This window comes from Fringilla coelebs, assembly GCF_963513975.1.
Source record: "Fringilla coelebs genome assembly, chromosome: 5".
Classification (NCBI taxonomy): domain Eukaryota; kingdom Metazoa; phylum Chordata; class Aves; order Passeriformes; family Fringillidae; genus Fringilla; species Fringilla coelebs.
Genome location: NC_140033.1, coordinates 61277094 through 61338041, shown reverse-complemented (window position 1 = coordinate 61338041; position 60948 = coordinate 61277094). Strand labels below are relative to the sequence as shown.

Sequence of the window (60948 nt, the reverse complement as noted above, 5' to 3'; positions counted from 1 at the left end):
TTCTCTGAAAGATTTAGGTGTCCTGTGGCTGCTATTTCGGTGCTATCATTCCTCTCTTTAAAAAAATATCCCACATACATAGTTTCTATTTTAACTACAAAATTTCCATTTTAACTACAAAACTACATTTACCGTACTATTAAAATATTAATACAGCACTACTAATCAACACAACACAATGCATACAGTAAATATCTGTGCAGAGCCATGTAATATGCACTTTTCACATTAGGAAGAATTCGTTCACAGAAGGAGTGATTGGGATTTGGAATGGGCTGCCCAGGGAGGCGCTGGGGCCGCCGGCCCTGGGGCTGTTGAAGGAAGGACTGGAGGTGGCACTCAGTGCCTTGGGCTGGTTGACACGCGGGTGTTCAATCACAGGATGGACCCGAGGATCCCAGAGGTCTTTTCCAGCCTCACGGATTTTGTGGTCCTGTGTAATAAACCCGGCAGTTTTTGCGATACAGCGCCACAACGCCCGCATCCCCGGCGCTGGCCGAGCAGGGCGCGGCCCGGGCGGGGCCCCACAGCCCCACGGCCTACAACTCCCATGGTGCCCGGCGGCGGCGCCGGTGCCGCGGCGGGCGCGCAGAGGCTGCCGGGGGCCGGGCCGTGCGCGGGGGCCGGCGCCGATGGCGGCAGGCGCAGGGGGCGGCTGAGGGAGCCGCCGGTGCCCGTCGCGTCCATCGACCGCCGACGCCTCGCCCGCCCCGTCCCTTCGCCCGCCGCTATGGAGGCGCTGATCCCCGTCATCAACAAGCTGCAGGACGTGTTCAACACGGTGGGGGCCGACATCATCCAGCTGCCGCAGATCGTGGTGGTGGGCACGCAGGTGAGGCGGGCCGGGCCGGGGGCGCGGGCGTTCCCCGCCCCGAGGGCAAGGTCGGGGTGTCCATCGCGCTTCCGCCGCCGCGGACCCGCGGCTGCCTCCGCCAAGGGCACGGGGGGACGCGGCAGGAGAGGGCGGGCGGGGCGCCCTCGGTGCCCGCGTTCTCCCCGCACGCCCTCGGCGGCTCCGCTGCCTCAGCCCCGGCTGCGCTGGGAGCGCCTCGTGCGCCGCCCGCCCGCCCTTGGGCGCTGCTCCGGAGCGCTTCGAGCGGCCCGGGAGCTCCGCGGGGCCGCGGGCAGGGCCGGTGCCCCCGTACCCCGTGGCCCCGGCCCGCACCGAAGGAGTGCGGGTGGCGTCGGGGACCCGGCGAGCGGCAGCCGCCCCCGTGCGTCAGCGTGACCGCCATCGCCACCCGGTTCCCGGCTTCCCTTCTTCGACAGCGGCCGCGGAGCGGGGGCCGAGCAGAAGGGATGTGGTAGCGGGACGGCATCTTGCAGGCGTGCGTGGTTGTCCTTTCCCCCGAGTGCCGTTTGGACTCTTTGTCTTAGCTGGTGACGGGGAGTGGAGGTGAGAGGCGAGGCCGGCGACTGTTGGCTGCAACAGTTACAACACGTGCGTGTGAGCCTGGTAATGCTCCTGGGCTCGAAGATAGCTCAGACCCTCTCCTATCTCTTGAAAGGGGATGCTGCTCTTCGGCAGAACTTTTGGCAGCTAAACATGCCTGACCAGAACTGCAGCGGTCACAAGGGAATCGAAGATGAAGCTAAGACTTGAAGCTAATGGATCTCTCATTTTGTTTCTGTGAAATTTAAATATGTATTGAATGTGCTGTGCTCCTTGACAGTAGCTTGCTCACCAAAGACTTCAATACCAAGTACTCAGTACTCAGGATTTTTATTGATAACTTAAAACACCAGCTGTATGTGTAATTGCAGTGGCATTTTTCTATGTGAGATTAAAAAAGTTTTTTTTTCCAGTTTCACTTTATGAAATATATTGAAGTGTCATTTTTAAAAAATACTTTTCAGCTCTGTCCCAGTTATCTTTTCCTAGGTATAAATACTTACCATAAGTAAGTACTGAGAGATAAAACAGTATTGACATGTTCGCCTTCAGTAGTCTCCCCATCAGTATCAATATCCATTCAGTGCTGTATCCATGATATTTATGAGCCCCCTTGAATTAGCATGAAATTTCCTATCATCCAAAACATAGTCCTCTATGGACTCCAGAAAAATATCTAGCAAGCTGTATCTTGGGGTGATTTTGTTTTAGTCAGGGTTGTTGGAAGAAAAAATTGTCTTTTCTGACGTAGTCATTCCATAGATGGTTATTTTATGCAATTAGTTTTAGTTTAAATAAAATATTATTAATCTATTAATTTGGAGTTAGTTTATTGGAGACCAGATTTCTAGAGATGTGTCAGATATGGCATTAGAGCTGATAGTTTTGCTGCTAGTAGTTTTTTTCCTTCTTTTTTTACATGTGCCTTTTAGACAGTCTTGTTTCTTTGTGAAGTGCTGTGTGGCCTTTAAGTTTGTTCACACAGCTGATATATCTGTAGCCCACTGGCATATGCTGTCTTTGCTTTTTTGTCTGTGAATAATATTCACAATAAACAGTCTTGAATTTTTCACCTCCATGTTTCTGTAGGAAGCAAATGCTGCCATATAAGGTTTCTGTAATTCTCTGTTAATTGAGTTATGCTTTCTGCTTCCAATTTGCCACTTGCTTTTTTTAAATGACCTTTTTACATATTCAGCAAGGAGAGGAAAAATGCTTTTTGAAGTAGTTTTCTGTTTATTTTTCTCTTTTTTCTCTACCCTTTTGTTTATTTGTGCTTATGTCTTTCTCTGCTTCTCATTCTGTGCATTAAGTTAATTCTTTCTTTTCTAGAGTGTGTAGGACTAGAAGCTGTTTATAAGCCTTAATTCTGTTTCCCATGTTCTCTTTCCCCCACCTCTGTTGTTTGGGATTTGTTTCCTACCTCCCTTGTGCCCTGAGAAATTGAAATGTTTTAATTTTTCCTCTTTCTGGATACATTTTAGTGCTAATTGTGAAATTTTGCACATGTAGATGGCCTCTTGCACTTGTGGTTTTCCTGCCATTCAGTCATATGAGACTTCCTTCTCATTCTCCCCATTAATATTGTGTAAGTTATTTCTGTGTCCTAGTACAGGGTCATTTAAGAAAACTGGGGATTGTGCTGGTAGAACTCAGAGAACACCTTCAGACTGCCAATTTTTCTTCACTGTTTCAGGGTTTTTCTGCCATTTCCAGATAGGTGTTCTATTTTTTCCCCAATTCAGTATTCCAGTTCCATTTTTAGAACAGTATGACTGAATTGCCAAAAAAAAAAAAAGTGTCCAGGTTAGCAATAAGATATAAAAATATTAGTTCAGTAATGTTGTAATACTCAGTGTTCTGGTTTATACAAATGCTTTATGCTCTATATTTTAAGGGATAACAAGGTGGTATTGAAGTGCCTTAACTAAACACATTAAAACTACAGTAAAGGAGGCAAGGGGACAAAAAGTGATTTGGTTAATTGTGGCCTTTTGTGTGACTAGGTGATATCACAAAAATGTCTACACTACCAAAGTGATCATAAGATTTAGAATAAATTTTAAGAAAACCAGCCAGACAACAAAATACCTGCCTAGAAGTAGGTAAAAATGAATTGTCTTTATTTTTTGTGCCATTAATTCCTGGAATATGTTTGAGGTTTTTAGTAGTCCTCAACCTAGTTTTATGCAAACTTTAGTGTCAGCTTTGTAGCAAAATTCTTCTCATGCTGACATTTTAAAATGTGGGCTTTATTTGCACTTGGTCATGTTAATTGAAGTAGAGACATTGTAGTGAAGTTGATGTAGCAACTGATGGAATTGACAAGTGAGATTTTGGAGTGACCTTTCACGTGTACATTTATGGAGTACTTATACTCAGTCTTTTGCCAATGGCATTTTGAGACTAAATGGGGAGTTGTAGTTTACAGTATTTAGTATAGGCTTCTGTTGGATGTTCCCCTGGGACTGGCTCACAGAGGAGCATTACAGTTATTCCTTTTGTTTTTTGCTGTTTGGTGTAAGTATGTTTGATGCTAATGCTAAGCCACTTCTTATTGCAAGGTGGAAGGTTTCTTGATCTGAGGTCACAGCCTGAGTGCATGGATATGTATAAATTTATGTTCTGGTAAGATAAATAGTTGGAAGAATGCTAATTTGGCTGTTAAGAAGTTGACAGCAATGGGAAGGTGATGTACAGTCCTGGCTAGTGGGATGAGGAGATGAATCCAACAGATGCTATCAAAGCATCCTGTCTGTGAGAGACTAGCACCATTGTCTGGAACTTCAGGTGTTCTGCAGAGCTTCTGTGCCTTTCCCTGGCGGGAACAGAAATTCAAGCCACTTAGCTCATTCAGTGTAGCCTACATTGTGTTGGCAAAAAGCCAGGTTGAGTGGAGGAAACTCCAGTTTGTACCAAGCAACCAGGAAAACCCCATGCCAAGCACAGCCATTCCTTCCTTTCTCCTCTCTTGCTGAGTGGTTGGTTTGATTTTTATGGGGTTTTGTTTGTTTTGATTTTTGTTGTTGTTTTGTCCAAGGATCTTTCAAGCAATTCAAGCAGATGCAAAAACCCATTTGTATCTACATTTGACTAGAGGTAACCAGAGCATTGCTTCCTTGCTGGCTGGGGACAGTTTTTTTTTTCTCCCAAATGTTTTGCAAACTTCCTGATTTCATTTGGGTTTTTTTCTTGGTTTTCATATCTGACATTTACAGTCTCTGGTTTTGGGCGTAACTGTTTTTCTTTTTTGCCATCCTTTGCTCCTGTCGAGTCATGCCCTGACTGTTCTGTTTGTTTCAGACAAGCAGCAAAGTGAGGCTGACATTAATTAGCTATTTGCGTTTACCAGACATAATGGAAATGCTGCTGATATGATATAGTGCAGACATTTAGTGTTGTGCTGTTTCTTTTCTCTGATGGGCTCCCTGCGTTTCTGAACAGCTGAACTTTTTGGGTGCTCAAGGTTTCTGTGATTGAAAGGATGGCGTTTTCACAGTTTCTATCTGCGGACTTCATATGAATTAGAATAAAATTATAGGTCTAATAACTTGATCCTGCATTTTAGCATTTTATGATTCTTAATATGAGAACATTATTAAACACTATTTAGAAGATAGTTATTTGATTGTTTGTAGTTGCCTGGTTATTTTGGAAGAGTATAGAGTCTGCACAGAATTCACAGTTGTAGAAGGATGTGGATAAAGAAGTCTTGTGTTTCTCTTTTCTTGTTTGGTTTGTGTGCTTTGTTTTGTTTTGATGCTTTACTGCAAGGGCCCTGTTCTGTTCATTTTGTGATTGGCAGTTGTTTTTCTTGGAAAACTGGTGTTTTAATTAGACCAGGTGAATCTTGTCTGTTGTCCAGGGGCACAGTGCAAGAAAACATATTTTCAGGAAGATGGAGGGGAAAAGTATTAAAACAGACAGCACAGGCATTTGATTTTCACAATCTGGAGAGAAAATGCTTGTGTAGTTCTTGGAAAATATTTGTTTGTGTAGTAGCCAGAAGGTTGACTAACTTAGAGATTTGGGGTTTGGGTTTGTTTTAATAGTACTGTTGTTTTGAACTTTTAAAATTTGAATATGCAAGTTGGTTTTATTTTGATTTACTTTACTGCAGGGCATGAATACAGCAGTATACACAGTACTGTGGGAGGTCAGGATTTCTGGCTTGCAAATGTGAATCTTCAGATACCACAGTTCCATGATGTAACTGAGAGTCTGTAACTTGTTTCTACTTAGATGAGGCATTTTTTTTCCTTAAGTGAATTATTGGAGGGCTTTGGGAATTGATGTACTTAGGAAGAAAACATCTGCTAATCATTGCTGTATTTGCTGTTGTTTGGCACTTGTCTGCAGTTAGATATGGATCTAAATGCAGGATTTCTGAAGAGCTTTGGCTGAGCTGTGCCAGTTCTGGAATTCCTTACTGCTGGTGCATGAGCTGTTTTATGTGGAGGTAGTTCCTGTGACTTTGAGTCTCTCCCTGACTTATTCAGGAGAGCTCTCTGTTCAGGTAAATGGGGAATGCCCTGCAGGAGCAAGAGTCTTGTAGTCTGGACAAGATCTTGCATGTCTTTTGGAACAATGAGCAGTGCATTATGCTGGTTTTACTGCTTGCTCAAGTTTTACTGCTTTCTCAATCAGCCTGTTGTCTCTTCTGCATCTTTTAGAAGTGTTATTTTGTTTCAAACAATGTCTTAAAATAATCCATTTGGCCTGCTTATGGCTTTAACATTCTTTTTTTGATTGGTAAATAAATTTTTAAATTTGTTAGCTGCTTAGAGCCAGCCTAGCTTGGGGCATTCCTAGTTTGAATTGGAAAATTTTGTTAGAATATCTCTTCTAACTAAAGCAGTTAGAAGTTCCTTTGTGGAACTGCTCTGAAACTGCATGTGTACTCACCTTCTATTCCAGAATAATTTGTATTTGCAAAATAAGGAAAGAAAACGAAATACTGCTGTTCTTTGGTTGTAGCAGGCTGAACTCTTCTAGGATGACTATGGCAAATAACTTTTTAAAGCACCAATGTGGGTAATATTCCTGTGGATGACATCCCAGCACAAGTTCATTAGATTTTATTTCCCAGCGATAGAATGAAAATTTAGGAAATTCTATATGTACAGATTGCCAAGAGCAGGATTTACCAGCAGGCCTTTTGTACTTCTTATATGGCAGAAACTGCAGAATTGCCACCATTTCATCTCAGATGTCAAAGCCAGATGCACTGCTTTCCTTAATAGAACTCTTCAGGAGTTAGTATGTCTTATTGAGAAGTGTCTTTTTCTTCCCAGCTCCTTACTGTCATTCCTGAATGTTTGTATTGTGCCACTCCAAATTCTGACATCACTGCCTCTAGTTTCTTGTGCTCTCTTATAAAAAAGTCTGTGTTGTGTTGCAGGAGTTCTTTGCATTTTTTCCCTATTGGATGAAATAGTAAAAAAACTTATCAGTTCACCCTGTTCAAAGGCAATGAGCTAAGTTTTACACTCCTTTCAACTAATTTTTGGTTTGGAAGTTTCCCAGTAGCTTATTGGACATGTTTCTTAACAAGGCTTTTTCCCCACAGATGTACTGTGTATTGGCTCCACAAAGTCTTTATGAAGTCTAAAGATAGACAAAGGAAGACAGGAGATTCTTGTAAGATGACTTGAAGCTTGTTGCAGCTGATTCAAGTCCATTATCATTTTAATAATACTTGAAATACACAACAGTCACCAATCCATGTGACTGTAGGAAATTTGATGGGTCTTGTGCATCAGGGGGACAAAAGGTGAGCCTTGTGTTAATTTTTCCTTCTTGCTTCATGGACTTCATAAGAGTAAGAGCAGACTTTCCTTATTAACTGAGCTAATTGGTGAGACCCTGTGAGCTAAAGGACAGTGAATCACAAGGGACCTGGCATTCCTTTAAGGACAGCCCCATGGAGCACAAAGCAATAGTCCATCCACTTGCTTGGGAAAATGAGTGGAGGTCTAAGGAGAGCAGTATTGAGGGAAGCCATGACTCAGCCTTAGCACAGCAGACACGTGCAGGAGGTGGAAACAAGGACAAGCTCGCTCAGGGATATAAAAATCCTGCCTGCATGGGCAGAGATGCTATTGAGAAAGCCACTGTTAGTGGTAAGGGCAAAGGCAGCAGGAACTTCCAGCACTGGATCAGGAGTTAAGGAAAAGGAGAAATAGGGAAATAAAGGCTTGCTGCTGTCTGTGACAGGTGATCCAGGGACAGTGAATATGGACAAGGCTGAGGCACTGGATCATTTCTTTGCCTTGGTCTTCTCTATCACATCTTCTAGGCCTTGGTCCCTGTAGGCAGGGTTAAAAATGGAGAATAACTCAGTGCTGCAAGAGGATTGGGTCAGGGTTCTTTTTTTTTTTTTTTTTTTTTTTAAGGAGAAAACATCTTTGCATTCTGTTTGGCGTAAGGAACAAGACTCCTAAAATAGTAACACTATCGAGGATTTGGAAATAGAATTAGAAAGCCAGTGAAGTAAATGGGATGGGATGAATTTGAATGGTTGTTCCCAGTGTTACTTCAGCATTTTAAAGATGGGGTCTCTTCCATCTGACTTGTCAACGGCCCTGAAGTGTTTTTGGAAGTAACATCTCTGGCTATTAATGAAGCTGGACAGTTATAAAATCATGCACTTGGTGTGTGCTGCTTCTGAATTGCTAAAGCTATGGTTTGTAATGCAGCAGATTGTAAGCCACATTTTCTCTTAAGAATTAGTGTAATGGATGGGAGCAAATGCGGGAGCAAATGCCTTTTGATACTTAAGTGTGCACAGTTGAAACATGCAGAGACAAGTAAAGAAGAAATGAAGGGTAGGGAAGCAAAGCAACCCCATGAGGACTGTTAAAAGTGGTTTTTTGGAGTGGATCATAATTCTTACATCTCACAGCTTTTTAATTTGGGAGCATAAGTGCACAATTGTTTCCCAGTGACTGCCCTTCATCCTTGATTGTCAGCATCATCTTCAGATTAAATCTAAACCAAAGATGAACATACAGAGAGGTGTTTGAAACAGGTGTTACAGAGGCAGAGAGAATGCTGATAGGGTTTCAGCATGCCCTGACAGTACATAGAGTGTAAAATACTGAAGTCCTGTGTGCATCATCTCTTTTTATCTCAGTACTTCAGGGGAAGATGGTTTTACCATCCACCAGATACAGGTGTTTCTCTGTGAAATTAGTGGTGGTTGACAGAGCAGAGTGTAATACACTCAGCCATGGTAGTTTGACACAAAGGTTAAAGGAGTGACACAAAATGTTCCTGTATTTACTCCCCCTGGCTTTTTTTCTGAGCAGCCTCTATTAAGTTCCTCTAGATATCACAGCTAGTAGATATTTCAAATTAGGATCAGATATTAGGGTCCAGAGGGAAAATCTGCCTGATTGCCTATGAAAAATTAGAGTTTTTAAATGCTTTTTTTGACCCATCGTGAAATGAATTTTAGGATTTCAGTTCGTGCTTAAAATTGCGACGAGCATTTTAATGAGGTGACAAAACAAGTGTGATACTTCTGCAGACTTGTTCCTTAAAATTCCTTTGGTTATCAGTGTTAGTGTCTGTATCTATTCTTTGAAGGTCTGGCTGAACTGACTTTGTATTCTTAACAGACCCATATCCCTTGCTTCCTCCTCACTGGCAGAACAAGATCAACTTTGTGTTTACTGCTTCCTGCACCGTGTTCCCAGACAATTCTTGGTAATGGATGCTGAGGAGTCCAGATTAAGAAGTGCGTCATTAGATAATTGTATTCCAAGAGCAGATTGCTTTAGTTGGGAGTGTAATGCAATTTGAAAGAATTTCTTGATGCATGGAGTACTGTAATGTTTCATTTAGTGTGTTTGCAAAGGATCCAGATTGTTCCTTCCCCATCCAGAGGTAACTGGGAGTGGTGTAAGACACAGTGGTTTGTTTCTGTATGTAGCTTGGTGTACCCATTTTACCTTCCTACATTACCCCTCCTTTGGGAAGACTTAAAGAGCAACAGTGTGCAGCAGCTTGTCCCGTGGATTTTGGCTTCCTTTTGTGGTGAGGTTGTTGATAAGGATTCCTGCTATTTGTTACTATCCCTTATGTGCTTGGATTATATGTTCATGAGAAGCCACTTCATCTAAGTCTGATCTTCAGCCTTGTGGGACTGAGTCATCATTTTTCCCATGCCTAAGAAAATCTTGCTCAAGAGACCACAGAATCATCAGGTTTGGAAGAGACCTTCAAGATCAGATAGTCCAACCATCAATTCAGAATAATCACGCCTAAGCCATATCTCCAAGTGCCACATCCAGCCTCAATATTTGAAATATTTTTAATAAATGAAGCACTGGTCTTTGTTTTTTGTGGGTTTTTTTTTCCAATGCACAAGATGAACCTTTATCATCTCTCATTTTTTTGGTTAGGTATTTCACTTGTTTTAAGTAAGTTTCTTGAGAAGTGGTTTGTTATTTGTCTCTGTGAAGTTTGTTTTTTCACAGTCTATAATATCAGTAGTTCTTCAGAAGTGGGCCAGACCAGGAACTCTCTCAGGGAGGCTTGCAGATCTAGTTCATGCTTTGGTCAGGTTGTTCTTAAGTTATTTGGTAAGAGCTCAGTGCCCAGCAGTCTGTTATAAGGTGCTTGTAGGGAAGGTGCCCAAAGCTGATTTGGAGAAGGATAGTTGAAGAAAATTATTAATAACTTTCTAGGGGAGTCTTTTGAAGGAAAAACAAATTTTAATAAGGCTGTATTTCTGCTTGACCCTTTTTCCAAGTATTTCCAAGTGTTTCTAAGCCATTGATCTCACTGCTGTCAAATGTGATTTAGATTTACTTTGAATAATGCACATAATCTGCATTGGTGTGTTATTTACCTATTGAGACAAATCTTATTTTTGATAAAACATCTTTTTTTTTTTCTGTGCATGAAGCATATACAATAAAATGGTACAATAAAAAAAGGCTTTCATTTGTTGTTGTTCAAACTTTCTAGGGGTTTGGCCTTGTATTTTAATATCTATTTTGTCATTTTGCATACAAGCCCTATTTCAATAGGTTTTCAAACTCTCTTATAATATATTTGTGTCTTGTTTTAGTGCACTAGTAGAAATGTACTGTCTGATAGTAACTTGTTGCTTGACTTCTCATCTATTTTTCAGTTTTAGAAATTTGTGAGATTTAAGGATATTCATCACTTTTTTGATATCATGTTATGCTAGGTTATGTACTCAATTTGCATGAAGTCTCAAATCTGTTACTTCAGAACTGGTAGGCTGAGTGGAGGTTCCATAGCAGTTACATAATACACATTCCAGCTGTCAGAAGCATCTGTTGGTTTCCTTTTTTGGTTTTGTTTTCTTGTTTGTTTTTTAACAAGAGAATTGTATGGTAGTTGCTTTAATACAGAAATATTTCCTAGATGGTAGCAATGGCTGTCAGAGCAGGTTTTCTCATGGCATCACTATGTCTTAGTCACTAGACTTAGTGATGCAGAAAATTGGAAGAGTTCAGTACAGTGTTATTAAAAAGACAAAATCTTCTCAATCAGATTGAGTGTTATATTGACATATCTGTGTCTGATTTTTATTGTTAATTTTAACATGGTATATGTTTAGAAACATTTTTAAGACCCAGGTTTTCACAGCTGCTGTTGGCCCGGTTATGAATCTTGTACAGGAGTTGTGCAGGAGAACATTTTAAATGTATTCTCTCAAAGAATATTTGTAATTTCACAGCCTTTAAGTATTTCCTAACTTTTTACAGTTTTTTGTTATGTAAATACTTAAACATCCCCACAGAGAGTGTGGGATGCCATGAAACAATGTTTGTTTCTACATTTAGTGTATAAAACACTGTCTGTACTTACCAAACTGATACAATACATGATTAAAGAAAAGCCCCAAACAGAAACCAAAACAAACCCAAAAAACAACCAACCAAAAAAACTCAAACAAACCCCCCCCATCCAACCAAACCTCAAACTGAAAGGAATGTAACATTGTAGCAGCCTATGTACTCAAGTATACATAGTTAATATATGTTTGTGTAATTGCTGCCTCTGATATCAACACAGCCAGCCCTTGTTAATTCTAACAAATGATAACCCAGGGTTGAATTCCTCAGTTTACAAAGCAGTTTTACTTCAAGATGTTAGAAAATGACATAGTACAAGGCATCAGATTTCTTTCTGAGCGTTATAAAGAGTAGCATTTTTTTCCAGAAATGTTTCTGGAGAGTTTGATATTTGTGGTAGAAAATGTTAAATAGGAGATTAATTTTTCTGAAACCTACTATGAGTTTAGTTTGACCTTAAGAGATAAAAACCATGGGACAAACCATGTAGATAGAAACCTGTTCTGAGTATCCCAAGCAGATTTAGACGGTTCCTGGCTTGTAGCAGACCTGTGCCACTCTGTCACATGCTCCTTCAGGCACTCTGTAGCAGAGGACAAGACAGAGTGCCCTTTGCAGGCCAGATGAAAGCAAACTAAAATATCACAGCATTTTTGTGTTCCAGAAAGTAATGTAGCTGTATTCCACATTTCAGAGCAGTGGAAAAAGTTCTGTGTTGGAAAGTCTTGTGGGGAGGGATCTGCTCCCACGAGGTACTGGAATTGTCACCCGGAGACCCCTTATTCTGCAGCTGGTGCACGTTTCCCCAGAGGATGGTCGGAAAGGAGCTGGAGATGAAAATGGTAAGTATGATCCAATAATTTGTTTTGCCTTTTTATTCAAGTCTTTCCTGTCCTTTGCAATGATAAATCAGTTGCTGTAACGTTAAAACTCTAGTATGCTTTTTAAAATTTTCTTGGAAGAAAACACAGCTGTTGTCGTATCTGTTTTTTCCATTTACCAAATGTCATGAAGTAACAATCTTTTGGATATTTAAAATACCTTTAATGTTTTAAGCTTTCCTGTTCATGGGAATTTCTTTTGAGAAAAACGGGCATTTCAGTTGTAAAGATAATTGTCAGGAATGTAGAGAACATGATTTTATTTAGTGTGTTTTTCATCCCATCCCCTTTTGCAGTTTATATAAAGTATTTCATTAAGAGGGTGATGAGTGTTAGAGTTTTTAGAAGGAGGGTAGGAAATTGGTAAGTTGTGGAGAAATGAAAACAAACTTGCAGTAGAAGCAAACAGAATTGAACTGACAGGGCTTACACATGCCACCCTACAGGGCTGCACTGAGAGACTTCAAGTGCATCGAGCAGGGCACTTTAAATGTTCTGTAGTTTTTACTTTGACACTTGTCTTCTGTACTGCTTCTATTTTATCCTTCAGCAGATCAAGAAAGTGATCTCAGTTGTCCCTTGGGAGTTTCAATGCTCATTTCATACCAACTAATGCTCCTGATTAGGAGCAGCAGGGACATATCCACCTTCTGATAGTAAGATAAATCTTAGGGTTTTTTTATGTAGACACTAATAACTGCACAGGCTTTTGTTGGCATGATAAACTTGCGACTATAAATATTCTCATTGTGTTCAAATTTCTCTTAATTTCTTTCTGCCAATGGTAAGTCAAGGTATCAAATGTTCTTTACAGTATTTATTTTCCTGTAATATTTATGGCCTTTGATTTCTGAAGGACAGTTACTTGTATTGTGCTGTTTGAAATGTTTAAGTTCCAATCTTAATTGCTGTCACAAGCAGAGAACATAGTTAGGGTTCATAACAATTAGCATGCAAACCATGAGAAATTGTAGGGAAAATTCAGGCTGGAAATTATTTCAGGAGATCTCTAGTCCCATCTCCTCAAAATGGGTCCAACTCTGAAGTCTAGACCACATTTCTTTGGTCTTTATCTGCTTGGTTCTGAAAACCTTGAAGGATGGAGAATTCAATCTCTGTGCAACTTTTAGAAATGGCACATTTGATGTCTTTAAATGTAGCTTTATATTGCTTGTACTGTGCAGTGTATAGTTTGTATTTCTAGAACTTCTCAGAATGCTTGGATTCTGAGTTGTAGGGTAAAATATTATTTTGCTCTTCTTTGCTACTTTACAGGTGTAAAAGGAGGTTTTGTAATTGGAGTATTCTGAGTCAAGGCAGAGCCTTTTTGTTTAGGTTGCATTTCATTTGGGCATTTTAAATTAAAAATTCATAGGGATGTTGGGCTAAATTATTATTTATGATGCCCACTTAGATTTTTTGGGGGAAAACAATTAATATGTACTATGTTAATGTTATAATCTCATCTTCTTCTTCTGATAGAGATGTGGGCTTGTTTGGTGAGAACAGGCATTTGATGAGAACAAAAATTATGATTTTCCAGTTGAGTTTGAACAGTCTCTTCTCCAAAATTCAGGCAAATTGTGGTCTAAATGATGTTGTCACTGATCTGGTCTAGCTTATGTTCAGATTGTGGTGTTACATCTGAGAAGATGGGATCAAGTAGCTTGGAAAGAAAAAAAATGACAATTTCTTATCTTGTCTGTGCTGTGTAACAATTGTAATAAGTGCCATTAGAGGTCTATTTTTAGACCTCTAATTTTATTTGTAATGAGGTGGATGTTGAGGTAGGGTTGAAGATGGATTTGGGATTTCCCAGAGGGAAATAGTCTTGCAGAAAAGGATTTTATCCAGATGGGGATTTCTTTGCAAGTTGAAAATTGGGCAAGGGAGTATCAGTCTTAGCATGTTCCTTTCTGAATGCTGGGATTGAACTCTCTGTGAACACAACTAGTTTTGTACAACTCTCTCTTCTCTTTTGACTTCTGTTTTGTGATTGTCACTTGTGTCCATCATAATGCTTGCTCTACTGGTATTGTATATTAACGCAGCCATTTCAAAATAGCTGCTACTCCGTGGTTCTTACAAGCTTTAATTTTACCTCTGTTGGAGTGTTGGCATCCAGAAAGCTTCTCAGTTTTTAACACAAAGCATGTTTGACTGCTGTACTGCTCACTTAAGGAGGGGCAAGTAATACCCTTTGTACTGTGATTACTGCAGTAAATAAGAGAGTCAGAAAATACCAAAGATAAATTTTCCGTTAAATGGGAACTTCTGTATTTTTATAACAAGCTGATCTGTATATTCTACAGAGAATGTGTGTAATTTGATGGGAAGGAAATGTTCTCATCATGCTTTTGCTGTTTATTGTTGGCTCTAGTGATTCAGCACATATGGTGTGTTTGATGTGATGATACCACACTGTGGTGTTCTCTGATCAAATTGCAAGAGAAGCAGCACTTATCAGAGAACTGGGCCTGGTCTTGTGAATTATTAAATTGGCCTTGCCAATTAGTGAAAACCTATAATGGTAGTTCAGAAATGGAAAATCAGAGAGAACATATCAGTGGCCAAGTAGGTGCTTATAGGTTCCTTTTTTTCATTTGTTCCAAGATTGAACATTGTTCAAATTCTGAGCAGACAGAATTGATACAGAACACAGGAATAATTGATGCAGATCCATTGCTTGGTAAATCAACATTGTTTCATTAGCCTTTTGCTCTCTACTTCAGATGGGAATCTCTTACTCCTAGCTCCCAAACAGTGTGGCCTGCTTCACTGGGCTTGGCTTTGTAGAAGCACTAGAGAGGAAAAGCTTTCCCTCAAAAGTGCTTGCAGTCCAGTTGGTGCCAAGGATGGGAAAAATGGTACAACAGTTAGTATTTGGGAAGTTTTCGTTGCCATGCTGCTGGAAATCCTCTGTGGTGGTGGCCTTTTATGACTCCCAGCAGCTTCTACCATTGGAAATGAGTAACATTTCTATTGCTTTAGAAAGGGACAGAAGATACCTGAATAACTGAAGTCAGTTATCCTTGTATTTTATTGAGCTTCTTAAAGGAGTGTTCTAGAGGACATAACAAGTACAATTTGGTAGAGGGCAGTCCTGAGAAAAATCAAGTGATATATGTGCTTTTACTGGGTATTAATTAAGGTTTGCAGGTCTTACTACAGTTAATGGAAAACCAGAAAAATATAGACTGTTGCTTTATTCACAAGATGTGGTGGGATTTTGTTTTGAAAAGCAGGATCTGTTTGTTCTTAATAGCTGCTGTTTTAGTAATTCCTTACCATGTGTAATACTGGATTTCATCATGACCAAAGGGTTGTTTTGTCACACCTTTATCTAGCATTTAATGTTTAGTGTAATCAGGTGATTAATTCTTCTGAAGGTATTGCCTGAAAAGCTTCCAAAAAGTAACATAACTGAGGGAAGACTGATTTACCAGTTAAATGAGTGATAAAAAACCATTCTTCATGGAAACTAGAAGAGTGGGTTGCTGAATGTAGGCTAGTTAAAACACTTTCTCCTTGCCTTGAGCATTGTTACCTTTAGAGAAATGCAAATCCTTTCCTAAAAGCTCCTTTCCATTAAATTGGATCTATTGGGAAACTTTGCCATAGGTGTTAGCAAGTTAAAATGCAGTGTCTCTGACCCAAGTGTGTCTTTTTAATATTTATTTTAAGGAGCTTATAGATAATACTGAAAAAAATTATTTATACATAGAACTAAGCCTAGTTCAAATTCCTAGTGCAAATTCCCATGCCACCAGAAAGAGAATAATTTAAGACTAAAAGTGTCTGAGGAGGAAATCATCTCCCAAGGAGGGACATAACCAGAGAGTGCTTGGTCCATATCTCTCAAATGTAACACTTCGCAGTATCTTGCTGTGTATTTTTCTTCCTGGCTTTAGGCCTCTCTTTACTCCCTTAGATTCAATTTTCAAAAGGAGATGAGCAATACAGTACTGAACACATTATAGTTTTTTCCTCTATGTGCATTTTACTTTATTTCCTCTGAACAGTAAATAGAACCTTTTAAATAATCTGGAATGGAGAAACCCTTTCACTTTGCACTTACTTTAGAGACTGGTATGTTATTTTGCCTATTTACTAACCAATACAAGCAAAAGTTTTTCCTGATGATGTTTTCTTCATAGCTCTTGTGCCTGCAGAACAGTAGGGACGAAAGTTTGGTTTTAAAAATTTTTCCTTAACAGATCTAGTCCATCATATTTCTATTGATGATACACACACCTTTGAGCAAAACATCAACTCTCCAGATGAACTAAGCTGTTCAAACAGATGAGTTGATTATTGTCGTACTACCTGAAGTTTGTACCAAACAGGCACAAACCAAAAATATCTTTACCAGTTTGTTTTGCTGCTTGTACTTTCAGGGTGTTGTACAGACATCACAGGAAAATAGAGTTTTAAATTCATCAACCCCTCAATAAGAAGTTGGTGGTTTTTTGTAATGACATTTCTGTAAATACTTTGAAAAATTAAAGGTTGAGAAGGGTAATGCATATGCTGTCTCTTCTTAAATCTGTCTCAGAACTGATATTATTCTTTAATTGAGTCTTAAAAATATTGATGCACAGCATCAGATTTCCCTCCCATACAGTAACACTACTTCCAATGACATTATAAATGCTTCTTTACTTTTTCTGTGTCTTGCCATGAGTAAATTATGAGAAACATATTTTGCCGAAGAAGTTCAGCTCTGTGGAGCCCAGTGGTACTGTTTTCTGTGCTCAGATAAGAAAACACATTGAGCTGTTGGAATTAGGTGTATGGCAATTATAGTCATCATTAACTCAACTTTGTTGTATAGTTACAAAGTATATCTGCTTAATAGGCATTATTTATATGTGTTTAGTTAAGGTCTTATTTCTGTGCATATTGCTAATATGTTACACACTTTCATCAATACTAGAATAGCATGCACATCTGTCTGCATGCATTTGTGCTCTTTGTAATTGAAAATGAATAAAATGCTATATTAAATATGATTTAAAATGTTAAACACCATTCAATGCTGTTTCTCTTTAACTGCAGACCCTGCTACATGGAAAAATTCAAGACACCTTGCTAAAGGTTGCCTTTATCCACTTGCTTTTTCTCCCTACACCTGAAGTGCATGCTTATATACACTAATCACATACATTTCATGCCACATGATTGTTGATTGATTACACTTTTCCTTTTACACTTCAGCTACTGTGGTGATTATTTTGCTGTCTTGTGATCTGATTGATTTTCAGTTTTCTGACCTTATTGCATTAGAATGAGATAATTTTTGCTTTTCTTCTGTGCCGTTGCTGCTTCATAGAACTTCCTGCACTTTTAATTCCCAAATCCTTAAAAAAAACTTTGTTGATCAACTTTCTTAAATTACAATTTAAGTGAAAAAAATATTTGGAAAGATTACTTGATTGTAGGTAAACCATGTGTTTGCCAAAGGGCCAGATTTCTTGTAGACAGTTCTTATAGAGCAGATTGCTGTGTCAGGGAGCACAGAGGAAATTACCCCAAACTAAAAATTGGAAATGGAACTTGCCTCTAATACATGGAAACCTAATAGTGAAAATGTGACTGCCTTGTAGTGTGACTCAAACTGCTGCCTGTGCTACAAAGCAGGAATTGAACAAAACCTCCTTTGCTGTTTCTGGGACTGTTCTTACATAGTCCCCAAGTAATTCTGGACCCCATTGGTGACTGACAAGAGTGAAGATGTTTGGTCCTTGACAGATTTGGGAAGAGACATGTTCTCCTAAGGCTTCTTTGTTATGCAGAATTCTTATGTATTTTCTGTTTGCTTGCTTTTAGTTCTACAGGTTTTTCTAACTTTTTCTTTCAGCTGTAATTTGATCTCACTTGCATGGTTTAGAAAAAAAGATGCTAAATGCTACCCTTTCCTTTCCCAGGTTTTTAAGCTATTGCTAATAATACTTTTGTTTTCTGTTACAAGCTGATATTTAGTGAACAAGACCATTTCTGAAAGATTGCAGGATAGTTGATTAGCTCAGTCATAGGTAGGAAGGTGGACCGTGTGTGAGACAAACTAGACGTAGTAGTGAGGTGCAATGTTTCAATAGAATCATAAATCTATTTATACTGAGCTATTTAACATCTAACTGTAGAAAGCTAATTAATTTTTCTTTTGCTGCTTGAAAAAAAAACAACCTCATAGTTTTCAATGACCAGGCCTTGGAAAAAATGTTAGTGAAAAATCTAATTTTTTCTCACGTATCCATTTTTATTTTCAGAGGTAGATGCTGAAGAATGGGGTAAATTTCTTCATACCAAAAATAAGGTATGTTTGCTCTCTTGATGAAGTAGCAGTGTCATAAATATGTTAACAGATATATATACTTAATTATGTTATCTCTTCCCTTGACTTTCCTGAAAAGAAGGTATTTATTGGTATTATTATACCTGCTGTACTATGTGGCAGAGTATTGAGGATTTTGTGTTTTGCTTTTTATGAGTAGAAAACTTTTGAAAACATAAAATGTCTGTTGTGTGAGTCGTTGTTTCTGCTGAGTTATCATAGTCCTTTTTGGGTTATTTTATTGTTTATTCTATTCTGTGCATTGCCAAAATTAGAATGGATGTCACAAAGACAAGGATAGGTGTAAGCAGAAGTCATTTCAGTCCATTGAAAAATTGGCTACTTCAGAGGTTTGTTGGAAAGCTGTGAGAAAGAAAAAAGAGCCTCATGTGCATCAGGAGAAGGAGCACAAACTGAGATGACCTAGCAGCTCAGGACGAGTCAAAGCTTAATTCTTGCTTGAAGACAGTCATATTTTTGTTGGCAGATAAATGATACAAGTGTTTATTATTTTAAAGTGATTTTCTCACCTTCTAGGCAGTGCTAGAAATTGAAGTAAAGTTAAAGAAGAATATAGAGGGAATCAGTGGAAGGATAGCTCTGTGCTAACCTTTTTAGCTTGGTGGCAGGAGAACAGTTTTTACAAGAGTGGAAGAATTTGAAAATGAAACTGCCCTTTGTCCTCTTCACTATGAGAAGGGGTTTAGGCTACATGTTGCATATTAACTTCAAAGGATTACAACTAGACTCAAAATGGAATTAAGTATTTGGAATTCTCTGTAGGTGGACACAAATTAACAACTTGTGTCCGACATTGGTCATAAGTGCTAATAACTGCCATCTCACAGAATTAGTCAATAGATTAAATACCAATTTCTTTCATTTTTAGCACTGATCATTCCTGTTTGCATCAGTTTAAGGGCTACTAGTAATTATTAGATTTTTTTTTTTATATTCTGCATACTTAGAGTTTTTCACCATCCCTTGGAGAACGTTATTTTGCAGTTAAGTAAGTGAATGCTGGTTTTGCTTTTTAAACTTTTTTTTCTTCATTCAGATCTATACAGATTTTGATGAAATTCGTCAGGAAATAGAAAATGAAACAGAGAGGATTTCAGGAAACAATAAGGTAAATCCTGCACTGTTCATCTGTTGTCTTGCTTTTGATTTTCTTGCTGCTTAAACCTTTCTTAAAGAGTTTCAGCAGCTAGGAGTGAAAAGCAGTTAACTGTTCTAATGAAGAACATGGGACTACTTCTTGCTATCTTGAGATTTTTTAACTGTGTTCATGAGAACAGTTACTTCAGCTGTAAGAGAATTGTTGCTTCAAGATTCTGTAATAAAAGTGCAAAAAATAAACTTTTAGTTAAACTTGCTTTCATTTTTCTACATATCTGGCTTTATGTAGTTATAGAAATGGCAGCTGACAAAGACAAAAGAATTGGTTGACAGATGGTTGGCTTTTTTTCCTTGCTGTGTGTTTTAAGGTATGTGGTGATAGAAAGTGTTTGTAGTATGAAACTACAGCCTTTGGCTTTTCATATGATGAATTTAAATAATCCAGGGCAGTAATTATTACTTCTTATTAATGTATTTCTAGGGGATCAGCCCTGAACCCATTCATCTTAAGATTTTTTCAGCTAATGTTGTAAATCTGACTCTTGTGGACTTACCTGGAATGACAAAGGTAAGGTGCAGAATGCTCCTCTTCTGACTCAGTGTGTATTTTTGAACAAGGTGTGCCTGCTCACTCTTTGCCATTGTTCTGCATGGCTAGATAAACTGCTTTCCTGAGGTTAGGTAGTGTTATGTAAATTTGACATGTCACTGTCTTCTGGGCTAAGATTTGGGTTTCTGCTGTACTTTGCTGATGTCAGAGATAGATTTGCTTATGTTTTTCCTCTCTGTACATGTAAGTGACGGTAGGTGTGTGGGCTGCATGTTCCTTTCCATAGAAGAGGTAGCACTTCCGGTCTCAGAGCTGTACCTGCAGATAGATGAGTATTTGGCAACTTGGAAGGTCTCTTCCACATTGCTTCTCCAGGAGTGGCTATGTGTATTTTGTGTAATAGGCTGTATAAAGTGAGGATATCCTAACAGACATGTTCAGATCCTGCTTGTTCAGGAATAATACGAAATAATTTTCTGAGACATGAAGATGACAAGATGACTTCTTTCCCTGCTCATACACAAATCCACCCCCCACTCTGCTAGTTGTGCACGTGGTTCTTGGGCACCAAGCCTCATGCAGGCATAAAGACACAATTTTGAACAGTTCCATCTTGGTTTTTTCTCTAGGTGCCTGTTGGTGATCAGCCTAAAGACATTGAACTTCAAATAAGAGAGCTCATCCTTCAGTTCATCAGCAACCCCAATTCCATTATCCTGGCAGTCACAGCTGCCAACACGGACATGGCCACTTCTGAAGCCCTGAAAATAGCTCGGGAGGTGGATCCAGATGGTAAGCACCAAGGCTAGCTGGATGCTGTAATTCAACTGCTTTTTAAAAGTCAGTCCTAAAATAAAACTGAAGTTGTTTGAGCAAAATATAGTAAGAAAAGTAAATGTCACCACATTTCCTAGAAAATCTAAGTTTTATATTTGCTTAAAGACTTCTTGCTGCAGTCTCTTCAACTCAAGAGGCTGCTGGGATGAATCAATAACTGATAGATTAAGTAACTATTCTAATAGTCATGGACTCACTTCTGTTTCCAGAAGTGTGCAACAAGTGTGCAGCAAAATGGTGTTAAGAATGTTGGGAGTTTTCAGAGTTTTAGTAGTTCGGAGTTGTCTGTTAGGGCAACTTCATGCTTTATTGTCCAACATTGTTTCCTTTGGTAGAGAAAATATGCCATCCTCCAGCTAAGTAATTGACAGTCTAGCTGTTAGTTTAGTGACTTTTAGTAAGGATAAGATGGATTCTGTGCCCTGTATTTATGTGGGAAAACTGATTTAATAGAATAGAAAGATGATAATTTTATATTTACCTAAGGACTTTGAAACAGATCTGAAGCTACTGGCTGCCTGCTTCTTGCTTTTGCAAAGTGCTGTCAGTACCATTGACTAACAAATGGCATTGTGTAATTTGGAAGAACATGGATTAATACACTTGGAAAATAAACATACAGAAATTAGGCTAAAATTTAGTGTTGGTACCCTTTAATTTTTCTTTCCATGAAATGTAACATTTCTTGATTGTTTTCAAACTCCAAGTCTACTTTGACTTGTCTGCCACATAACCTTGAGGGAAAACCTCTTCTGGCAGTCAGCTCAGTTAAGCCATACTTGTTCAAGATATCCCTTTTATTTTACTCCTGTAAAAATGATCAACAGTGTCTTTTGGATCACTTCCCAAAATTCTGAAACTTAAAGGTCTGGAGTGGCAGATTATGTTGCAGGTTCTGCAGGAGTAATGCTATATGGTGAGAACCTACAGTACTAAAGTAGCTACACACACATGAAAGTTTCAAGATCCAAGAACTTACTGATTTTACTGAGATGCTGGTTTATTTTTTTAGACTCAAAAAGTGTGTTATATTTTAAAGAAAAGGTTCTTGGCACATTTTTTTTCAGACCAGGAGCTCAGGAAATATTGAGGTCCCAGACAAATCCTGTGTGTGTTAACCTACTGGTTTAGATGAGCAATATTTCCCTATTTAATGAATTTAGGCCACTAATTCTCCATTTGCTGAATTATGAGTTTTAGTTACTCTGATGAAATCAGAACATCCCTGTGAGTGTTTTCCTTTTGGTAGGTCGAAGAACCCTTGCTGTTATCACAAAGCTGGATCTCATGGATGCTGGCACTGATGCTATGGATGTGCTCATGGGAAGAGTGATTCCAGTCAAACTTGGCATCATTGGAGTAGTGAATAGGTCTGTGTGGGCACATTGGTGCTATTTTTAAAACTCTGTTAATATGAAGTAATGCTTCTGCTTTTTTAGCCATGAATATAGTTATTTTAAGAATAAGGTGACAATGTTGAAATAAACTTCTCAATAAGCAAGTGAGAAGCTTGTTGCTCACTTCTCAAAGCCTTTGTTCTTCCACTCAACCAACTGCTAATGCAGACAGGAATAGAGACACTTCTAGAAGAACTGTAGTGTCACCACTTCTGCTGTTGTCCTTCAGCTTGAGGGGTGCCTCTGGTCAGCTGTTCACGTTAGCTCTGATCCAGCACAGGTCCCTTAAATATTAGTCCTAACTGCATATTACTGTGGTTCTGTTTGCTGTATTTTTTTTACCTTACTTAGGTCAAATCTCATGTAGTTTTGGTAAGAGCATTGCTTACCCTGTGTATAGTTGCTACCAATACAGATTTGTTGACTATGCTGCATGGAGAAACAAATAAAAATATTTGAATTCTAAGGAAGGTGAGTTATGTGTGTAAAGCAAAGCCCCGTTGTTAAGTGTTCTGTCCAGAAAAGCAGAAGTAACTTACTTTTACTTTGCATCCAGTAACTAGTGTGTAACTCTGCCTTTTACCTTCAGGAGTCAGCTGGATATTAACAATAAGAAGAGTGTGGCTGATTCCATTCGTGATGAGTATGGGTTTCTCCAAAAGAAATATCCTTCCCTTGCCAATCGAAATGGAACCAAGTATCTTGCTAGAACACTGAACAGGTATTACTTCAAGACATAAACTGATGGGTTAGACATATGTGCAGACCTTTCTTTTTGCCCTTAGTGTCTCTTTTGGTGCTGTACAGTAATGCATTAAAGAAAACTCTGGTTGTAAACTCTGATTCTTTCAGTTTCTGAATTTACTGTAATTTTCCCAAGTAAATGTTTTCCCTTGGTGGATATTTTGTGTCTCTTCTCTGTTTTGATGGAGATGATAAAGCTGAAACTTTTCCTCGCTTCTAATGAGGAACTGTTTTCTATTTTTAGATTGCTGATGCATCATATCAGGGATTGCTTGCCAGAACTGAAAACCAGAATTAATGTTTTAGCTGCCCAGTACCAGTCTCTACTGAACAGCTATGGGGAACCTGTTGAAGATAAAAGTGCTACTTTGTTGCAGCTGATCACCAAATTTGCCACAGAATATTGCAATACTATTGAAGGAACAGCAAAATACATAGAGACTTCAGAGTTGTAAGTACAAATGTTTTCCTGGAATTATTGACTGAGTGGTTTGGTTGATCCAGTGGCTCTTACTGGCTCTCACTGGCAATATTACTACACTGGACCATGACATACTCAAAAAAGCTTGAATCCAAGCAACTGTAAAAAAAGTTTTCAATGAGAGCTTTCTTCTTATTATTTGCTACTTCAGTTATTATTTTCTTCTTTCAGATGTGGTGGAGCCAGAATCTGTTATATTTTTCATGAGACTTTTGGAAGAACTTTAGAATCTGTTGACCCTCTGGGTGGCCTTAACACAATTGACATTTTGACTGCCATTAGAAATGCCACTGTGAGTGTTCTTCTGTATTTCTGAGTGTTGTGGCTGTATTTTAGATAGGAAGCTAAGGTTTAATTCTGTATAAGAGGCACAACTTTTAGATGATTCAGTGTTTTCCAGACAGATTTGGTTTCTTGCTAATATGTGAATTGGTGTTGCTGAGAATTAACAGAGTAAGGGCACTTTTAAATTTTGCAGTATATAATAAAATGTTCACTCCTTCAACCTTGACTTTGGATGTCACACGTCAGTCTGCTTTTGTACTGTGTCTGTTGTCTGTGGACAGACAGGCAAGTTTCTGCATGGTCTTGGAGCATGAGGTACTCCATAGCAATGATCTGTGTGTGTGTTCCCATCCTCCTGTAAATGTAAAATGTAAAAACGGGATTTAGTAACAGGAAAGATGTCATATTTCAGGTAAAAAATGTTATATGTGTAGCTCAGCATTGGTCTGTGTGGTCATAAATGAAATTACTCCAAACACTGAAATCCACCTATCTTGTTGGTATGGCATTAGATGCCCCAGACTGTCCAATAAATAATGGCAGTGTCTCTCTCTGAAATTAGAAAGAAAATGTCTTTGCCTTTATAATAGATTTCATCAAAGTGTGGATCTTCAAAAAGCATTGTTCAGATTTGTAAGCCTCAAGTGACATGAGTAGGTAGAAATCTCCAGGATTCTATAAGGATGCTAGTTAATCATTGTTTAATACATTTTGTCTTAAAGATAGGAACTTATAGCTTTTATTTTTTATATATACTTGAGACCTGTTCTGAGTGTCACTGTGACCTGATTTATTCTGGTCTTCATTAAATACTACTTCTTAGAAATGCATCATATTTTATATACAATTTAGCACCTTTTTCCCTCCTTTTGAACCAGGGTCCCCGTCCTGCCTTGTTTGTTCCTGAGGTTTCCTTTGAGTTGCTGGTAAAAAGGCAAATCAAACGTTTGGAAGAACCGAGCTTGCGCTGTGTGGAGCTGGTTCACGAGGAAATGCAGAGGATTATCCAGCATTGTAGTAATTACAGTACACAGGTAAACATGCATGCTTTATAATAGGGGTTGTAATCATGGCATGTGTGTGTGATTAGTTGCTTAAATACTTCTGGAAGTCTCACCAGTAAAATTTGGGTTTGTTTTTAGGAATTACTGAGGTTTCCTAAATTGCACGATGCCATAGTTGAAGTAGTAACCTGTCTTTTGCGTAAGAGACTTCCTGTCACAAATGAAATGGTAAGTTTCCATCTACTGTAATTTTGCTGGTAAACAGTGCATGTTTTCTGGAGTCTTGATGTTTCTGTTTGCCCAGGAACCCAAGTTATTAAAGGAATCTTAAGCTATTTGTTAAATTGATAGTTATTTAATATGTACACATTTTGATGTGTACACATTTAATATGTACACAGTCTTCTATATTAGAGTATAGATACATATAAAACAAAGGGGTGGTGTTAGGGTTAAGCGTGTTGTCTTCTATGTTTCAGTTTCCCAAGAAGAATTCTACGAAATTTCAATTTAACATCTTCTAGTCTTCCTCATATAGGTTATTTCCCTCCCTTGTAACAGAAGCTGTGTGTTTACTGTAGAGCTTGGGGTGCAGTGATGAAAATTAAATTGTAATCCTTATTCTGTGTGTTTCAGAGGCTTGTAATGCCATTTAGCTAGTGAAAGCTAAAAGTTCAACTCATACCTTTAAATAAATATGTTTTAATATTAAAATCTGATTTGGACTGCCTGTTGGGAAGTAAAGAGTGTTTCAGTATTTGACTCTGCATTTGATGTGAAAAGCAAAAATTGTTTTGTATACTCCGTGTCCCTCGCAGTGAACCACCTCCCCCTGGTTCACATACTGTAGGTGGTTTGTGGCTGAGTGGTCTTTTGCTATGGGCAGTTAGGCTGTGCTTGCCAGCATTGTAGGTCATTGCTCTGTGCTGGCATTAGCTTTACTCCCTGAATTTTTGATCTGGGAATATCTTGCATTGCAGGTTCATAATCTGGTGGCCATTGAGTTAGCTTATATTAATACCAAACATCCAGACTTTGCTGATGCCTGTGGGTTAATGAATAACAACATAGAGGTAAGAAAGTATGTTCCCTTAAAGTTTCTCGCCTCTTTAAGTGAAGGTGAAATTCATAAAATAACAAATGCTTCAGCTTCTTTCTTTGAAGCACATTTCTGCATTTTGAGGCCTGAGAAATGTGATGAATTGTGAATATTGTGTATACTCTAGTGATCTGTGGATTTGTTAATTTTTGTTGCATATTACATTTAGGATCACTGCTTGATACTTCACTGAAAGGATTCTGTCTGTTTTTCCGTCTGGAAAATGAGTTGGGCATCTAATTGAGTATTGCCTATGAAATGAAATTTTTTAAGGCAGGATTGAAATACATAGTTGTGAAATGGCATTCATGTTGGAGTAACTGCATTTTGTCTTTGACACAATGTATCACTAATGTTCCTCTCATTCATGAAAGGATAATACAAGTATTGTTACCTCTGTTCTGGTTCTAATTTCTGCTTGCTTTTGGTTTTGTTCTTGAATCTCTGTGTTACCACACTTCAGTCTCCCTGAGAGATTCTCTCCCTCAGTCTCCCGTCAGTAATTTTGTGTTTTTCAAGTCCAAATCTGATAATACTTATTGCTGCCATCATCAAGTGGAAGCAGTTCAACAACCAATCTGCTCTGTTAGATTGGAAGAACCAATCTGGTGTTTTTGCAATCTCATTAATAAGAGCTCATTTATACCCTTGTGTTTATCCAACACATCATTTTCATTCATCACAGAATTATAGAATGGCTTGGCTTGGAAGGTCTTCTCATTCCAACCCCCCTGCCGTATGCAGGGACACATTCCTCTAGACCAGGTTGCTCAGAGCCCCATCCAACCTGGCCTTGGACACTTCCAGGGATGGGGCATCCACAGTTTCTCTGGGCAACCTGCTCCAGTGCCTCACCACCCTCACAGGAAAGAATTTCTTCCTATGGAATATATAATTTAATCCTACTGTCTTTCACTTTGAAGCCATTCCCCCTTGTCCTATCACTACATACTCTTTATAGGGCTTCATTTTTAAATGCTTACATTAAAATTTCTACTCTATAAAATTTCTTCTATAATCTGTAAAATTTCTTTCTTCTATACATATAGTTTGTACTGAATTTGACTTGGTAGACTGCTCTTTAGTCTAGTTCAAAAACTATGTGTTTGGAAACTGCTGTGAGTACAGAAATTAGGACTTTGTGAAGCTGACCATAGAAAATTGTATCATCGTGTATTACTTAAAGTAAAAAAAAAGTAAAGTAAAAAAACTTAAGTTTTTTTCCTGATGTTTTCCTAAACAGGACATCGACATTTTTGAAGAACCAAACCATGTAAACCCAAGCCTTATTTGGTGGACAATCAATTGTTAATTTCCAGCCAAATCAGACATTTCTTTGTCCTAATTGCTTCAAATTCTATTTTGCTATGAAGCAAATTCTGCCACCCCTTAATTTTGGGCTAATCATGTGTTGGCCACAGAATCAAATCCTTTAGATTACTTGGAGGATTTACAGCTTAATGAGGGCTGTAGGGTATCTGTGGTGAACCAAATTGTGGAGCTTTGATACTGTTTTTTAAAGGCTCAGGCTTTGATTAGGGAGTGTGGTGCAAAAAAACTTTGCAAAACTTCTTATATTGAGAATTTGGTTTTGACCAGGTAATCAAAGTATCCAAATAATCAAGGGTTTCATAGACCACAGTATTAGCATGGCACTGGATGAGATGAAATTGCTCTTGTTTGTGTCTAAAATGGAAGTCATCTGTAAAATGTGGATCTTGCCTGTGTGTTGATACAGAGTAATACATAATTGAGGTCTTGCTGGATTGTTTTTAAAGGAGCAAAGGCGGAACAGGTTAACCCGGGAATTGCCTTCTGCTGTGTCACGGGACAAGGTAAGTAAATGTTTGATTTTATTTTTTTACCTAAAGCTGAATGCATTCTCCTAGATCCAATCTAAGTCTTGGAAATTTTCATATGCTGCTCTAGTAACAGTCTTGGGAGCTTCCAGGTATTGAGTTTTCTCTTTTCAGTTTCATAAGATAGAAGTGGAATATAATTTTCTTTTCTTTTTTTCTTTTATAATTTTCTTTAAAAGATGCAATTTTGGGGAGGTTTTAAATCTGGTATTTTGGAAGACTTATCTATAAATGTAGTAATACACTTATTAATTGAATTTTGTCATCTCAAGTAAGGTGTAAAATGCCTGCAGATGTTAAAGATGGACTCAGAACTTTCATGCTTAAATTTGTAGTGGAGACATGCTGATTTCAAAAGATAAACAGGTGATTTAAAATATCCAGTGCCAACATAGTGACTTGTGGTTGATTTTTGTTAAGTCACTCTTAAAACTGCAGTTTATTGCAGTCTTACTTTCTTTGGCAGCAGATGTTGGAGGTGACATTGTTCGTCATAATCCAGTCATATATTCTGTCTCTGGAGCATGCTTAATTTTATCATGTTTTGGGGTTAGTGCAATGACAGGAGTGGAAGAACCAACCAAATGTCATGGAAAACACTGTCTGGCTGTAGAGTCTGGCAACAAGCTGGAATTTTAGAGTTATTTAATACTATGTGGATTATTAAGAATTCAAAGATAGAGACCATAGTTTAGGATCCTCATGAGGTTGTAACAGGAGTTTCTAGAGCTGATAGAAATCTGTTCACTAAGTTCATTACCTTAAAAAGTGAGACAAAGTCCTAGAGTAGATCTAATACTGTTGCCTTTCATCATTCTAAGACAACCGATGGATGAACTGGAAAGTTAAGGTAGCTATCTAGAGATTGCTTTCAGTGCTCTTTGATCCTTCGTTTTATTGATTTCATAGTTAAATCATCAGTGTAGGAGCTTAAATGAAATTTAAGGTCAGATAATCCAAAGTAACTGTCTTGGAGATGCTTTTTATTTTTCTTTTTTTTTTTTTCTCTTTTCTTTCTTCTTTTTTTTTTTTTTTCCTGCTTCTATTACTGTTTTTCTTGCAAATGCAAAATATTTCTTTTCTGGATTTTGAAAGATGCTAGTAGGTAAAAGTGTATACAATTTGCTAGGTAAATTTGGTGGTCTTCAGTTGAATTTTTTTTTCCCCTCCCTGCATTTTTTGCCTTCCTTAGTCTACTAAAGCTCCAGGTGCATTGGCACCTGCTTCCCAGGAGACTGTTACTGCTGCTTCTGCTGAGGCTGATGGCAAGGTCTGTCTTGATTTTTCCTCTAAGCACTGCATGCACGTTTCTGTTGTGGTGCACCCCAGGTGTAGGGAAAGCAGTTTGTCCCTGGTGTTCTGTCACCAGCAGTGTGTCCTACCCAGTCTGGATGTCCTCCCCAGTGTGGATTACTTGGCACTACTGGTTTTATGTGCAGTGGCATGTCAAGACATGCCATGAGGTGGCCAAGTCACTGCTTTCTCTTTGAACTCTTGTTTGCAATATATTGTCGTACAAATATGCACCTAATTTGCCTCAAAATATCCATAGATTGTTGGGTGCAACAGTACTGTAATCAAAAGTCTTCAGCATGGCTGTTAAACTGCATGTTTTTAATGTGTTGACAGTTAAAGAAGGAGGACAGAAGATAAGCTAAAATGTGAGTTTCCTGCTTCCTGCAGGGAATCTTTACAGGCTTTGCTCAAACTGAACCTCCTTTGTGTTGTTACACATAATTGTTGAATCTCTGGTTTACTTATATTTGTGAAATGTGTTCTACATTGTTTTTTACATGTTAGGTGTGCTGTCTCATGTGTTAAAATAACAGCTCATTATTCCTCTTTAGGCTTTTCTGCTAATTGCTCTTGCTAGGAGTAAAAAAAAAAGGGAAGTCACAAGTTTGTGTATTAGAAGTACCAAGGGGACTCAGGCTTTCTGCTTTATTGCCCATTCAGATCTTGATGCAAAGCTTCCATTTCTGTCCTGAGCAAAGTGGTTAAAGTCAAATCTAGTAAATAGTAGAATTGTAACTATTATTTCCATCAGTGTTTTAGAGGTTTTGATATGCTGCAAAATGTAAAAAGAAACTGTGAAGACAGTGTTGTGACTTAGGAAGTAGCAGGAAGCTGCCAGATTTGGTTTGCATTTCCCATAAATCCTGTCTTCTGTGGGGTAATACATTTCACACTCTCTTGTGTGGCTTTGTTTCTGAAACTGCTTTGGAGGTAGAGCAGGCTCCACAGTAACACAGAATGAGAGTGGCATTTTTGTCATTTTGAATAGCTGTCTTGCAATCAGAAATCATGCAGTGGAGCTTTCCTTAATAATAATTTTCTCTTATTAGCAGAGTTTTATTTTAATTCCTAGTGTGTTGTACAATGCCTCTGAGCAGTTGTGCAATTTAAATAAAATTTTTGATGTGCACAGCTTAGCTGAGTTTCCTCCTGTATGCTGCTGCTGGTATTCTACTTGCTATGCTTTGTTTCTCACTCTTTTTTTAGATTTAAGATCAGCCTGTGGTGTTTCATTGTAAACACAATAGATGAATTTAGCTTTTTTCCTCCTGTACCTGAAGCAAGCCAAGTACAAGGCCTTGAATGACCTTTTTCAAACAGGACTAGATTTTAAAGCACAGAGTAAATAGAAGAGATTTGTGGAAAGGTGCAAAATAAAAATTGCCCCTATTCTACATCAAAATAAACTTCAGGTTTTTTAATACTAATTAACATATGGTGGATACCATTCACTAATATTTGTTTTGTTCACTGATTCCTAATGTTTGAAGTTGGGTGTTACATCTTTTTCTCAGAAGATTTATGAGTTATTCTTTGTCTGGAACTCCCCAGAATCTCTGATCTTCACTTTGAGAGGATGAAGATTTTTGTTTTGATTTGTTATAAAAAAAGCCTTCCGTAAATTCTGACAGCACAAATATGATCGTAGCTGTGCTACCTCAAAACAGAAATGTGCATACTTTTTAGCTGTTACTGTAAGAAACTTAAGTTTGTATTTAAATAAAACCTAAAGTATTTAAATTCAAGTATTGCAAGAGCTGTAGTGATCTTCAAAATATATTTTCAGAATTATCCTGATAGTATAGGATGTGTGGTCAAAGCCAAATGACTTAGAAAGATCACCCCAAATTTCAGAAGTGATTTGTAGACCCTTAAAATGCTATGGAATTTCTCCAGGTGAGACATTTTCATACCCTTTATTAGGGACAGTATGAGTTTTAAAAGCTTTCGTTTTACTGGTACCTTTGGTGAGCTGTAACCAGCAAAGGGAGAATAAATGTGGGGAATGTGAAGAACAGAATGAAGGAATATACCTATGAAAATCTTATTTTTAGTGAGGTTTACCTGTAGTGATTTGATCAGATGCTTCTCTACAGTGGCCAAGTTCTAATTCTGCCATGTTTTTTCAATGTGCTGTTTGTGCAGAATCCTTCTGTAGCAGCAGATGCACCTCAAGAGTCTGGAACAGGCAACTGGAGAGGAATGCTGAAACCCTCCAAACCAGAGGAGGTATCAGCAGAGGAAAAATCCAAGCCAGCTACAGCCCTACCTGCTAGTCCTCAAAAAGGACATGCTGTAAACCTATTAGATGTGGTGAGTCTTGGAAGACAAATTCCTTTTCTTTGTAGTTCAGTCTCAGGAAAGAAAACATCTCAATTCCAGATCTTGTAACTTTGCTGCTAATATGTGGTCTCTTTGTAAAATAATTCCCACTATTGCAAGAAGGAGCTCCAGCCAGTCTCTTTTGCTTTGCTCCTTGCTGATTCCAATCTCCCTGCAACCTCCCTGCCTGCTCCAGTTTCAGGCTATGATTGGGATAACTGGCTTCCTTTCACAAGTTCCTGTGCAAGTGAACTGCTTGTCGAGATAGCTGTTGGTACAGAAACAAATCTTAGCTCAACTCAAATTCCTGCTCTTCTTGTGCTGAATTGTAATGTTTATATTAGAGGAGAAGAACCATTAAAGACAAAACCCACTTAAGTTAAAAACAGATGAAGATATTTGAAGTATTTTGAGATGTTTAGAAAAAATGTGCTGGTGCCCTCTGACTTTTGTTTCACATATGTGGATTTTGATATGTCTCTAATTTTATTTCTGAAGAATTATAGGTTTGTTGCAAGACAGATTACATCTATCAAACTCAGGCTAAAAGAGCAGTAGTTAGAGTTTTGAGTTTTATTGACAAATGCAAATGAGCAGAACTGGTAAGCTGAGGGTTTTATTTTTTTCACACAGCCTGTACCTGTTGCACGCAAACTTTCTGCCCGTGAGCAACGAGATTGTGAAGTGATTGAACGACTTATTAAATCTTACTTCCTTATTGTCAGGAAGAACATTCAGGACAGGTAAACTCAAACTTCCTTGAAATACTTAGGCAGTGCAAATATTGTGATATTTCAAGAATCATATATATGATCATGTTATTTTTATCATGTTCTTGTGTTTGTAAGAAGAGAGAAAAGAAATAAATTTTTTAGAAGGGACAGCAGTAGCAAAATTTGACCCTTCACAGAAGGAAGCAGTTTGAAGAAGCACTTGTTTCCTCTAGTGGTTTCAGGTTCTGTATATTATTAAGTAAAAGGTTTAATTATTTAGGAGATGCCTGCTTTTCTGGAGGATGCTTCAAATCAGATGGAAGATTTGCAGCAAATAACTGGAATAAACTCTAGTTGCTGTGTACCTTGACAGAATTTAGCTTTGCCATCTTGTTATTTTAAATGGAAAGGTCAAATAGGAGCTAGTGTGTGTGGCTCAGTTTTCTAGCACTTAGCTATAAGGATGGAAATGGCATGAAAAAGTTCTTTCTACTGTGGAAAACTCATACTTTTTCGTTAATGAGGAATTCTATAAAACTTTTTTTGCTTATGTGTTTGTGGAAAGGTCTAGCTTCTTATGTATTTTTATGTATATGGGAAGTCTGAGGGGAAGTACAGGAATCTTGAAACCAGATTTTAGAGCCAATTAGTGAGACTCATAGGTGTTTTGGTCTATCCAGTAAACTAATACCTTCAATATAATTTTTAGTATTTCATGGCAGGGGAGTGCTTTGTTTACCTTAACTTTACTGCACTGTTTGTACTATGTAATATCAGAGAGGTGAATTATTTATTTGCCCCTTTCTCTTCCCATTTACACATAAAATTTGGTGTTAGGGTTGACATCATAAATGTGTGTCATCCCATGCACAGTAGAGAGAGGTTGGTTTCTAATGAGCAAAGTTATTTGTTCTTATTTTGTGTTTTACACTGTTCATGTTTTTTACAATGCAGCTTTTCTATTTGGAAAAAATTAAGTTTATATTAATTAGTTCTACTCTAATATTGTACATGATGCTGCCTTTACTTGAGAGAGCTTTTATTTGGTATTTATGGTAGTGATAGATTCCTGGTAGTTTGAGCCAATGCTGTGTGTAGCTGCCAGCCCTCATTGTGCATTCTTCCTCTGGAACAGACCCGGTTTTGAACAATTATTTTAAAGAAACAATCTTGATGTGCTTGCAGTGTGCCAAAGGCAGTGATGCATTTTCTGGTGAACCACGTGAAGGACACTCTCCAGAGTGAGCTGGTGGGCCAGCTGTACAAATCCCTGTTGCTGGATGACCTTCTCACAGAGTCTGAGGACATGGCACAGCGCAGGAAAGAGGCAGCTGACATGCTAAAGGTAATGAGGAGATCAGGAGCTCCGGGGAAAAGTTCACCATATCAATGGGAGGCTTTTTGAAGACTTGCTTTCTTTTTTTCTTTACTGCTTTTTAAGACTATACCAGTGTATTGCTTTTCTGTGCTAGAGGAATTAAAACCAATACATGAGCAGAAAGGATTACATGTGAGCTTTTAAATCTGCAGTTTAGCAGGCTAGATAGAAAGTAGGTGCAGTTTCTCTTTTATGGCAGACTTTTAAAATTGTATATGGTGAAGAAGTCTGCCCTTCTTGAGAATTTAATGGGTTACCACTTGTTTTGTGTCTTGGTTTGGAAAGACAGGTGCCTGCTAAGGAAGGCAGGAGCCTCCCCTGAAATGGAGAATGTAAACTCCCCCTCCAAATTGCTATAAGCTTTAAATTAAGGGGCTCTCGGGCAAAAATATGGGAGCAGGAATAAGAGTTCTTTAATAGGGAAGAAAATAAAATGATAAAATAAACAATGCAGTAAACTGACAGAGTCAGAACACAGCCTGACACCTTATGGGTCAGGGTGTTGGTAGCAGTCCAATTGGAATGGTGGCTGCAGCCCTCCTGGAGTGTCAGGTGTGGTTCTCTTGGAGTAGGGATCTGCAGAAGGGTGTAGTCTTCCTCTGAAGATCCAGTGGAAGAGGCAGCTGTTCCTCTGGGAAATCCAGTAGAGAAGCTGTGCTGGTGTTCCAGAATCTCCAGGTTATATCCAGTTAGGAATGCTTGGCTCCTCCCTCTGGGTGGAGCATCTCCCAGTGGGATGCTGTAGCTCTTATCCGCCATGCAGTGACATTCAATAGCCTGTTATCAGCAGATGGAGGGAGGATTGGTTTATGGAAGAGATAAGGAAAACTGCTCACTTTAACAGAAGACAACTGCCATACAGATGGCAAATAGAATACAATTTGCTTGGCAATCCAGGACGTTTTGTAATGACACTAATTAGCTTTGGTTTGATTTTTAGCTTTGCACTTCCTAGACTGCTGCTGTTTTGTCCCTGGGAAATCTCTCCAGCATAACTAACTCTGGCTTTTGTGTGTTCCTGTGTGCAGGCTCTGCAGCGAGCCAGCCAGATCATTGCAGAGATCCGTGAGACACATCTTTGGTGAAGACTGTATCAGCCACACTATTTATATGCATTGGAGGTTACATTGGCTTGACAATTGCTAGGCATGGTATACGGAGTAGAATTTTTATTTATGAACTCTTCTTATCTGTGTACTGCAACTGTGTAAATCTGCTCATGTAAAGACAGTTGGTTTGATTTGCAAACAGAAAAACATGCTGTATTTTGCAAAAGAAGTCGTATTTAATCCATATAATAAATGGCTCTAAATGTTTCCTTACCAGGTTTCTGGTGCAAATTAAAGCAGACCAAGTCTTCTGTCTCAGTGACAGTCTCATTTGAACTTGGGGGAAAACATTCAAGTTCCAGTGCCTGACTTGCTGAACAGGTTGCCTGTGGTTAAGACAGCCAGTGTAGTCTTGTGGCATAGTTTTAAGCTGCTTTTCCAGTAGAAATTTCAATACTGTGAAGAAAAGAGAGCACCGAGTATTTTCTTTCATGAATATATTGCATGCACTGTGACAGATGGAGGTCTCCATTTTATAGCACAGTAGAGATGTTGAGCGTATTACTATGTATGTGTGTTCCCTTTTTTTTTTTCTCTTTGTCCCCAAATGTTTCAATGGCAGACAAAACTTCAGACTTGATTTCATGGAGTATCATGTAGGAAGAATTAGCCTGGAGCTTGTGAACAAGAACAGCCTACTAAAAAGTGGCTGCAGAGTTATTAAAGTGCACTGGAGCTTGTGTATGAATGTTGGAGTTTATAATCAGGCACAAGGACACCTTCCCCTTCCTCTCCCTTGGGACCAAGGCCCTGGACCATCTGATAGTAAATTTGCTCTGGCAGAACTGAAAAATAAAACTGGATTTCAAAACTGTCATGGGATAGTAAGTGTTTCTTTTAAAAACAGATGAAGTTGGCCAGGGAGAAGGGGATGCCCACAAATTCTGCAAATTTTGGAATGTATGACAGTATGAAAGAAAGTCTGTGGAATTGGAATATTTATATAAGAGATTACAGTTGCTTTTGAGGAAATTTTATTGTGCTGTAAGTAGCTTTTTTTTTTTTTTGAGGACAATCGTAAAATTATGAGGTTTTAGGTTGGAAATTAAGTTGATGAGGTTTCTTTTTTTCTTTTGATTATAATTCATACAGATGACTATTGATCACACTAGCCTTGAAAAAGTAAACATTTTAATTTTTATGAATAAAAATTTATTTAAACTTCAGCCAGCATACTTGCATGTACTTTTCAAGCAGATTCACTCTTTTTGTATAAAGTGAAAATGTTTACTATAGTGTTGCCGATACTTTTTCTTTAACACAACTTGCATGAAAAATAGGACACTGCTGTTAACCTCCATGGCTTGATTTTATGGTATTGGGCCACAATAGTGAGGTTTTCATTACCACATGCAGTTCCTTCCCCCGAAATCAGTTAGCAAAAAAGGAATTCTTATGGTAAGCTGCTAAAGATTGAACACTCAAAAATTCAGTTTACAAGAAGCTCTGTTTAAAAATATATTTTTCTCATGGTAATCTTCAGTTTGGCATCAATATGAGCACAAGGAGTTAAGTCTGACAGATGTAACTTTTGGATACTTCATGTATGATCTGAGGTAATTCATGCAGAACACAGAAATACATATGATGCATTTTTAAACAGCCTAAAAGTCATGGTGTATGCATTACATGTAATGAATACAAAGGAGGTACTTCTTCTTGCATTGTATCCAGGGATGGTAGTTCTCAGATTTAAGAAATATTACTGAAGTGCAAACCACGTTTTAAATCAATTTGTTGATCAGTGAAAGCTTTTTAAGTTTTGTCAAAAGCATTACATTTCTGTTTGGTATTCACCTGACACCTCTCTCCCTTTTGCTTTCAACATCCAAGAAGTTTTCAACAAGGTAGTGCCGTCCATAAGTGATCTGCTACCTAAGCTTTAACTCTCAAAGTTCAGTCAACAGTCTCTTTGTGAAGAAATACTCTGATTTGTAAAGTTTTGAAATGCTGCATAAAGCAAATGAATTTCATTTGTTGAAGAAATTCTTGCAAGTGATACCTGGCTCTGTAATGTCATGTGAAATTTCCAGTGTTCATTTGGTTTCTGAAATGTTACAACTTTATTTTGTTTAAGTTTCACAAAAAGTTTCAATTTGGTAATGTTTGAGTGCCAAGAAATGAACTTGATTTGTAATCCTTAATGCAAGACTTTGAAGGTCCATGCTGTAACAATCCTGTTATTTAATAAACAGATAATACACAAAATTAATTACTCCAGAAATAGTTTTGGACTGACTTGTAGTTCTGGTGGCAGGACTTACATGTACTTGTAAGTTAGTAGCATAAGTACCTATATGTGTACAACCTTAATTATGATTTCACTTGTTCTCACTTAATTCTGCATTCTTGAATAGTTCCATAACTCATAATGTAGACAGGCTGCTCATGCCTACTGATAGATTTGAAACAAGCTGTGTTCTGGATCTGAACTAAAATACTTCAAATGCCACTATTACTACCGGCATTAAAATAAATTATGGGGAAGCTGTGGAAAAAAGCCTAACTAGGGCAGCAACTGAAAAATTCCCAGATTAGACTGATGGTTTACAACTGTCTTCTAGATCACCTTATTTAATTTAAACTTGAAAAAATGTTGTCACCAATACATGAGTTTTAGCTAACTTGCTCTCCAGTGGGGAGAGAATCATGGAGGGGAAAACCTCTTGTAGCCAAGTTCAGAATAGTAAACATCTGATACTGATACCTGAGCTGTTGTAGTCCTGCTGTAATTAAACATAATATCCTCCTGATGGGAACTGTTTATATGCAATAGTCAGGTTCAAATTTTACTTACTGAAACAGATGGGTAGAAGGGGTGGTGGTGTCTGCATGCTTCAGACCTTACTGTGAAGGAAACGGAGCAGACCTTGTGTTAAACCTGCCTTTGTTCATTGCTGTGTGGATGAATGACAGATGCCAGATTGGATATGGCAAACTCACATCCCTGCTTTATGGACCAAACTTGCCACTTTGTTGTGCCCCTGTTGGGAACTTGAATGGAATTATCCTGGGTAAATTTTATTTTGTGCAGTTTTCTCCTTCAGCTGTGAGAGCAATGGGTAGCTGCTGTTTCCTAAGGTCACTGAGGATCTCCACTCTATCTGCTTTTTGTTGCTAATTAAACACTGCTTTGAGGTGAGAGCTAGAGGATTGGTTCCTCAAAGTTTAATACCACTTGGATATGGTTTTGTGCTCAATGACACTCTTTAAACTAGTGAAGGTGCTTTCATGCTCCCTTAGTTTTGAGTTTTCCTGCTGCATGCCCTATCACCCTTTACCTCTTGACTGGCAGGTGCCACAATAAGGTTAAATTCAAGTCTTCCAGGTTGTGCTGTACAAATGTTTTTGGTGGAGCTATTTTTAGTTTGTTGGTTTTAGGTTTTTTTAAATATAATAATTACTTTTCTTTTTGCACTTTTAAATCATGCATATGTAACCATGTTAAATACTTTAATATTAATTACTCTTTGTTCACATTTGGACAACCTCTTTCTGATTTTCTGAACATACCTGTATATAACAATTAAGGCTAAGAAAGAACCGTTGATTTTTCCAGTCATCCTTGATCCTTGACCCAAGTGTTCAAATGTTCAGTTGTGATGGCCCTGTATGGTCATGGCAAGTAGTGCTGGCATCCAGCTGTTTCTCTGGAAGAGTCAGGAAAGGGTTTGGAATGCTAGGACTTGGTCAAAGGCAAGCATGGATTAAATTTCTTGGGGTTTATGAATCTTATTAGAAACTTGCATGCAAAGAACTTTATTCCTTTTTTGTTTCATGTTGCTAAAAAATAAATTTACTGATTTTTTAAGAGGTGGATATACATGTGTGTCTGCACCATTGATGATGACAGAAAATAGTCAGGAAAGAGATCAGAGGTGAAACACCACTTATTCCTGGGAGTTTTTCCTGTAACCAGGAAGAAACTCTCAAATGGGTGTGTAGTGGAGCATTTTGGTCCCAGGTGCATGTTTCTGATTTGCTCCAATGCTTCTGTCATTTAAGGAACAAGGTGGCTGTGTTAGGTGGATGGGCTTTCCCTGTCCCCTTTCCTTCCCCATTTTCTTCTATGTGCTTTCTTTGAGGTAGAAATGACTCAATTACTTTTCTTTGTTATGTAATGGAGATTAGGCTAGAGATGTTTCATTATGAGACAGATAAGTAGGATCTGGAAACTGAAATTAACACTAAGAACATGCTGAGCTTTTGAAAGGACCATTATTTCAGTTCCTTTGCCAGAAGAAACTGTCATCTATAACAAGCAAGCCACTGTATTTTATTACTGCTGAAATCTTGAGTCGTGGTGCAAATGAAATCAGCATGAAATTTATCAAGTAAAAATAAACATTAAAGACATAACTAAAACAGTAACAAACTTCCCACCCAACTCTAGAATATATAACCACATTCCAGAAGCTAAGATTAAGGCTTTTCCCCTTGTGGCTGCTGTCACTGCAAATTTGTATGGAAGATTTCACGGACCAGGAAATTATTCTCCATGGCCTCATTGAAGCCTGATCCTTGAGGTGCTGTTCACCCACAACTCCTGGACAGCTAACATTAAAAAAAAAACAACTTTCATGTAGATGCTCCAAATCTTCTGGTATAGTGTGCTATCTTCCAGCTGACTGCAGAGCCTACAGAACTAGTACCAGGATATTCCTCCAACAAGGAATGCTGGATAGCATGGATGTCATCCATAGGACCAAAGAAGTGAAACAACTGCCACTCCCCTTGTAAGTCATACTATGCATGCAGAAGGCCTAAAAGGGATTCATTAGGCTGACTTAAGCTTTGAAAGGCTCTGTGCTTTCAGATTTCAAAAGGGAATTTGCTGTGTATTCCCACATGAAGGCTGGAAAACTTTAGTGCAATGTGTCCCCATACTAACCAAGAACCAACTTCCATTAGTGCCTAATCTTTTATTATGAATCTTTATTATGAATTTTCTGCAGCTTCCTTCAAAGCAAACCTGTTTCAGGGAAACATGACCATAGGTTGGTTGTCTTTGCCCCCAGCAAGGTTTCTTGGTTCGATGAGCACACACTGGCTGTAAGGAGGAGTGGGTTTGAGTTTGCTTTGGCTCATTTTCCTGTGTGTTATCCTGTGGAGTAACTGGCCACTGTTCCCCTACAACACAGAGGATGGTTACAGGAGGGGAAGCACATGTCCATTGCTGGACTTTGAAATGAATCTCTTAATTTTCTTCTTATGCAGATCCTTATGAATAGTGCTTTGAATAAGGCAGAGTATCTACAATCTCTTCAGTGGTATAACTCAGCTCCTTTATTTGAACTGTGAATTCATTTGAAAAAGAAGTGTCGGGCAGTCTGTGAGCTGTGTAGTAATGCACTGTACAGAAATATCTTCAAGTACATCTTCAAGCAGCAGAGTCAGAGACCTGTCATTTTAGGGAGATACTCTGTTGTCACAACTGCAGCCATTTTATAATGTAGTAATTTTTCTTTCCAACCCTAAGTAATGATACTCCATTCTTCAGAATATGCTGTCCCAGAATAAGAACAGTCTCAGGATTAGTTACACGATTCCCATTTATTGAAACTCCTCCATCTGTAATTTTCCGGTACCTTGAAAACAAAACAGAAACAACTGTTACTTGCAAGACAAAGCTATTTATTAAGAATTGAAAGTTCACTTAGTTTTGTTGTTGTTGTTGTTGTTGTTGGATGCATAATTGAATACATTTTAATTCTTCTGCACTCCATTTCCAGTCCAGGAAAACAGTGACTGAAAGAGTGAAATGAACCTTAGCCTCTACTACACTTTCTGAGAAGGGTAAATACTGTTTTGAGAATTAGCCACGAGCACAGGTGAGAACTCACCCACTAGGTCCATCTGGAATGGCATTTGCTTTATGACACAAGTCAAGAACAGTCATGCCAGGTTCAAGCATCAGTTCAGCAGAAGTAGCTTGTCTGAAAAGCTCCTGTAGCTCTTGGTCAGACATTTCTTCCAGTGCCTCCACACTGCTGTAGTAAAGGGCCTTAGTGCACCTGTGGAAACAAAGAGTATTCAAAATACAGAGCTAGTCCTCTCTTCACACAAAGTGCTACTCGTCAGATTCCCCTCCCCAGTTTCTTTTGGGAGTCCACAAACTAACAGAAATACTTTAAAAACACCCCCACTTTTTAATTGTACCCTACTGCCCTGTGAGGTTTTTTAATATTTTTAGTGCGTTTTTAAGTCTACAGGATTACTACGTTTTTCTTTTTTAACATCTAAGCAACAACTTAATAGATTAAATAAGTCCCTGAAAAGCTATGGAGAATTCCCATAGAAATCTGAAACAAAACTGCTTGATAAATCAAACTTTACCTCTTAGCAGATTCCAGCCCTTCTCTACCATGGACAAGCTTAGTTACTTCAGCAGCCAGTCGTTTCTGAGGGCCCCATTTCTCAGGCTCTTTAGCATGCATTTCCATGATGTGGGCAATCTCCTCAAGAGGAAGGAAGGTGAATAGTTTCAAGTACCTATGAGCAGGGAAAAAATACTTTTTCTATAAAGCCATCATTATAGATTTCCTGCATTTGTCATTCAAACTTCAGTAACTGCATGAAAATTATTCTTAGTCAGTTTAAGAAATACATATTAAAATGCTCTGTGCATCAAATCTTTAAAACACACATTTTACTTAATATTCTGCTTAAGGTCAAGTCTTCAAGCATAAAACAGTGTCAGATGCTTTTATGAAGCTTGCACTCCAGTCAACAATTCTGTTTTCTCTTGAAACTTTTATAGGATTTATTTGACTCGTGTGTCAACTAACAAGGTTTTGTATTTATCCTAGGAGATTCACAATATGCTAATGCAAAATCCCAGTGCCAGTCTGTGGCCATCATGGGACAGAAGCATACTTGTATTGGCAAGTATCTCAGCAGGAAGATTATTTAGGGTAATCAAGATTTTAAAGATGCACCCTAAGCCTAATCTTTACAACAAGTCCATTTTAATGAGCTGTCAGTCCCATGCAGAGTATTAAAGGTACCTCTACTGGTAAAAAGTCTGAATGGCTGAAATATTTTAGTGTGAAGTACCCACATACCCTTTTAAGTTTGAAAGATGTTGGGGATCAGAACATGGATTTGAATTATCAGGGGATAAACCTTTCAGAGGTAAGTTATAAGGCAGGTCCCAATATGAAAGGGAAGTAGCTCAGATTTAACAGTGCCATTGACATTTAAAGTAAAACCGATTTAGAAAAGAACACAGAGCAACTTATTAAAATCAATGTACTAATGCAGTGTACTAAAAAAAAACTGTGGTGCTACAGTACTAAAACTAATATGCCATATGAGAGTCAACTCACTGGCAGAACAAAATGCATTATGCTTCACTCCTCTATCATCCCTTCTAATTTTCTGGTGCATATTTCAGCATATGGAAGTTCCACTATCCTGTCTACTGAGGAATCAGTCATGCCTGTTTATTTCATGAACAGTTATAATTAACAAATATTTCTACATGGAGCTTGTGTTGCACAGAATTAAATGAAGCAGTTACAGTGAACAGTTAGAATCAGGTTTCACAAACAATGACAAAAAGCAGGATGGAGAAAAACTTACTTTTCAACTACATTATCTTGTTGTCTTACAAAAAACTGATAGAGCTCAAAAGGAGAAGTCTTTTCCCTGTTCAGCCAAACTGCATTTCCAGCAGTCTTTCCCAGTTTATCACCAGTAGTACTCGTAATAAGAGGTACAGTAATTCCAAAGACCTCTGCTCCTGTCATCCTGAGAAAGAAGAGTCACTGCATGTTAAGAAAAATAAATCATATCTTAGTAAAGCTGATTAAAATACAAGCATTCTCCAAGATTCTATCCTTGATATAAAGCTAGGGATGATGGAAAAAAATATGCCAGAACACTGTTGTGTGAAGAGGGCTTTAGGGAAAAAACCAGCACCATATGTTTTAAAGTTATTTTCTATGTATCAAAGACATTTATGTACTTTAAGTAGTTTATATGTTATAGACTGCAACTGTCTCATAATCATATTTGGTATGATTACACCAGGATGTGTGTGCTGGCAGACTTGTCTTGATTTTGTCCCATGCTTGAGGATGTTTCATTTTAGTTCTTGGATTCACTAATACAAGAACCTATTATTTTTCTTAAAAATTCATGTAAACCTGGTCAAAATGGTCCAAATAATGGTCAGGCCAATTAATTACTCCTCTCAAATCACAGTTTGTGTGTGGCGAGATCTCTCGTTGCTTTAGAGACTGAGCACCAAGTCACACTGTATTCTGTCATGGAATCACAGAACTGGTGAGGTTGGGCAAGACCTCTGAGACCGTCGAGTCCAACCTGTGACCGAACATCACCATGTCACCTGGAGCATGGCACTAAGTGCCAGGTGCATCTTTCTTGACACACCTCCGGGGACAGCGGCTCCACCCCCTCCCTGGGCAGTCCATTCATGTCATGTCACCTGGAGCATGGCACTAAGTGCCATGTGCATCCTTCCTTACACACCTCCAGGGACAGCGGCTCCACCCCGTCCCTGGGCAGTCCATTCCATCGCTGCCCTTCTCCGGACTTGCTCCAGCACCTCAATGTCCTCCTGAATCAGGGATCCAGGACTGGACACAGCACTCGAGCTGCGGCCTCACCAGTGGCCAGCACAGGGACAATGACATCCCCGGTCCCGCTGGCCACACCGCTGTCACAGCGTGCCCGATGCCCAGACCCCGCGCATCCCCTCCCGCCCCGCGCTCCCGCCGTACTTGGTGACGAGCTCGTATCCGGACATGATGTTTCCCATCTGGTCGTGGCCGCCCAGCTGGATGCGGCAGCCGTGGTGCCGGTGCAGGTGCAGGAAGTCGTAGGCCTGCAGCGCGGGGTACAGGAACTCGGCCAGGCTCATGCCCTCGGCGCTCCGCAGCCGCGCCTGGCAGCTCTGCCGGCTCAGCAGCGTGCCCATGCGGAGGCGCCCGCCCGCGCCGCCCAGGAAGCGGAGCAGCGGCTCCCGGCCGAGCCAGCGGGCGTTGTCCAGCAGGGCGGCGCGGCCGAGCGGCCCGGCCCGCGGCTCCCAGAACAGCTCCCGGTGGTTCCCGAACAGCCGCTCCAGCCCCGCGCGCAGCGCCCGCGCCTGCGCGCGCACCCGCCCCGCCGGCAGCGGCTCCCGCGCGCGCTCCCGCCCGCTGGGGTCCCCGAGCCGCGCCGTGGCCCCGCCCACCACGGCGATGACGTCGTGGCCCGCGCGCTGGAAGTGCAGCAGCGCCATGACGGGCAGCAGGTGCCCCACGTGCAGCGAGTCCGCCGTGGGGTCGAAGCCGCAGTAGGCGGCCAGCGGCGGCCGGCCCGGCTCCAGCAGCGCCGGCAGCTGCTCCTCCGCGCTCTGCGCCGGGAACACCTCCTGGAACAGCCCGCGCTCGCACTGCGCCGCTAGCAGCCCCGCGGCGCCCCGCGCCCGCCGCGCCTGCTCGTGGGCCCGGCGACGGAGCGGCGGCGGCGGGAGCGGGGCCCGGCGCAGGCCCCACGGCCCCGCCGCCCGCCCGCAGCGCCGGCACAGCGCGGGCGCCGCCATCGCGCGCGGGGCACGCCGGGAGCGCCGGGCGGGCGGGGCCGCTGCGCCGGGACCGCCCCGGAACCGGGAGCGGGCGGGGACGGGCGGGGCCAAGGGCTCGGGAGGGCCCGGAGCGTGCGTGCGGTACGGAACGGAACGGAACAGAACAGCCGGACTGCGGTCAGCTTTGCGCCGGCCGGAGGTTCTTCTCCGCCACATTAGAGATGCGACAAAACCGGCGTGTGTTGGCTCCTGCTCCGCTGCACTTTTCCCGACCCGGAATACCGGGAGTTCACGAATACCGGGAGTTCAGGCGGTGGGAAACGGCCTGGCAGAGCGGGTACCACGTGCCTGAGTTGGTCACACTGGGGCTCCAGAATTTACAGACCCTAGAATTTATGAGCTGTGTTGCCACAATTTATTAAGCTATATTCCTGGAATGTGTTAGCTGTATTTCTAGAAATTTTTAGCTATGCTGCATATCTTGAACGCTTGGGAAGAGGCGGCTCAAGCCATAGATAGAGGTGTGCAGCTGTGAAAAGGCAGGCTAAGGAAGCACGGGCCCTCTGCAGGGGAGTGGAACACCTGGATAGGGAGAATGCTGGGGTATGCAATGGGTTTTTTGCCTCAGTCTTTGCTGACAGGTGTTCAAGCAGCCCGGCAGAGTTGCAGAAGGAAAGGTAAGGGTGAGGAGAATGAACCACCTCCTGCAGGAGAAGATGAGGTTTGAGCCTGTCTAGGGAACCTGGGGGTGCACAAGTCCATAGGATGTGAGGAGGTGCTTTCACAGGACCTGAGGGGATTGGTTTAATGAAATGTCTAACCATGCTCCATCATGTTTGAGGAGCTGTGGCAGTCTGGTGAGGTTCCCACCAACTGGAAAAGGGGCTCAGTTGGTCATTAGTTACCTTTGAGGCAACGGTAAGCACTTTGCAGACCTTGTCAAAATCTTTGCTATTCTGTGTTAGAAGCAATATGTAGAGGTGATAATGCAATGGGAATATCAATAAATGGAAATACTGTGCAGACTTAGAAAAGTTTCGATTATTAACTCACGGAATAATACAAGAAGAGTAATTCTGACACACGAGGTCCCAAAAGCCAGCCATTGTCTTGTAACGGGCCTGGTAATGTTCTCCATGCACCACTTTCTCACTCAGCTGAAATTCCTAGTCTCTAGCATTTTCCATTCCTATATAAGTACTAGCAAAAACAATGACTATGGCAAGTTCTTCCTTGCTGTAGGTTCAGGTAAATGCCCAGCTGGAGCAAATGATTTGATTCCTTTGTGCTGGAAGGGGCCAGTGGCTTCACATAATCCCTTTTTCTTCCCTTTTGGCTCACAATACCCCCATGCCATGCTACAGGCTGGGAGAAGGGTGTCTGGAAAGCTGCCTGGGGAAAATCCTGGGGCTGCTGGTTGGGGGTAGCTGAACATGAGCCAGCAGTGGGCCCAGGTAGCCAAGAAGCCCAATGGCATCCTGGCTTCTGTCAGCAAGAGTGGGGCCAGCAGGACCAGGGCAGTGACTGTCCCTCTGCTCAGCACTGGTGAGCCACACCCCAAATCCTGTGTCCAGTTTTGGGCCCTTCATGACACAAAAGACACTGAGGTGCTGGAGTGTGTCCAGAGAAGGGCAATGGAACTGATGAAGGACCAGAAATTTACTTCTTTGAAATCTCTGAGATGCTGTGTTGTGTTACCAACAATGAACCAGTTGATTCTGGTACAGAGCTAATTTTTGCTATTTTGTTCTTTATTCATGTCACCTGTATCTCTGCTTTCATTTCACAGGGACAGCCAGTGGCTGCTGGGATGGTGAACCAGCACAAAGCTCCACAATATCAGCAGGAGCTTTAGCATCCACCTCCCCCAGCCCCTGTCCAGTAAATTCCCTGGGGCTGGGATCATCACCTTGCGATGGCAGATGCTCTGGCTGTGCTCACTGCCTTCCAGAGCACACCTCATACCAATACACCTCTTTTCTTCTTACTGCTTATGCTGTACTCTGAGGGTTTTTCCCTTTATGAGGGGTGGGAAAAGCATTTACTTTTAATGTACATCTAAGGGGTAGCCTGGCTCTGTGGTGTCTGTAGGCAAGAGTACCTTTGGTATTTTCTGCAGTCCTTAATCCCTCTGCAGCTTTTATCTCTCAGATTAGTCAGAGCATTTGAACAAATAGTTTTCCTTTGATGAGGTTTGTCACCCTCCCTCACATTTATTTAATTTCATTTGATCTTATTTTCAGTGTATCTATTTTTTTTTATTTTGTCATCTTTTTCAGCTAAAAATTAACTTGTTCCCTGTTTCTTCATCTCTCTCCACCCAGAGGTATTTGGTGCTTGTGTGTTCCTTTCGTCTCTCTTTTTCTGCTGTAATTGCTTGTTGAATTTTGTTTCTTTTTTGTGGACCTCTTTATATGTCCTCTGTTAGGTGCATAGCTGTTTTAAATTGGTCTTTGTGCCATATTGATCTTGTTTTAGATTTAATGTCCATCCTTCAAACACCAGACCAATTAATATGGAATATGCTTTCATATTTCTCCATGCTAAATATTTTTATTTTACAATGACCCAGGGGTTTGCAGACTGTGGTGCTGACAGCTGCTTTTGTCCTTGATTTTACACTCTGTCAAATTCAGTTTCAATACCAGGTTTTTCTAAGACGACCCCAAATCCAGAATCAACTGTAAAAATCCTCTTTATTTTTAAAATGCTGTTGTGTCAGTGTTATTATTTGTGGCTTGTTAGCTTTCAGCAATTATTCTTTTTTTACACAGGTTTTTTAGACATGGCAGTATCCTAAGTCCAAAATCTCTCCATTCTCCACAAACAGTCATGCATGGAGTTAATTTTCAAATAAAATAAAAGTATTGGGAAGAAAGTTCTGCATGTCCCATGAAATTTAAGTAATTACACAATGTATATAGGCACATGGGATCTTTCCCCCAAAGCTTATGGGTTGGTATCACTCACTAACAAAGTATTTGCTTGTGACATAACTGAGAAGACTTTTGTGACTATTTGCCACCCTGCCATACTATAATGGTCAAAATATTCATTCTGAGAACCATTCACTTCAAAGATTAAGGCAAAGCCAAGGGTGATCTCTCTTGGCTATATAATGGGATACCAGTAATGTAACCAGGGAAAGTAGGAAGTGCTCAGGACTAAATCCTGTTAGGAGACAGGCTAAGCCTAAGTAGAAGAAATGTGGATGCAGTTAAGAGATGATTAACATGCTTAGTCTTTCCATTATAAATCATCAATCTTTAGGTGTGATTGTCCTCCTATAAATCATAAAGCAATTTATTGTAGCCTTGTAAGCAAATTATTTTTTCAGGCATTTTGAAAGCATTTTCACACAAGGAAATCCAGAACTGATAGTAAAGTAAAGGCTTAGATGCCATTATGATAAATAGAATAGTCATGAAAGGATCATTATTTTCATGGCAATGTATGTGGAAAAATAACACAGAATAAACAAGAACTAACAAGACATAATAATGAGAATAAGAATGTTTATTTTTTCTAATTCAGTTGTTCAGAATGAATTCTTTATCCTGGTTGATTTAGTATTCTGGATGATGCTGATGGAAAAGAGAAACCCCTTCTGCTTTCAGAATATAAAAGTAAATATGGAAACTGAAACTCCCTCTGCTTGCCAGTGCAGGTGTATAAACTTCCTGGTGGTTTGAAGGAAATTACTTGGACAGTTCAGGGAACTGCTATGTGAAATTAGAGTAAATATAAAATGCTGGTATGAAAGGCCTGGGTGGAGCTTGGGGAGCTCCCACACAGTTCTCTGGGCAGTAGTTGATGTCACTTGCAGTGGTAGGCACCCCTCCACTTGTATTTTCCTCCTTGTTCTTCACTGAGCCCATGGCTCCTTTGCCCTTCACTCTTCTCAGGTAGATGCAGATATAATGAAAGCCAACCCTTACAGTATTGTGGGATTTGATTCCCAAAGAAAGGTAACATTTCCTATAAACCACAACTCTCTCTATGTCAATTGAATATCAAATCACCTGGGGTCTTGGAAACCATTAAAAGCATTTCCCAGTCAGGTTACTTAACTGGAATAATTTTGAAGTCACTCATTAGTGGCACCGTTGTCTTTTATGTCCCCCCAGGAAGAGTGCCAGGCTGAGGGACGAGTGCAGAGCTGACACATCATGGGTGAGGTGCTTGCTGAAGTTTCCACTTCATGCCTGAGTTTTCACCCAGAATTTGATTCCTATTCTTCTTTCAGAGAAGATCCTCATTCCATTGCAAATTATCATTATTAAATGTAGCTCAGTTTAAAGCTCTGCTTCGATTTGTGCCAGCATTTATTCCCTTATGCAATAGAAAGAATTCCTGATCCACTCTCCTGCCGGTAAAGCCAAGTCATACGTGCATCAGCCACGAGGTGGCAATACAAGAGCTTGGTATGCTGGATTTTGGTGCCATTCGTGCCGGGAAAGCTTTGGGGTATTAGCTAAGTAAATATATTTACAGTGTTTCTGCAGCTTGGCTTTCTCTGCCAGTGTGTAATACGTGCCCCACATCTGCATAATCGACTTCATGCAAAAGCCACGGGAGGCTAAGCTGATTTTCTGGATCAATGATTGAAGCCTTTCATGTGGCTAATAATTGATATCTTTATTTAAGTGGCTCAGTAGTGGATGAGAGATGTTATGCGAGAAACTCAGCTGTGGTTAAAAGCAAACTATCTTAAGAACGGGGATGCACTGGTAACACACAGCTGTCCCACTGGGAGTTTTCTCCTGGCTGTAACTTCTGACCTTCCAAAGGCCAAGGAAACCTGAACACCTCACATGTGTGGAATTCCCAGACGTGATTGCTTCACAACATTATCATCTGCCTTTTTCATCCAGGCTTTTTGATTCACTTATCATGGCTGATGCTTATTTTTCTGCCTTATAAGAGCATTCAACACTGGTGTCAGGTGGAAATAGTTAATTCCCAGTCTTTTTCATCCTTTCTTGTCATTTTCAGGCATTAGGGAAAGTGACAATATCTCTGTACTTTCAAGGACTGGTTTTACACCCACTGTAATGGAGAAAGTATTTTAAGACGTTTTTTATTTTGACATTAGCTCTTTCAGTAGCAGTCAGTGCTACAGCTTTTCAGAAGGTGGAGTTCTCTGTTTTCTCATTCAGACAGACGAAAAATCTTCTAGTACAAGAAATGTATTGTGGACTTGGCAGATGTCTCATGTCACTATATTCACCAAAGTGTTTATTTGAACCTAGAGGAATTATGGATGTGCATTTTGTTATTTCACATGAAAGTGCTAACAGCCTGCTACTGTCTTTTCCTGACATGGAAACAGTTTTCCTCTCAGTACTTTATGGGAAATCTTACTTTCAATCAGACAATGCACTGTGAAGTCTGTTAGCAAATATGTCTTTCAAGTACATGCAAGTTTGTGGTTTAGGAAATAAATAGCAATGTAAGGAGAGGAGCATAGTAGGAAGCCTTGAAAGAGTAAATAACTCTGGAGAAGGGAACTTCCCTAAGAAAGATTTGAGATAAGATTCTGCCTGTGAGTTGGGTGTTGGGTGTGTCAGAAGTGCTGTGGGCACGGATGCTGGGACTGCCTTGTATTTCAAATACCACAAAGCTCTTCTGCAAGGGCAGTGATGGCCCCTCTCAGTTTGGGCACTTTGCTGAACCAGGGGCACTGGCACTCGTGTGCCCTTGTCCCCTCAGAATTCAAGATTCACAACTACTCAAGCTTGAAGGAGCTGAATTGGCTGATTTGCCCTCTGCACACTGCTGACCATGGGATTTAACAGTTGACAGAAATTGCAGAAATGGAGACCTGTACTTGCCAGGAGCAGATACACCACAGCCCAGGTGCCTTTCAAAAGGATCTCTAACCCTGTCTGTTAACATCAAACAGCCTGCTTAGGCAGTTCATAAACAAACTTTGTCTTCAAAGCTGATAACAACAGATTTCCCCTGAGAAAACATGCACAATCCCCAAAGCCTCTTCTCTTTCTGGAGGTTGTTTGTATGCAGTCTCAGCTTTCTTGCTCAGATACTGCACAGCCTCAGGCCATGCTTCTGGCACGATACATAAAAAAAAGCTTTGAGAAGCTGGCTGGTGATTGAAGAAATGAAAGTGAGCTTTGGGACATGATGTTTGAGGAACTGGATGGCTACTGCTTTTCCCTTGCAGCTTTCTCCAGCTATAATCACCAGCCTGGGGGCAAGGTGCTGGACACAGATCCCAATGGGAGCCATTTTTCAGGGATAACAAGTAACTGGTTGTACCAGCAGAAGGATAACTCAGTGTTGAGCTGATAGGATAAAATTTCTGTCCACCTGAATTGTACTGCAGTGTCAAATGACAAAGGTAATTTCACACTTCTATTAATCCTTGGGCTTTGGATGTTACCCTGACAGCTATAACTGTACAGAATAGCACATGCCTGTGGGAGGGGAGAATTTGAAAGGGAAAAGAGGAACAGAATGTGACCACTAGCCTGAAAGTACAGTGCTAAAGAGAGAGGCCACACATCATATACTTTTCTTCCAGAAGAACAAATGATGACAGTGCTGTGTCTTCTCTCATAATGTAGTTTGTTTTTCTCATGTTTGTCTTGAAATGGATAGTGAACATTTGTTGTATTGCTCATTTCTGATTCTGATTTAAGGTGTTTAGTGTATATTTCAACCAAACAAAAGGAACCTGGTGACCACTTAAACGAGACATGAAATGATGTTCCCTGACATACACAACAGTGTCACTGTTCATTCCAGGTTGGTGGTTATTTTCCATATATATATAGATATAGATATAGATATCTGTTATTGATGTTCACAGGTGATTAATTTGATGGGTTTGTGGTTTGAAAGCTAATGAGTTATATTCCTGCTCTGTTCCTGGAAGGGAGAAGCTTGCTCTTTCTTGCCAGGAATCATTAGTCAATGCACTTGGTTCAGGCTGTTCATATCTTGGGTATTGTTATGTGATAAGGGGGAATTACAGAGTGGGATTCTGCCTGAAGTCTTCTGGGCCTGTGGGAGTTCCCCCAAATGTCACAGACTTCTTCAGATACGTGATAAGGCCAGCTGCAAATACTGATAAAAGATAGAGAAAAATGTTTGTTTTTCACAATAGAGGGGGATTACCAACTGGAATGCTTTACAGATCAATGTTAAGATCAGTGCTGTTTGAAATACCTATAAACAATGTGGGCAGTAGTTGGTTAGTGAATGGTTGTTGAGAGGGGAGGATGTCAGCTCCCAAAGACATTTCAGGGTACTCCAACCTAATCATGTTTAGAGATTTGCTGTGTATTGAGGTGCTATCATGTCTAGTCTGGCTTCTTGGGCATCATGGAGTTGTCAGGCTGCATGGAATTCAGGAGGAGGAGAAACCTTAAAACTAATGTTTCTGCTAGGTTTGTAAGAAAAAAAATTTTTTTCTAAAGCAGGTTTCACTGAGAGAAAAAACATTTGTGCCTTCTGTTACTAGAAATGCTTTGTTACATGATCCATTTGCAAACAGGGAGAATAACTTTGGCCTGTGCCCAGATGCATTTGTAGTTTAAATACAAAGTAAAGCAGTAGTTGGTACAAACAGTCATTGAATGTGAAGAAACAAGCTCTGCCCTGCCCTGCCCAGCCTGCCTTGGAGCCTCCCCACCTTATCCAAGGTCCAGGACCCTGTTACAGCTCAGCCCAAGACACCTGTCCTGGCTGCTTTTAGGGGTATCCCTGCCTGGCCTCCTTTTGCTCCTGTTGAACCCCCTGGTCCTGGCTCATTCCTTGATGTACCCAGTGGGGCAGAGGTCTGTTGGCCTCCTGCTTGTCCCCTCTGCTGGGGCACTACAGGGTTATGTACAGGAAAGGCAGGTCTGTCAGTGAAACACAGGATATCTGGGGATGTCTCAGAAGGGTGGGCTTTATTTTCTTGTCTTTCCTGAAAAGTGCCTGCCTTCACCTGCAGCTCACGAGGTTAGCTGCACTGCAGCTGGGGTTATGACCACTGCAGGGACACATCTGCACTCCTGTGTGACACTGGTAAAAACTGACAGCCCAGAATCCTGAGCTTTGTAAGGAGCAGTGGCTTTGGCTGGCTGTGAGCTGCAGGGAGAGTCTGGGTGAAGTGGCTGTCAGCCCAGAAGTGTTGTTCTAGCTGTGAAATTACAGTGTTGGGCAGGCCAAACCAGCAGAGATGGAAGAGCAGAATGAAATACCAGCTTCTCCATTGTCACCGTGATATTTTCTGAAAAATCCCTTTGCCAGGATTTCTTCTCCTGGGAAGATGAGAAGCCTCAGCTTCTCCATGTTTTGCTCCTCTGGAATGTGGTCTGGAGATTGTTTATTCAAACATGTGAATTGTTTTTAATTAATGACCAATCACAGCCAGCTGTGTCAGACTCTCTGAGTCTGAAATGGGTTTTTATTATTCATTCTTTCCTAGCCTTCTGATGTCTCCTTTCTCTTTCTTTAGCACAGTTTTAGTATAGCATATAATACTATACTATACTATACTATACTATACTATACTATACTATACTATACTATACTATACTATATTAATATATCAGCCTTCTGAGAACTTGAGTCAAATTCTCATCTTTCACCTCGTCCTGGGGACCTCACAACACCACACTCCATGGTGCTTCAATCCATGCCAGGAGTGAACTGGATGCAGTGTCTGCTCAAGAGCATTAGATCAGCCTAATGCTCATTCTCATTATCAGCTGAAGGTATGTCTGTGGCCCCACGTGTCCCCAGAGATGTTAAGTGGTGGGGTTTGCTCCATTATTTGCCTTCCCTTTGCCACCCCTATGCAGCAGCTGCAGGCTGGGAGATGTCCATGGACATTGAAGCTGCTCAGTCATGATTTGGGTGATGGAGACCTAGAGATTTCCTCAGCCTGTTGAAATGGATCTGGCAGTGGTCAGTCTTCCTTATTTCTGTGGGACTCCAGTGACCTGAAAACCAGGCAAACAATGGCCCTGTATATCCCTGTCTACAATTGCTTAATTATCCTTGCAAATAAGGAGAGTGAGGGTTCCTCAGTGCTATGTGTATCTTAGCATTATGGCTAACTGAGGGATATTGTTAGCTGTTTACATTGCTTAACATTAATGTTAAACAAGACAAAGTATTTCAGAGCCCAGGATAACTCCTGGCTGCCAAACAGAAGGGAAGAAGTCCAGGTGCAGCTGTGTAAGCAGTTTAAATTTCTGTGTGTGAACCTGAAATAACCCTGAGGAATTCATTACTCAATCTTTATCATGAGCACAGAAACAAACATGTTTTCTATAAATAGCAGTTTCATTAGCAGTGGTGGGTAAAGGAACCTCTTGGGTGTGTGGCCTTGATATTGTGTTTATGTACAACCAGTGGATCATTATTAACATTTATTAGGGCTAACCATGATTGCTATATAACCTATACTACATATTACTATATAACCTATGATTGTATAGCAGGTTATACCTCTACACACATATATGGGATTAATTTTAAAGTGTATATAAGAATAATGTGTATGTATATATATATAAATATACATGAATACAGCCCTTTAGTCCTGCTAAAGCTCACAGAAACTCATGTGAAGAAGGAAGAGCAAAGAGCAGGGAAGTCACCCTGGCTGCTGGAGAATTTCCCAGCTGGCTAAAACCAATGCAGCTGGCTCTTGCTCTCTGTCTTCCACAGAATTAAATTATTGCCTGCTGACATTTGTTTGGTCAAATGCATTTGAGTAAAGAAGAAGAGCAGAGGTAACTTCAGAAGACAACTTTTAAAATAAACCAGACCAAAAGACCCAGAAGTGTGGTCCCTACAGTCAGCACAGGCAGCTTTGGCAGCTTCTCTGATGGTACTTTGAGTGCCACAGAAAGCTCAATAATCCAGAGCAACTGCTGGTTACCTCCAAAATATATTGAGATATTTACTAGGGGCTGAGAAACATTTTAAGTTCTCCTTTTTACCTTTTGTGATTCACTGCATTTGGTTCTTTGGAGCTTCCCACCCCATATCTCCTGTCACAAAAGCCTCAGAAAAGCTCTGTGGACATGTCCAGAGCCACATGCCCTCCACAAGGTATTGTTTCAGCTTGGCTGGTCACAAGTCCTGGGGACCAGCAAGTTCAGAACTGGAGAATGGAAAGAGTGCAGAAGAGCCAAGTCAAAAAACCCTCAAACCCAACATTTAAACCCAAAGGGAAATCTTCCTGTTCACTGTACTCCCTTGCCTGAATGCCTCATTAAAACAGCATTTTTGTCTAGGGCATGAAAGGTACCCCCTGCTTTCTTCTTGAAGCCCAGTTTCAGTGATGTGAGGGGTGGAGAGCAAGGCAGAATCACAGAATACATTGAGAAATTATCAGGATAAAAAAGATTTAAATGCAGCCATTCAAAGGTAAGTGGTAAATCCATTAAATGCAATCGGAATTATTAGACTATCAATCAGTTATAAAAGCTTCAGTGAGGCACCAGCTCAAGAAAGTGTGCAGCAGCTACAGGAACAAAGTGCTTAGAAAGGTGGGAGTGGTTAGCCATGAGTTGTACCTGTTCCCCATGTGCTACCTGATATAGATGTTCTATCATAGTGACTTTTCTACTTCATTTATTTTATTTGAAGCAGATAACTCACTGTATTACACAGGCAGCAGTTTCTTTCATAAGACAGCACTTTAACAGCTGAAAGCCTTTTTGCACATTTGTGCTCCACTCACCCTTTCCTGTTTGCATAGAGGTTTCCATGTCAGCATTTTCAGATTATTTATTATTTTTGTTGCCTGCCTGGTACATTATGGTAAGGTCCTTTAGAGCGCAGAGCCTCAGCCTGTCTTTGGGACTGCCACATGCTGCACAAACAGAGGCCCCATGTCCCTTTTATATATTTTTTTCTTTTTTTTTCTTCCCATAGTGGTTGAATTATACCATAAATTAATTTAGCTTTGGCATGTATAATTTCCACAGTGTTTATAATGTGTTTCCTTTGTGCTCAGCAGCTCGATTTTTGTTTGGTTGTTTAATATTACCTGATCTTTTGCACTGTGATGGGTGATTAATCTTTAGCTGTCATATTATTAAGCAGTTCCTACACAGTATGAATTCAAAAGTCTGCACTTCCCATTCTCTCTCAATAGCCTGGGCACGTATTAAATTTCATTTCTAATTACATATGTTAGGGTGAGTTATGGGCTATTACTCAAAATAAATTGTTCTTTGATGTCAGTTCAGCATAAGAATGGCCAGTTGTAATTATACCAAGTTAAAACAGAACTCAGTGCTACTGTGCCTAGTCCAAAATAATTCTGTGCTTCTTTTAAATAGAATCAAATCAGCAGTTTTCCATTGTTTATCAGCTCAATGCAGCCATTATGAAAGAATTTTTTCCCTTGTAGATTTGAGCTAAAAATGCAAGTGGCATGTAAAACCAGTGACAGAGGCAGAGGAAAGGTGATCCTTTCCAGTGTGCCATCTCCAATTTCCACTTCCCTTCAAAGGAACCAGCCACTGGTGATTCACTGCACTTTTGCTTTGGTTCACTCCATTTTTATGAACGTGTTGAGTTCCCAATAAATGTGCCTGTTTGTCACAGGAAGGCACCATCCAGTGTCCCAGCTGCCCTGTGGAGCAGCATCACACAGAGCCCTGCACAATTTGGGGCAGGGAGAGAGAGGGAGGACACACCTTCTGCTGTCTGTCACTTACAGACCCCGTGGATGTTCCTGGGTTGTTTTGATGTTAAGTTCTGATCCTTTGCCATGCTGGAATGCACAGACACGTTCTGCTGGAGCATGTCAAGCCTCTGCACTTAACACTAACATGGGACTAAACACACTCCTGGTGTCAGACCTTAACTTCCAGGGGTTTGGTTATTTAATCTGTGGCTGGCATGCATTTTGTGCTGGGTGGAATTTGTTATCAGCTGTGTTTACAGGCTGCTCCAAGGCTTTGTGGAGCTGTAAGGCTCTTTAGCATTTGTGGTTCTGCTCTTGGGCTGCCTGTTTTACAGGAGTGTGTGTGCATTAGCTCTAGTTTTGGTTTAATTATTGGCAGTAAATACACTTCAGGAGTGAAATATGTTTTGTCAGGAGAAATCTGGAAGTGCTTTCTCAGGAGAAAAATAATTAGAAAGGTTAATGCAATCCTCTCTGTATAAGACTTCAAACTCATTTGCTTGGAGATGTGAAGCAGATGCTTTGTTCACAAAACTATATTAAATTAGCCCTGGGGGGTGTCCCATTACTGTTTCTCAAGTACAGCAAAAAAAAGCAAATTAAATCTATATCAATTTTCAGTATTGAAGATACAGTTAGCTTTTAAGTGTGTACACTGCCCCATGCAAACAGTCTTTTTACTGCCTGCTTGGTTTCACACAGGCCTTGAGAGACTGAAAACTGGAATTTTCGTTTCATTGTATTGAAACCATAGATCTCCTTGTCTGAGCTGTGTAAAAATGTGATTTTTACAGGATGGCAGAATCAGCCCTGGAAGCCCTGACCTGCCAGCCAGGTCCTTGCAATACATGGAGCTCAGTTTTGGAAACAATTCAGGGGAGCCAACAGAGGCAAGGGATTGCCCCTGCTTGAGAAGGGCTCACTCTTTTTGTGGAGAGGTGTTTCAGGACTGGCTGTACATGCACACTGCATTGTAAAAGGCCTCATGCTGCTCTTTCTGGGCTTCCACAGTCCTTGTGCTGGGCCTTGAGGAGCTAAAGTGTGCTGGGGCTCAGAGCCAGCAGCAGTTTGTCACTGCCATATTTTCTGAAAAATCCCTTCGCCAGGATATCTCCTCCTGGGAAGCTGAGAAGCCTTAGAGAAAAAGGAAAACAATAATTATCTGATTTGCTTCTCCTGTGTTTTGCTGCTTTGGAATGTGGTTTGGACATTGTTTACCAATTGGCCATTGTGTGATTGGTTTCATGTGAATTGTTTTGACTTAATGACCAATCACATCCAGCTGTGTTGGGACTCTGGAAAGAGTCACGAGTTTTTCATTAGTGTCTTTTAGCCTTCTGTCTGTATCCTTTCTCTATTCTTTAGTATAGTTTAGTATAGCATAATACAATGAAGAATAGGATAGGATAGGATAGGATAGGATAGAATAGAATAGAATAGAATAGAATAGAATAGAATAGAATAGAATAGAATAGAATAGAATAGAATAGAATAGAATAGAATAGAATAGAAGCCTTCTAAGAACATGGAGTCAGATTCATCTTTCCTCCCCACGACGGGGGACCCCGAAAATACCACAGCAGTCTCTCAGCTGTTCATGTTGGCAGGGCAGAACTTCAGCTTCCATCAAGTTAGCTCTGGCACTGCCAGAGACACTGCCTGACACAAATCACACCCAGGACTCTCACTCAATGCCTGCTTGTGCCTATCTGGCTGAAATTTTGGAATTTTGGCTGTGATTTCAACAGACTTCCTTGCAGGATGTTATAGCCCAGATGTTTCGACCAGAAGAGGTAGAGGCTAGCCCTTAGTGCAAATAAGTTTTTGATTAAGTCAAAGATAGATAAATCATTTATTTGGCTCCATATAAAACCAGTTTTAGAAGCACAGGTCATGTTTCCTCCTGTAACCCAGATGGGAAATAGATTTCACAGCACAAAAAACCTTTTTCAGGTAATGGTGTAAGTGTGCCTTGAACTTGTTGTGACCCCACTGTCACTGCTAATGTGGGCTGAACTGCTGAAGAGATGCATAAAAATGAATAAAATGGGAAATTTAAGTTCTGTGAATTTCCTCCCTTTGAGATTAGCGGGTTCATCAGTCATTTCAGTTACAATAGGTTTGTTATCTCTGCAAATAATTTTTTACTACTGAAATCAGCCATCCTCCTGCTGGAATTAAGGCAGAAATTTGCAAGGGACAGAGGTAACTTTGGGGCTAAGATAAGAGAAGTTGTTTTTCAAGAAAGCACTTGAAAGGAATTAATGCTCCTTAATGTGTTTCTTGATCATTGCTCGAGCCAAGATCTCATATATTTTCTCAGGCTGATGGGCCAGCAGTAAAAAAACTTCTGCATTTTATTATCTTGTTCTATATGCTCCAATTTATTACTTCCCCTTTGTCTGGCTCAACCCCAAGATATATGGTACAGGTAAAGCTACTTGGAAAAAATACAGAAATGTGGCTCAGTCTGAGGCACAGAGGGAACAACTGCAGAGGGAGATTTCTGAATGGAATGTGAGGTTTTCATTTTAGCACTTTGCTTCTTCCCAGATGCCCTGTCTGGGTGACCCCAAGAAGTATTATCCTTTAAGCACCAGAACTGCTGGTGAAGGGCTCAGCCTCAAGCTCTCCTCTCACACTTGTGGAGTGCTAATCAGGCAGCTCCCTACTTAGCCTTCCACTGTTACCTGCCTTGTTTGTTTGTTTGTTTTGGTATTTTTGGTTGTTGTTTTTACAGCGTTCCTGTCATCTGAAATGTGATTTATTTCTCTTCTGTCTCAGAAGACATTACAGCACTTGTGCTGGGAGTGATGCCCTTCCCAGTAACTGTTTGGCTACCCCTTTTCCACGGTTTGAGCACTTGTCTGCACCAGTTTCCCAATATAAGGTGACTACAAAGGGACTCTCAGAGAACTGTACAAGGCACTACAATCGTGCCTTTCAAAGCCCAGTTGGTAGCATGCATGGAGTTTGTAGTTAAACTGCTTTTACTTCTTCACTGTGGAAACCCAGGGCACAGGGAATATTTCTCTGTCTGCTCTGGGGTGCCCTGACCCCCAGGGGAGCACTGACTCTGACCCTCATTCATGGAGAAAGTTTCCCAGACTTCAAGATAGACTGGAATCCACAAAAGTGTGAAATAGGTTACAGAGAGCAGTGTCAGTGTATCACTGGGTGAGAAATTTAGGTGTTGGGATTTTCAGTGTGTTGTGGATGGAAGCAAGATGGAGGGCACAGGGTGTCATCCTGGGTTTCTTCTTCATGCTTCTTCCTTCTTCTCCATGGGTTTGGGTGGCATTTTGTAATTGGGCAGAAAAGTCTGCATTGCAGCTCTGTGGGATCAGTTATTGGGTTAAAAGGGAAAATAATCGAGGTGTCAGTTCTTAATTGGATAGTTTAGTCTTAAAAGCCCTTGTAACAAGAGATTGTTGGCCATTTTGTGCCTTCTGATGAAAAGCTGCCAAACTCATGGTTGTGAGGCTGTTTTACTGATAAGAAATAATAAACACCTGAGTCCAAACATGAAATACCTTCAATCCAGACCCAGAGAAACCCATACTTCAGCAGTAATATTGCAATTTAAATAGAGCAGCTGGGTCAAAAGTGACTTTTCCTGGCTTAATTCCTTCCTCTTGTCATTTGTGCATGCTTCTTTTGTAGGAAACCACAGCATGTTCCACCAGCAGCTTCTCTGGCCCCAACAACTTTTTTTTTTTCCCCACAGAGTCTCAGTTGCTGAGCACCATCCAATAGTCCTGTCATGGAGGAATTTCACCTATCAAAGGTGGTGTATGATGAAAAGGAATAAGAGAATTTGGTTAAAAGTGTGTTTAGTCCATCAGGTTTGACAAAATTTTTAATGGTTCTTTTCACAGCTGGAATAAGAGTGCTTGCACATGAAACTGCAGGCAGTAATTCTTAACCTTTGATGGGTATACACTGATTTTACTCTCATAATTCTTCCTGTTTTACTTGGATGCCTTCTTATCAGAATCAGGGGCCCTACAAGATTCTATTGCCTTGCAATGTGGTAGCCTGTTTGGTTTGACTTCCTAAATTTGTTTCAACTTACATCCACACCCTAAATGCTTTTAATAGTTTAATAGTTTAATTCTGTTATGTCAAGGCTGCTACCCTTGATGTGAAAATGCTCTTGGCTCCAGCTTATGTTAACTAAATCTGCTTTATGTTGCAGTCTCCTCTTGCAGAATTCCTGGAAAAGTGATTAATGTGTTGGTGATTAGGAAAGCACACAAGTCCACCCTTAGGATTTAATAGAAAGGGTGGGGTTATTAGAACGTTTTTAACCAGAAGGATTTAATGAGAAGCACGGAATGATTTGGGTTGGAAGGGACCTTTCAAAGGCCATCCAGTCTGATCCCACTGAGCAGATTCTTCAGTTTGATCAGAGTGCTGTGAGCCCCATGCAACCTGGCCTTGAATGTTTCCTGGGATGAGGCATGGGGAGGAAGCAGTTATCTCTGGAAATTTGCTATTCACCAGTACAGGAATTCTGATTGATGGCTCCTGGCAAATTGCTCCTGGGAGAATTTTGTTACCCCTTCACGAAAGAAGTTCACAGGAACAGGACCTGGACTGCCTGAACCCTCCTACCACTCCTTTGGAAGTGTGTTTTGCTTACCTTGGGCCTAAATATTTGTGGCACCATCTGTGAAAGAGAGATTGGCTGGTCCTAGGGAGGGGACACGCTGGTGTGCGCTCTGTGAGCTCTTTGGGTAGGTGAGGGGTGTCACCATCATATTTTCTGAAAAATCCTCTTCGCCCAGGATTCTTCTGGGAAGCTGAGAAGCCTCAGAGAAAAAGGAAAATAATATTATCTCATTTGCTTCTCCTGTGTTTTGCTGCTTTGGAATGTGGTTTGGAGATTTTTTTATCCAACAGGTGGTTGTTTGATTGGTTTCACGTGAATTGTTTTTACTTAATGAACAATCACAGTCAGGCTGTGTTGGGACTCTGGAGAGAGTCATGAGTTTTTCATTAGTATCTTGTTAGGCCTTCTGTAAGTATCTTTTCTCTATTCTTCAGTGTAGTTATAACATAACATAACATAACATAACATAACATAACATAACATAACATAACATAACATAACA

At 40.2% G+C, this 60948-nt stretch overlaps 2 protein-coding genes across 5 annotated transcripts; one reads left to right on the top strand and one right to left on the bottom strand.

The window, feature by feature from the left end:
• Nucleotides 1–612: 612 nt before the first annotated feature.
• Nucleotides 613–35452, top strand: DNM1L (dynamin 1 like). Of its 4 annotated transcripts, XM_084206698.1 has the most exons (20): nt 613–832; nt 11924–12071; nt 17169–17207; nt 18380–18426; nt 19502–19573; nt 20045–20131; nt 20743–20905; nt 22200–22320; nt 22937–23068; nt 23336–23542; nt 23744–23864; nt 24736–24891; nt 25000–25089; nt 25842–25934; nt 27739–27795; nt 29012–29089; nt 31261–31428; nt 32071–32180; nt 33336–33495; nt 34557–35452. In XM_084206698.1, the coding sequence occupies exons 1-20, from the start codon at nt 731–733 to the stop codon at nt 34611–34613; spliced, it is 2208 nt and encodes a 735-aa protein (XP_084062824.1). In that variant the 5' UTR covers nt 613–730; the 3' UTR covers nt 34614–35452. The 4 variants fall into 4 exon arrangements, with proteins under 4 accessions (XP_084062824.1, XP_084062825.1, XP_084062826.1 ...); XM_084206699.1 differs by lacking the exon at nt 17169–17207; XM_084206700.1 differs by lacking the exon at nt 29012–29089.
• Nucleotides 35453–39232: 3780 nt separating this feature from the next.
• Nucleotides 39233–44196, bottom strand: YARS2 (tyrosyl-tRNA synthetase 2). The gene is made up of 5 exons (XM_084205647.1): nt 43385–44196; nt 42222–42389; nt 40974–41129; nt 40481–40651; nt 39233–40225 (listed from the first exon to the last, which is right to left on the bottom strand). The coding sequence occupies exons 1-5, from the start codon at nt 44185–44187 to the stop codon at nt 40066–40068; spliced, it is 1458 nt and encodes a 485-aa protein (XP_084061773.1). The 5' UTR covers nt 44188–44196; the 3' UTR covers nt 39233–40065.
• Between the last annotated feature and the right edge of the window lie 16752 nt (nt 44197–60948).

Coding starts and splice junctions, on each gene's coding strand:
- DNM1L (XM_084206698.1), top strand. CDS start 731: ATGGAGGCGCTGATCCCCGTCATCAACAAGCTGCAGGACGTGTTCAAC. Junction 23,069..23,335: donor CTTGCTAGAACACTGAACAG/GTATTACTTCAA, acceptor TTCTATTTTTAG/ATTGCTGATGCATCATATCA. Junction 29,090..31,260: donor CTGCTGAGGCTGATGGCAAG/GTCTGTCTTGAT, acceptor CTGTTTGTGCAG/AATCCTTCTGTAGCAGCAGA.
- YARS2 (XM_084205647.1), bottom strand. CDS start 44,187: ATGGCGGCGCCCGCGCTGTGCCGGCGCTGCGGGCGGGCGGCGGGGCCG. Junction 40,652..40,973: donor GGGCTGGAATCTGCTAAGAG/GTAAAGTTTGAT, acceptor TTGTTTCCACAG/GTGCACTAAGGCCCTTTACT. Junction 40,226..40,480: donor ATTCCAGATGGACCTAGTGG/GTGAGTTCTCAC, acceptor TTTGTTTTCAAG/GTACCGGAAAATTACAGATG.